At 56.8% G+C, this 61881-nt stretch overlaps 1 protein-coding gene across 10 annotated transcripts; it reads right to left on the bottom strand.

Moving 5' to 3' along the window:
* Nucleotides 1-9249: 9249 nt before the first annotated feature.
* Nucleotides 9250-59141, bottom strand: IGSF9B (immunoglobulin superfamily member 9B). Of its 10 annotated transcripts, XR_005566083.1 has the most exons (22): nucleotides 55605-56164; nucleotides 51054-51251; nucleotides 49876-50022; nucleotides 48304-48455; nucleotides 47043-47160; nucleotides 46120-46261; nucleotides 45868-46013; nucleotides 43377-43519; nucleotides 42422-42562; nucleotides 41045-41161; nucleotides 39334-39426; nucleotides 39071-39221; nucleotides 38387-38510; nucleotides 35421-35596; nucleotides 34579-34805; nucleotides 34295-34379; nucleotides 32795-32956; nucleotides 32007-32052; nucleotides 29082-30713; nucleotides 20662-20783; nucleotides 19985-20266; nucleotides 9250-19291 (listed from the first exon to the last, which is right to left on the bottom strand). XR_005566083.1 is itself a non-coding variant. In XM_027713645.2 (21 exons), exons 1-21 carry the CDS (start codon nucleotides 58949-58951, stop codon nucleotides 20043-20045), a joined length of 4410 nt encoding a protein of 1469 aa, XP_027569446.1. In that variant the 5' UTR covers nucleotides 58952-59141; the 3' UTR covers nucleotides 9250-20042. The 10 variants fall into 10 exon arrangements, 9 of the variants coding, with proteins under 9 accessions (XP_027569446.1, XP_039244072.1, XP_039244070.1 ...); XM_027713645.2 differs by lacking the exon at nucleotides 55605-56164 and adding an exon at nucleotides 58888-59141 and having other exon boundaries at nucleotides 9250-20266; XM_039388138.1 differs by lacking the exon at nucleotides 55605-56164 and adding an exon at nucleotides 57531-57567 and having other exon boundaries at nucleotides 9250-20266.
* Between the last annotated feature and the right edge of the window lie 2740 nt (nucleotides 59142-61881).

Consider the following 61881-nt stretch of genomic DNA (forward strand, 5'->3'; position numbering starts at 1 on the left):
CCTCTGCTTTGCACTTTCGATCACATTCCAGCCCAGCTGACTGATTTCCCTGTTTCTGACCCAATTTGCTGCTGGGCTCTCGTGCCAGAGGGGGATCTCTGTGGGACCAGCCAGCTCTGATCCCTACAGTGAGAGTCCTCCAAACTGTACTTTTCTACCCAAACCAGCCCCTATCTTGGGGCAGATTTCTGGGCTGGGGCTGTTTCCCAGCCTCCAACAACCCTCCTCAAGGCGACAGGCTGACAGAAACGAATCCTAGCAAGACTTTCTTTCTTTTATTTCTCTACAGTTTGCCCTTGTTGTGGAAAAATCTATATTTTAACCCTAATTGTCTCCCGGTGGTAATGATTAAGGCATAGCTGGGTGATTTGCATTCCAAATGCCACAAGGCTCTTGGTCCAGCCTGGATGAATCCCAGGCTCAGTGTCCAAAGCCCATTAAAAAAAATAAACCCATTAATGTACACTTGTTTTTGATATGGTTTGTGAGAGCTTCTCACTCCTCCAGTGGTCACCAGCTCCTGTTCCCCACTTGAGAGCCAAAGAGGGGCAAGGCAGAGATTCCCAGAGTTTTATTTCTCCCTTGGGGCAAAATAAAACATCCTGGAGCTGCTTTCCCACCTCATCCTGTGTGGACATTGAGATGGTTCCTCCATCCACCCTCTCCCCCAAAACCACCCCATGCAGAGCTTAATCAAACCTCCCCAAGAGGGTAAAACCCCAAAATAGATTCATTCTTTGTGGAATTTAGAAGTTATATTTGGAATTAAGCACAATAGAACCAAGATAATTACATAGCCAAAACACCTATATATAAAAATATTTCCTATGAAATCTGCATATTAAAAGAATTCCCACGAGAAATCACACAAAGCAGCAAAAATTGGAGAGTGGAAACAAGTTTGTAAATAATGAATATGTATTAAAAAAATGAAATATATTCAAGTTAGAAAGTCGAGTAGTTGCTAGGCTGGTAAATATCAGCCTATAAAGAGCAAATTGCAGTGGAGCCAGAGTTTATTTAGTCTTATGTGAGGTTTTGTAAAGGCTCAGTCCAACCCACTCCACAGCTCCATAAATGGAGTTTTCCATTATTGTTTTGCAGATTAAAAAACACAGGCTGCTAGTTGAGGAAGGACATTAACCTCCTTTTTTATTACTTTTTATAAAGTGATATAACTGGGTTTATTATATTTTCAGATTTCAATGAAATGAGCGGTTTGACTGGGATTTACACATTCCCTCTGAGGCACTGGAAGCTTTGCAGTGTTGTTACAGGGTATGAGACCCCAGCACCGAAAAAAAAAGAGCCAGAACGAGTGTAGATCGTGTCTTTATCCATATTTGTCAAAAAAACCAGGAACACAGTCCCACAGAAAGGTTGGAAAACCAACATGCACATGCAGGAAAACATGTCTGGAATAAATTAAAGAGCGATGCAAATCCTGCTTGGAATCACCACTTGGAAAGGCAAACTAAAAATTATGTTCCTTGACAGTAGGAGCTGAAAACACATCCCCACCTCAAATTAATTTTGGATTCACTGCCTTCCCAACAGGAATCCTATTCCCCAGAGTCACACTGCATCCCTGACCATGTTGCCAGCTACAGCCCCATCCCACAAGGGAGCAAAACCCACCTTTCACCAGAAACACCCAGTCCCACCCCATTCCCAGGAAGAAATATCTCCATTATACAACTCATCAAGCCATAAGGTTTGCTAAAAACAAGGAGGAGAAAGGAATACATACATATACATTTTTAAATTACACGAGTTTGGAGCTACTTTATCAGGCCAGGCAGGAGCAACAGCCCCACCTGAGCCAAGCTGTGCCCAAAGAAACACTTCCCAAAAGCTCTTACCTTGCCAAAATCCCACAGCTCTGAGCAGAATCACCACAGCAATGAGAAGCAGGACCCCCTCAGGCACAGCCATACCTGAGAGGACCCACCCAAGTGTGCCTAATAAAGACGAGGAGGAACTTCCCTCCCCGTTCCCATCACAGGTGATTAGTGTGAACCACTAACGAACTCTGCCAGCAGCTGCACTGCCACTGGATTGATTCCACTCTGCCTTCTGCTGCAGTGGGAATGGTGATAGTTCAGCCCCCCCCAAATCCTTGTTGGGGAGAGGACAGGAAAAAAGCAGAGCCTCACCCCGAAAGAGGGAGGAGAGCAGTGGGGTGCAGGATCTGGGGAAGATTTTCCCCCTTCCATCAGCTCCCCACAGCTCCCACATTCCAAAGTCTGCCCAAGCCCTAATCCCACTCTGTTTCACCCCAAAACACAGAGCCTTTGGGGCCACAGAGAATTAAGGGACGTGGTCTGGGGTATTGCCACAGTCCAGGGGTCTGATGAGGGGACAGAGAACCAGGAGGTGAAGCACACAGGTGTCACCAGCCATGAGAGATCCCAGTGCAGCCTCTGCTCTCAGATCCAAGGATTTCAGGAGCGTGGTCAGAGCCTGGGTACATCCTGCTGTGTCACCCCAGCTGCAGGCACAGCACCTTACATATCTCCTGGGGGGATGTGGGGCTGAGAGCTGATACCAAAATCTCCCCTCTGACCCCAGGGCTTTGAAACCACCTTGGTTTAATAAAAGCAAAGAGGTCTGAGCATCCAGAGCCCTGAAACAGGGAGGGAATGAGGTGGGAAGAAGGTTTCATGGGGCCAGCACATACTTATTGATTTCATTTGAAATAAAATATTACAGCTAGCATAGGAATGAATCACAGAATCATAGAATGGTTTGTGTTGGAAAGGACCTTAAAGATCATCTCGTTCCACCCCCTGCCATGGGCAGGGACACCTTCCACTAGCTCAGGTTGCTCCAAGCCCCGTCCAACCTGGCCTTGGACACTTCCAGGGATGGGGCAGCCACAGCTTCTCTGGGCAACCTGTGCCAGGGCCTCCCCACCCTCCCAGGGAAGAATTTTTTCCTAACATCTAATCTAATCCTACTCTCTCTCAGTGGGAAGCCATCCTCCCTTGTGCTGTCACTCCAGGCTCTTGTAAATAGTCCCTCTCCAGGAATCTTTCTTGCAGGCTCCCTTCAGGCACTGGGAGGCCACAATCAGGTCACCCTGAAGTCTTCTCCAGGCTGAACAATCCCAGCTCTCCCAGCCTTTCCTCACAGCAGAGCTGCTCCATCCCGCTGAGCATCTTGGTGGCTTCCTGCAGACTCTCTCCAGCAGCTCCACATCCTCCTTGTGCTGGAGACAACAACACTGCAGGGAGGGTCTCACCGGAGTGGAGGGGGCAGAACTTCACGCGTGGAGAGGGGCTGGTTCCTCCCGGGGGCCTCTGGTAGCACCAGACAGAAGAAACAGCAGCTCTGGTGGGAGCAGTGACACCAGCACAGGCACATGTGGAAGTGGAACACCAGGGAGGTGGAAGTGGAACACCAGGGAGCCAAGGCTGGGAGGGCCCAGCCCGTCCTGCCGCCGCTCCTCGTGCTGCTGCCGGCGAACGTGAGGGCAGATCTGATATCCATAAATCAACATATTACTCATTTTCGAGCATTGCAGTCTGACAGCTGTTACATGAGCACATTGTTAGGAGCTGTCAGGCGCTGATACATAGTGCCTTTTACAACATATGTTGACTTTTATCTAATGTTGTTCCATAATTAGCCCCAGGGAGCAGGAATCTGGGCAGCCGGCTGGCTGTGTGATCTCAGTTAACCTTTCCTGCCGGGGGGAAAAGGGCAGAGCCGGGAGGGCTGCGAGCTGGGGATGCTTCAGTGGATCAGGAGGAAGCAGGCAGAGCGTGGATGTGAGCGGTACCCACAGCCCAGCACCTGGGGACAGAGCTGGTCCTGCTCCCCTGCAGGGTCCCTGAGCCTTTGGAGCCATTATAAGAGGTAAGATAAAGCCCTGAGGGATCTGGGAGCTTCCCTTATGGGTGGAGCCCTGAATTTCAGGCTCAAACCAAGGTAGTGGCCCCAGGGGTCTGGATGGAGGAGGGGACTGAGGGGTACTTCTCCCCATGCACGGATGGAGATGGAAGGCAGGGATGATTTACTGACCAGGATGGGAGATAAATGAAGGAGCAGATGGTGGAGTTAATGAGTGGAAAGGGTAGATGGATGGACAAAGAGACAATGGAGACAATGTGATAATGGATGGTTGCGCTCCTACCCAGATGAGGACAAATGTTCTGATGTGTCCTCACAGCCTGGCTCCTGTTTAGGAGCCTGTGATGGTTCCCATGGAAGACCAGCTCTTGTCACCGTCCCTCTCACCACCAGGGTCCAGGTCACCCTTCATGAGCACCTTTGCTGTCACCAAAAATTATTCCCCTCTCTCTTTGAAACATTCCCAGGCTCCTGCTCCACCAAAACAAGCAGCAGAGTACTCAGGACATGTTGGTCTCTATGAAGCAACTCATCTTTGTGGAGAAACCCAGTGGGATGATGTCTGTGGGGAGGGGACACTGTCCCACTGCAGCCCCCCGGGCGCCTGGGCTGTTTTCCCTCCCTCACTGCAGCTGCTTAAGCTTGAAAAAACAGGAGAGGGAAAATAAATCAATAAGACACGAAGATAAATATGCTTTCCAGCGCGCTCACATGTTGCAGCCGACTCCTCTGGACGTGCTGTGGTGGCTGCATAATTCATGAACTCACCACTCATATGCAAATGGGGCAGCTCCTGCCGGGCTGGCCCAGACACACCCGGCGCTCTCCCACCACTCCCAGCACTCCTCGACTACCCCCCAGTGCTCCCAGTTCCCTCCCACCACTCCCAGTATCCCTCTTTGACTCCCCCCAGTGCTCCCACTTCCCTCTAACCGCTTCCAGTATCTCTCCTTGACTCCAAAATGGAATATGGACAAAGATTCCTCCCAGGCAAAAGGTGCCAGGTCAGAAAGGTCTTGCTGCCCACGGAGTGCCCTGGGCAGCCCATCATCTGCACCTGAGACACCCAGGCTAGGGGCTTGCTCTCCTAGGGAAAGGGCTGTAAATCCTTTGCAGGAGCCCAGCACCCAAATTGCAAGTCCACCTCCCAGAATTGACCACGGCCCCAGAAAAAAACCTCCCAGGGCTCCATTAAATAAGTCAGTTTAAAGTTGGAGGTCAGCCTGCTTTGGCAGGGAGCCGTGCTCTGCTAACAGCAAGCCTGGTGTGCCCGCAGAGGGGAATTTGTGGGGCATAAAAAGGGGTCTGTGTCTGCTGCTCGTGGTAGCTCAGAGCTGTGGGATGGCTCTGCTCACCCAGCAGCAAACGCTGTTCTTCGTTATGGCTGGGAATAATGGGTGTTATATAAATCAACACCAGCTTCTCAGATGGAAAAGTACTTTATTAGTCATTTTAGCAGCACAGCATCATCAAGGGCTTGCTTCAGGCAGGGTATAGAAGGCATGGAGCTGGCCCGGGATGCTGTGGGTGGTGGTACCCACCTTGCCCAGCTCCCAGCTGAGACTCTCCCCCTCCCAGGGGCTGCCAGCAACCTTCCCTAGCTCCTGCCTCCTGCTGTGTCCCTTCCTCCTTCATCCCAACAGCAGTGCTCCCCAGGAGTGGCTGCTTCTCCCAGATAAATGGTTTAATTAGCTTTTTATTGACTCAAGTGAGTACATTCCTTGGGCAGCGGCTGGGAGAGGAGAGGCAATGTCCCAGGGAGCACATCCTGCATCCCAGGCTGGAGGGATAAAAAGGTCTTTGCCCCATGGAGTCACAGGTTGGATCAGAAAGAGCAGATCCAGCCACAGGAGGGGTTTCTGGTCCCTGCATGAGCACCCATGTGAGCATCCCTTGAGTGAATTCCACCCTCTATTCCCTATGAGAAAAGAAACACAGAGAGGGTGGGAATGTGGCAGGAGGACAAATCCAAGGTGGGAGAAATAATAATAATAATAATAATAATAATAATAATAATAATAAAGCACCTGCTGAACAGCAATGCTGGAAATCAAAGCACGAACACCAAATACATCTGCAAGACGCAGGGAAGATTTTTAATTTTGGAAACTGGCAAAAAGATTTGAGATAGCTGGAGAACAATCAGCACTTCCCTTTGTGCCTGGAGGGACTGACAAACTTTGCATAAACAATTTTCCTTCCCTCTGATGTGGAAAGGCTGCCACGGAGCAGTGGGAGAGGCCAGAACCAGTCCCTACTGACTTGAAGAAAGCCAAGCCCAAAAAGATTCCCTGAAAAATGACATTAATGGCCTGAGAGCAGTGGGATGGGGGTAAGACTATGGGAGAGGGGGCAGCAGCGTCTCTGATTTCTGGTCCAGGGACCCTGAGCTGCTTCCTAATCGTGAGCCCTCAACCTGGCCACCCTGATCCTGTTGGAAAAGATATTTCTCTGCCAGGTTAAATGCCAAAACAGGGTGGGGAGAGATTAAAAATCATCCCCTTCCCCAGGCAAGCCCTCCCAGACCGTGTCATCCCGAGATGTGCTCTGGCACCAGAATATTAATGTGATGGAGGATGCTGTCCACCTCAGCCAGGCACCAGCTCCAGCACAGGAGAGAGATACCAGGAGTTCAGTTTGTGTTTGCCTGAGCCAAGGAGAAAATCTAATTAAACATGGCATCAGGGCTTGGAGGAGCTGGGGATGGGGCAGGAATATAAAGCGCGGCCGCTTCCCGCAGATCAGAGGGCAATATTAATAAACCCACAGAGGGGGACTGCAGGATCAGCTGGTGATATTGATAAATGTAAAGCAAAGACAAAGCAGCCAGGGAATATTGGATGGTAAAGCTGATAAAAAGACAAGTGGGGACAGCCAGCCCTGCCATCCTGGCGGAGGGAGCCCTGCAGCCACCCGCCTGCTTCCCAGGCAGGGGATGGCACAGAGCACCCCAAAGAGGGGGGGACTTGGGCCCGTGGGCTGTTACCCCTATTAATGTGCCCCCAAACCTGCAGCCCCCAGAGCAGCACGGCTGCCTTGCACATCCCAGAGCCAGGTCTCAGCAGAGAGGAGGCCCAGGCACAGGATCTCCATCCAGCTGGGAGCTTGGGATGCACCCCCTGGGGATGGGGAGCAGGGACAGCAACGGCCAGGGGCTGTGTGGGAGAGCAAAGCAGGGCGAGCTGGGAGCACAGAGCACTGGAGATGCTCCCTGCTTGCTCCATCAGCCACAGGGATGTGTGTGGAGGCAGCAGGGATGGGGCTGAAGGTGGAGCAGGGGGCAGGAGGAGTACGTGGGGGATGGCACAGCCTCTGCAGCTCTTCCCTGTTACCTGCAGTCTTTCATCTCGAGATGGAAGTTTGTTTTCTTCTCTTCCACCCTCGGTGCATTGACCTTGAGTGTCCCTGAAGCCCCTCTCGCAGGGATCACTCTCCCACGGCCGTGCACCCACGGCTCCCTCCCCTCTGCCAGCAGCACGTCGAGCCAGGGCATCGAAAAGAGCCACCGAGCGCGTTTTAAATAAAAGATCGCGTCTTTCCGAGCTATTGGAGTGATGATTTAAACATGAAGTCAAAGCCAGTAATGGTGTTGTCAGAGCCGTGGCGGTAAATCCAATCAATAATTCACTGATAGCAGGAACGGTGGCTCCAGCCAGACCTGCCTGTGGAGGGCACGGAGCTTCCCCCTGGAGCAGGAGGTCCATCCCCTCCTGTCTCCCTGCCAGCATCACCCACGCTGGCAGCAGAGGTTTGGCCCCCACTGGGAATGGGCAAGAGCCAGGAGCCAGATCTGGAGCCCCACAGGAGGGGAATGCTGCCCGCTTCCAAGGGGTGGGAGGTGAAATGAATTTCTTACCTGGAGATGGATGTTCAAAACGCTGGAAACACCTTGGCTAAGTGATGGCAGCTCAAGTTTTCCTCTCAGCTCTTGTGCCCTTTGAAAGAGGCCAAATCAGTCCCAGCTGTCCTTGTGAGGCTTAAAAATACCGACAAGGGACCCTACCCCCGGCCATCAGCACAGCTGGGTTGCCCACCTGCCACAGGGGTACTGGGGGTGCCTCATCCCTGTGGCACCCTGCCCCTCCAGCCCAGAACCCACATGCCCCTGGATGAGTTCCTGCAGCATCATTTACCTGCACAAACACCTCAGTCACAGCCCAACCTCCTTTTTGCCCTCTCATTCCCTCTAACGCAGCAGGGATCAGTTCTGCTGTAACACAGGATCCAGATGGGGGGCCTGGATCCCCACTTCATCCCTCCTCCTTCCCACAGGGCTTCACCAAGACTGGAGCAAAGCTGGGTGGCAGCACTTAAATGACTCCCAAGCATCTGCCTGTGCTGGGTGCAGGGTGTTGTGGCACCCACAGCAGGATGGTCCCTGATACCTGCACAGAGGTGTGCAAGGTCCATGTGGGAATACCCAGGGCAAGCTGGGGCTGCCCTGGGCACAGTTTTGGGGAGCAGCCGGCGAGGGATGTGGAAGTGGCCTTTGTGTGCATCTCTGCTCCCCCCTGGGGAGGAGTTTAATTGGGACTGGTACTCAAAGATGCTGCACAGCCCTGAGCCACATCCCCAACACACTGAGGGGTGTGAGGGCAGCACAGCTCCCCAGAGAGCAGCCAGCCCCTAAAAACATTGCAGGAGCCCCATTGCAGGGGGACTCGGTGGGCACCCCGGCACTGGGGGGCAGCTCAAGGACAAGCAGGAGGCCAGACAGACAGAAGCAGCCCCTCTATCCCGGCCCTGTGGGCGGATACACAGAGGACAGAGGTGCTGGAGGCGGTCGAGGCAGCCTCTTCTCCTTCCATCCTCATCACCAGCGCCGGGAGCTGCCGAGCCGGCACTGCCACCTCGTGGCACGGCCACCGGCGAGGCTGGGGACATCGTGGCACCACACACCGCACAGTCCCGGACATGCTCCATTGCTTGACAGAGCCTTTATTACCAGGGGAGCTGCTGCCGCCTGAATCAGTGCCAAAAAATGGCAAAAAACTCCAAAGGCAGCAGGCGAAGGGGAGGGGAGAGCGGGTCAGCCTGGCTAGAGGAGGGGGATGAGAAGGGGAAGCTGTGGCAGCAGGTGGGGTGGGATCCCTGGGCTCTGAGGGGACAGCATCACCCTGTCAGATGGGATTTGGGCTCTCTCACTTCCTAGTCCTTTCCCAAAAGCAGGATCTGAGCATCAGTGTCCATCTCAGTACCCATCTCAGCTTGGACATGCTGCAAATCCCAGTGAGAAAACACGATTTGGGGAACCCCACTGCACCCCATGGGATGCTCAGGACAAAGAACAGCCCAGCATCCCAAGGGCAAAGCATCCCTACCCCCCAAACACCTCTGGGGCAGCCCACCCCCTCCCCTCAGCCCCTCCACCCAAATCAACGAGAGCGACAAGTCTTTTTATAGATATATTTTTTTTTTTAGCAAATGTTTATTTATATCAAAATACAAAACATTTCTGAAGCAGGGTAATGTTACATGAGGAGCAAGTTAATCGATTCCAAAACCCATCATTCTCCTACAGCATGGCTAGTTGTACGTAACATTGCAACACTGCCAGAATTTCTTATAGTGGGTACATTAAAATAATAATAAAAAAACCAAAACCAACCCAAAAAGTCAATCTATGAACATGCAATGTTACCGGCGATAAATTAAGTACTCAGCAGGCCTTAAAATCCCAACAGGCAGAGACCGAGGGACCAGCTACTCCCAGTAAGGCAGGGCTTCAAACTCTCATTTCTTCCAATTTTTTGTTGGCTTATTTAGCATTTACTCGTCAACTGACAACAGTCCAAGAGCCAAAAGGACCCAACTTTCTTGGCAGAGTGGGATTATTGCTTAGAGCTATCAAAGCAGCCCCAGCTCCCAGCCGGCCCCAGGGGAAGGGCAGGGAGAGGGCTCGCAGGGCAAGAGCCAGGGGTCTGCCTTGGCTAAGCACTGCGGAGGTCGGGCTGATCTGGAAGATGTAAAATCCCCCCGGATGAGGGGGCTCAGTGGGTCGTTATCCCCTTGGAGACCAGCTCGGGAATGCCGGGAGGAGCGGGCAGCGCTCCCGGCGAGGTCTCGGTTCCCTGCCCAGGGCAGGATAGCACCCAGTCGGAAGGAGAGTTTGGGGTGAGGGACCCCCCACTCCGTGCCCCTCATCGCACACCTGGGGAGCGATGCTGAAATTTGGCTTTCCCTCCCCGTGGCCCGGAGCAGCTCCGGGCCGTTCCCGGGGATGCCGATGCCGAGCACGCGGCCACCGGTCCCTCCTGCTGGCATTTACTGGCCCTGGAGAAGGCCCAGAGCAACAATACAGGTACAGAGAGATTATATAGAGCGCGGAATAAGTTTCATATAAGGCTTTGGTACAGCACCATCATGTCAGATTTATTTGTAAATCGTTTACAGAAAAAAAAAAAGCTTACTGAAAAAATAGTGTTTTGTTTCTCTTATTTTTTTTTTATAATTTTTTTATTATTATTATTATTATTTTCTTCTGAGGAACATACCTGAAAGTTCAAAAATTAACCCTCTAGTTGCCGTCTGGGCTCCCATCAAACGCTAGTTTTGCTGTGTGCAGTTCCAAAACGAAGTGACTCGATCCCAAATCCCACTCAGGTGTGACACAGCCCACCCCATCTCACAGCAGTCACTAAGAAATCAACACCACAGAGATTCGGCAGCTGATCGCTACTCACTGTTTAGTAAAAATTAAAAAAGGATTTAAAAAAAAAAAAAAAAAAACAAACAAACCAAAAACCTTAACAAAAATTAAAAAAGAAACTCAGAAAAAAAAAAAATCAAGTCACGACAACGAACGTTATGGAACCAGCGGTACTAAAGTTTCTTTTATTGTTATTGTTATTAAAAAAAGTCAGTTCCACTGGTTACCATTGAAACAGCACCAAAGAGCACCCTAACGTGTGTTATACATTGTAATACTCGACATTCAAGAGATGGAAACGAGGTTGGATGGTCTAGTCTTTATATCCAGAGGCAAGAAATTCTTCTTAAAAAGAGGAAAAAGTTGTCCCACGCAACCAGACCCCTGTTGGGTCCGGAAGAAAATCCTGCCTTAGGGGAAAACACTATGGAGTTAGGAGGGAATTAAATCAAGAGCTACCTGTGGAGGTCTATGAGGGTTCAGAGAGTCTACAAAACCTATTAAAAGGGGATTAAAAAGTCTGGGCTCCCCCGGAGAGCCAGGGATGCTCCCAAGGGAGAGCTGGAGATGCTCCCGGAGGGATTTGGGGATGCCCCCTGGGTGATCCAGGGATGCTCCCCCAGGAGCTGGCAAGGAGGTGTGACCTCCAAATGCCCAAAGGATGGCTCGGGAACCTTACGGCAGTGTAGGCATTTCCAGGAGGATTTCTACAGGGCTTTCCCACATGGGAATGCCAAGGGACTGGAGCCTGCACAGCCGTACGGAAGGTCCTGCACCCCCTGGATCCTCAGGAGCATCCCCTGCCTGCTCTCTGCCAGCCCCGCAGAGGGGAAAAAAGGGAAGTTTGGCCTTAAAGTGCATCTGGGAGGGCAGGGAGCGTGTGCCGGCATCTCCCACCGAGCCAAAACCTCCCCGAGCGGAGACGGGCGCTTCCCAGCGCTCCCGCCGGCCGAGCGGGAAGAGCCTGGGAGGGGGCGGGAAGCGAACACCCCCCCCGGGAAAAGCGAGCTCCTGCCAGATGCGCGCGGCTGCGGCGGATGGAGGCAGCGGGGATGCGGGAACAACCAAACCAAACCAAACCAAACCGCGGGAAGCAGGACGATGCTGTGGGCGCGGCCGAGAGGGAGGGAGGGGCGGAGCAGCTCTTGATGTGTCTGTTTGGCATCCAGAGGGTTAACGCTACTGTGGAAAGTGTGCTTTGTAAACATTTATATCTTTCCTTTTTTTTCCTGTTTTTTTTCTGTAAGTGATTCCAGGGGAGATGGGGAAAGGAGAAAGCTGCCCGCCCCCCCCTGCCCACCCCCGGCAATACCCCAAAGCCCCACCGGGGGGAGGGTGGGGGGGAAGTGCAGCCCCCCCAGCCCGGACACCGACCGGTGAGAAATCTCATCCCTTCTCTTTCTCCTTACACCCTTTTTTTTTTTTTTTTTTAAACATATAAAATACTCACTTATGTATTTACCGCTAATAAATGCAAGTTAGTCCCACCAAACATGCTTTGCTTCGATATCAAGAATTGGTGCTGAACAAATCTTGGCTTGATATTAGAAACATCCCCCCCCAACCCTCCCCAACCCGACGAAGAAGACAGAAATATGGAAAATACAGGTGACACCTACGGAGGACACGGTGCCGCTGTGAGGGGCCAGCTCCCGGGATTACATTCGTGCCTCAGCCTGGCAGGACATGGCATGACCACGGTGAGGGACCTCCGCCTGGCTCTGGAGGGGTGGAAGCACTCGGGATCTGTGCAACCATCCCCTTGGGGACATCTGAGCCCAAAAAACAGCATCTGCATCCTCCCAGAGCCAAGGATTGTGGGACACAGCCCGAGGGGTAACCACTGCCCAAAGCCAATCCCCAAATCCTGCCCCAGCGAAGGCAGAGGGGGTGGTTTGCTGCTCCCTGGCATTGCTCAGTCCCAAAACTGGCTCCTCATCCCCCCCCTGCCACCCACGGGCACACAGGGAAGGGGGTCCGGCGGGTCCTTGCAGGAAAAGCCCCAAGTATCCCCAGCACATTCCTCATCACTGGGACAGGGAGAGCCTCATATCCCACCCATCCGGGCAGGGAGAGCCCCCATCCCACCCCAGTGCATACCAGCAGCCTCCCCAGCACCAGCAAACCCCGATGGCCAGAGTTCCTCTGTTTGGTGGAGAGGTATTGACGTGCCTACAGAGAAGGTTCCCTGCTCCCGCCACGTGTGGGGACCCACTGTGGCCACCTGGGTGGCTCTGAGGGGCTCCACAAACCACAGGAGGGTTTCAGGAACCCTCAGGATTTATGAGGGCGGCGAGGCCGGGCGGCCAACAGCGCCCAGCGAGGCAGTGGTGTGGGGACCCCATCCCACAGCGCGTCCCCCATCCTGTGCCACCCCCCAGGTCGCAGCCGGCCTCGTCCTTCCCGCTGCGAGCAGCGCCCTGGGAGCTGAAATTTGTCTTTTTTCTCTGGAAAGAAAAGCCCTGGGTGGAAACACCACCCCCTCGCCGTGGCCCTGGGCGAGCTGGCAGCAGGCCCAGGCTTCCCCATCCCGGGACTTTTTCCCTTTTCAGTATTTTTCCCTATTGAAACAGCAACGTGACAGCAAACAGCGGCGATGCCGGGACGGCAGCCGGAGCCGGCGGATCCCCCGGAGCCCCACGAGCCCCCCAGCCTCGCCCAGCCCTCCTCTCCCTCGCCACCGTATTGCTCAAACAGCACTAGGCATGGATACAAAAATAAAACAGCTATGTGACTTAGATATATATAATTTTTATATATATATATATATTTGTATATATATTTTTGTCTATTTATAGGTGGATGGAGAAGCAGAGAAGCTGAAGCGCAATATAATGTAAAAATACTCGCTCTGCTCCCGCTGTTGAGACTCTCCCCCCCACCTCTGACAGCCTCTCTCATGCTGCACAGAAGTTTCTGACACCTATTACTAAGGAATTATTTTAAATATTTGTTCTCCCCCCCCTTCTAAAATAGAAAGTAAATATATATTTGTTTAATTTTATATACAATGCGGTTTCGATACACCAATATCGTTTCTTTAGATAGAGATACTGGGGCTCATTTCTCAAGGTTGGTTTTTTTTTAAATTTTATTTTAATATAAGTGCTGGGGGGGGGAATGGGGGGGATATTAGAGGAGCTTTCAGTCCTGGGAAGATGGGCACCCCCTTATGCAGCCCTCTTGGTCCCCTGCAACCTCAGGAGGACAAGAATAAAAGTCCCCCTGGGAGAGAAAGTGTCATTTTGATGGTAAAGCCAAAATCTGGGCAAATTCTCCTCCCTGGGGGATGCCAGTTTCCCACCCCACTGCAACCAGTATAAAAATCCTTAGCTACCACTACAGTACATGCTTTCTGCACCTGAACCCCCCAAGCCTGGACCAGCCTGTCTGCCCCCCCTTTCTCTTGCCCACCCCCTCCCCAGGTACGGTCCTTCCTCCATCCATGCACGTATCAAAAGTCAGCCAGAGCCCTGGGATTGGGGATGTCCTGAGGTCACCCAGCATGGCCAGGAAGATGCCTATGCCACACAATGATGGGGAACACACAGCTCAGGCAGCACAAACCTGCCAGGTCAAAACCACACAAAAGGGGAAAATGGGGAAACACGGCACTGGGCAGCTCCCCCTTCATCCCAGTCACCAGGGGAGGGGAACAGGCTCCCATCTCCAGCCCGTTCCCAGCACCAGCATCCAGTCCTTTCCACATCAGGATGTACCAACTGATGGGAATTAAGTGCAATATTGAGTTTCTTCTTTAGCTGGCACCAGCATTGCCAAATCTGGATGCTGCTTCCCAACCCTCAGTTCCTGGATCGTGCATTCCCTGACAGATCTCCAGCAGGAACAAGTGTGCTTCCCACCTCTCCTCCCCAGCAAACACAGGCAGAGGGGAGTCAAGACACACAGAAACAGGAAAAAAAAAACCAAAACCACAAAATTAAGCTGAAGGGGGGAAATGGGAGTAAACATCCTGTTTCCTTTAGGGGTTACACTGTGCCCAGACAGCACAGGGATGGGCTCCTGGAGCGTGGTGGGAATACAGCCTGAATTTGGCTGCCCCCGAACCCAGTACTGGCTCTGGCATCACTGGTGACCAAATCCCCTCTCTGCCTCAGATCCTCAAAGTCCTGCTAATGAGGTTTAAAATAAAGACGCTGTGAAGAACATCTTGTCCCTCCAAGGAGTCACTGCTGGGGCCGGCTGGCACAGCCGGCGCCGCGTTCCTCAGCTCAAGGGACAAATTTAGCTGTACCCCTGCCTCATCCCTTCTGACTCACGCTTTTCTGGGAAGAACAGATGCAAAGCAAAATGCTTTCACATGAGTAACCGGAGAGCAGCATCTAGAGGGACTTGAGGGAAAGGTTTCTGCGTGGTGCAGCTTTTTCTTTAAACGATGGCACCAGAGATGAGGCAACATTACGTCCCCCTCCCATGTCACGTCCCGAGTCACGCCCCACGCGCGTCGGACACGCAGAGGAGAGGACCTGTCCCTCCTGCTTCTCAATGTCACGGCCCCCGGGTGAGTCACAGACAATGAACAAAGCAAAAATAAAAAATGGGGGGGGGAGATAATGAGGGGAAAAAAGCAATTTGTTGTGTGCAGCAGGTCACGCCTGCAGCAGGTCATGCCTGCAGTGTGCGTCTCCATTCCCAAATTCCCTTCGGGCTCCAGCTGCTCCCAGCCCCTTCCCTGCTTTGCCCATCCCAATAATCCCCCTTTCAGCACAGCTCTTAACTCTCCCCTAGAGACACACATACCCCTGACATGCAAATCTACTGAATTCTGCAAACCTATCTACCTTTGTCCTACGCTTCTCTATCTATTTATATCTCATATATACAGTGCATTTTACTCCACTTCCTTGAAAAGATTTCCTTCCACAAAAAAGCATTGACTCCGCCAGCCCGGGGCTGCAGTGAGCCCATGTGGGACATGTGGAAATCCCTGAAGGTCCAGCCTCATGGAAAAATACCCCCAGACAAGAGCTACAGCTGAAACCAACCCGAAACTCTGAGAACTCCCAAATCTATGTCACTGCCTGAAGCAGGAGGAGAAACCAAAATGCCAGGAGGGTTTTGTCCTGACACAGGCTGCAAGGTGTGAGCAGCAGTAAGTCACGAACACGTGTCGTGCCCGGATGCCATGAGACATGACTAAGCCCTGCCTGGGCTGCTGAGCCCAAACCCAGAGCCCTCAACACCCCCAGAGGTGGGTACAGAAAATTATTATTCCTTTTATATTCCCTTTACCAAACACTGTCACCTCCAGACTTCCTCCAAAGCAGGTGGCACCGAGCCAGCTGACAAGGTGAAAAACACCAGATCAACAGCCTGGAGCCCAGCAGTGCCCCAAATCAGCCTCCAAGTCACAGGTGACCTGCACAGGGCAGCAGGAATGAGCATCCCCCTGGGAAAAGCATCACCTGCTCACAGAGACACCCCTCGCCACCCTGGGGGGAGCGTGGAGACCCCCCTGCTCAGGGGGACAGACCACAAACCATGCTGAGGTTCACACTGGGAAGAGACCTCGGGACCCTCCAGCTCCCCCCATCCTACAAACCCACTGCTCCAAGTTCCTCTGGATGCAGCAAGTGGCAGGCACAGAAATGGGGCCCCACAAACGAGCCCTAAATGCTCCCCTTCCCCCCCACTTACAGTAACTTGCATTTTCCTTCATGTCAACACTGAGAAACCAAAACACTGCTGGGTTTGCACAGCAAAGTCACCTCAAAAACACGTGGGTGAAAGCTCAGCAAGTCCTGCTGGAAAAGCAGGCAAAGCGCTTTCCCTGCCCTTTTTCCCTGACTGCACAGGGACACACAGGTTTTATTGGAGAGGCTGCGAGGGATGGCACCCCACGACCACCCCCTCTTTCCAAGGGATCTCAGCAACACCCTATACCTACCTCTCCATGTCATCTCCCCCAGCTTGGGGTGCCCAAATCCTGCAGCCCCCACAGTGGCATGAAAACAGCACTGGAGCATCCCCACGGTGGCCACCTTGCAGGCAGAGGCACCAGCAAGGACCCCCCAAAACTGGGTTAGCACCCCTGCACTGACGCCTCAGAGGAGCCCAGGGACAAGTCTCCTTGTGATTCAGAGGCATTTTTTCACCGTGGTCCAGGATTTGCCAAGGGACCTAATGAAACATCGCATTCACAATGTGCAAGGAGGAATCGTACAGTTACTGATAAAGAAAGAGCCGTCTACCTCAGACCAGCTTATAAAATAAGAGAGTTTGGCCCAGGAAGATAAAAATCAAGATATATTTTGCAGCATGAAAGAAAAAAAAAAAATAAAAAAAAAAATGAAGCAGCAGCAGCAGCAGCTGTGTTTGCAAACCACCAAAGCGGCACGGAGTTCAAACGGGGATGAAATGGGGGAAGCGTTTGGCATCGTCTGACACGGCTTCGATGTCCCAGGTCCACGGGAGGAGAGAGGAGCGACCCCCTGGAGGGCATGGAAACCAGAGGGCTGGGAGAAGCGAGGAGGTTGCCAAAGCAAGAGGTGAGCCAGTCAGCCAAAGCACGGCCCGAGTCTATCGGAAGGTAACTCGGTCTAGCAGGGAAAGGAGTTAAGGATGGTTTTAGGGAGGAGCTGCTTCCATGAGGCGCCCGGGCGGGATTTCCCACTCCAGCAGCGTGGCAGGTACACGGCTGAAAGAGAGAGGGCTGCAGCTCCAGGCTCTAAAGGTCGAAGACCATGAAAAGCCCAGTGGCTCAAAACACCTGCAAAAGGAAAACAACTCTCAAAAGACTGACGCAGCAAGCCGGCACGCTCCGTCAACCTTCCCTGCACTCCAAGTCCTCTAGAGCTCCTTAAGACAGGATGGGGCACAGTCCCGAGGTAGCAACCTCAAGAGCCTGAAGACAGCGCCTTGCCCATCGGAACGGGCGTCATAAATAGTTTGGAAAGCACTCAAAGGAAAAAGCAACCCTCTGTTGGAGAGGCTGAGGCAACGAGCGCAAAAGGAAGAGCGAGTTGGCCACGGCACGGCCAGCACAAAGCCTCCACACCTCCCCCGGCCCCGATGGTCACCTGTCCGTGGGGAGCAGCCCAGCCCATTGGGAGCAGCCCAGCTGAAGTTACCAGCAAGCTGAAGTGAGCCAGGCAGAGTTTTCCCCGCTGCTGAGCGGGAGAATGGCATTAAATCAATTCAGATCCGAGCGGATTCTAGGGAAAACCCTAAAACCACACTCAAATAAAAGAAATCTGCAGTCATACTGTTAGCAAAGTTGAATTCTCACTCTGAGAGTTGAGGTTCTTACGTCAGGTCACTCGTCACGTCAATAAAAGGCCCTGGTGCAGGCTGGAAAGAGAGGGACATTTCTGCCAGACCCTCCCTCCTTCCCGAGACAAACCTGCTGATGGTTTGAAGACCACCTACACAAAGTTGTTAAAGCTCAGAAATATCTCGTTATTGATTCAGAGGATTCATTGTCCAGTGGTTCAAACCTTACTGAGGGCCTGGAGATTAGAAAAGACGCGGTGCTCTGCTTTTGGTGGTCGAAGGTTCCCGAGCATCCTGCTGGGAGAGGAAGCACAACCTCTGAAATCAGGTGTTTTTTGGCAGAGCAATAGACAGGCTCCGACCTGAGAGCGTGGCGTGGCCGGAGTGCCGGATCACAACCCAGAGCTCACGTCTTTCTCCAAACATCTCAGCCCTTGGAGGTTCAACCAGCAGCAAGAGCAAAAACCAAGGCAAAGCAGAATTAAAGGCGAGATTGCAGAGAATCTCTTGGCAATTCTACCTGGGAATAAACAAAAGTTTCATATGCAAATAGAGAGCCTGGGGCAAAAACATGCCTGCAGGCTCTTCGGTTCTCCTGATGCTTTTTCTACAGCCTGAATCCACTCAAAGCCAGAATATCTACATGAAACACTCGGTGTTTTATTCCCAGGCAGGCTGGAGGGTTTAGCACTTTACCGCAGAGGAAGAACTGTGCAAACCTGGATACAGTGGTTGATTTTACCACTTCAAACTAAAAAAAAACCAAAAAAAACCTCTAAATATTTTAAAGGTAGGGATTGCTTGGTATCAGCACTAAGCATTTATGTAGCACTTGCAGTCTGTAGGCCACCAAGTGCTTGTCCAAAGTGCTCAAATATGACTTATCCCCATTTTACAGATGGGAGAACTGAGGCACAGAGAGGTTAAGTGACTTGCCCAAGGCCACGCAGTCAGAGAGTGGAGGCAGAGCAGGAAAGCGAGCCCGGCTGTTCTCGGAGCGGGTTCCACCTTTCCTGCTAAAAAACAAACCAAAAAAACGGCCTGTGCAATCCAGAAAACCACCAGCCACCAAACCTACCCTAAGTACTTCGAAGAGGAAATACATTCTGGTGAAGAGTTAGAACAGCATTACCGAGGGGAACAGGGGGCAAAGGGAGGGACACAGCCCCGGCGGGTGTCACAGCCGGGCTGGAGCAGGAGAAAGGAAGGGGGGAACCAGCAGGAACGTGTGTTAGGCTGACGCGAAACGCTGGGCTTAGCTTTGCGCGGCCGCTCCGAGGAGCCGTCCGTGTCCATCCGCAGAGCTGGGCACCTCCAGCCGCTCCCGCCCGGGCTCAGCACCTGCCGACGGAGGCTTTTGGGACCAACGCAGCCAAACCCCCTCCGCTCGCACGCCTGCGTCGCCCCGGTTCGCGGTTACGAGTCAAGATTAAGCATCACACACGGTAAGAAATCACATCACTGCACGGCACCGAAGGACATTTGCCTGCGATATACGGAGTGTCGGGAAGAATTAATCGCAACCACCCTCTTCAAAGCTGGCACGCACCGTACCTGGAGGGGGAGACGCCCTCGCGTGAGATCGGCCCCGCGCGCTCGCACGGCGCCCAGAACGCGTCACCGAGGCTCAAAAGTATTTGCACAGACAAAGGGTGATTTCTCACGCCTCAGACTGAGTGGAAGGCTTGGGGGGGTCTTTCTGGCTTTTCCCTTTCAGAGATAGGTAAGGAAAGATGTCACGCGTGGTTTTGCTGTTACCTTCACGTCAAAGGAGGCTGGGAAGGGGGAGGCGGGGAGATTTTCACAATTACAGCTTTCCTGGGATTATTTGGTCATGTTTTTTTATCATAATCAGATTCACAGGATTACCAGTTCCCGTCTGGGTTGTTAGGTTCTTGTCAATTAATTACACCCTGTGTCATTTAATTTCTTCCGGTGATTGAGGGCCAGCTGCTCAATCCCACACTTTCTCCCTAAAGGCGCGCCGCGGACACAGATGTCAAAAGCTCCGTCTGTGCCTTTGAAGCCTAGAGATCTTTCCCAAAACCGAGGTGCAACACCCCCCACCCTTCCCACCCCACCACCGAAGCCGTTTGGGGTGGGGGGAGAAGCAGATCTGAGGAGCACCCAGCCCAAAGCATCCTCCCCGTCTGCCCCAGGGTCCCCCCCCAGCTCGTCCCCGCTGCGAGCTGCCGAACCCCCCGGCAGAGGCAGCAGCATCGGGGTGTCCCCCCTCTCTCCCATCACCTCCATCCCCATCAGCTCCCTCCACCGCTCCTGTTCAACCTCCTGGGGCCGGCGCAGGCTAAAGCAGGGTGGCGTGCCCGCTGGTGTCATCGTGGTCCACGCTGTTGAGAATGGCTGTCTGGTCTTCGGGGAGCTGCCGGTGGCAGAGGTCGTCCTTCAGCGCCGAGAGCCGGGCGAAGGGGTCCTGACGAGGGTGTCTCTTCTTCTTGCGGAGGCAGACAGCTTCGTCAGGCGACAGTACCTGAGAGCTGGGAGGGTGCTGAACCTGGGAGGCAGAGCCGTCTGGGAAGGGGGGAGAGAAGGCAGATGGGACCGGAGCCAGCAGCAGGGCAGAGCACTCTGCTTGCTGTAAAAGGGAGGTTACAGCAAGCCTGGCCCTGAACCCGCCGCTTGGCAAGAAGGGAGCACGTTTTGGGCATCAGGGAAAATGAAATGAACACTCCAAATCCAAAATAAATAGAGAAGGGAGATGCAGGGAACAGGAACTCGGTTTGGAGGAGCAAGGGAGGGACAACCCACAGGCAAGGAGCCATCCCTTTGGGAGGCAGGGAACAAGGGCAGCATCCAGGAATGGGCTCGGGGACCCCCAGCATTGGAGCCGGCAGGGACCTGCCCGAGCTCTGCCCACAGAGGGACAGAAGGGATGCTGTTGGGGACCGCGGGGTCCTCACACTCACTGGGTTGTTTTCTGGATTTCGAGGAGCCCTTGGATGACTTTTTGGGCTTCTTTATCCGCTGGTATTTCAGAGCTTCGAGCCTCTCAGGTGCAGCAGCGTCCCCGGGCGGAGATGGACGTTTTCTAGGAAGGAAAAGCAGACAGGCGCCGTCAGCAGCTCTTGGCCACACTCGGGCCTCTGGACGTCCCCGGTGGGGGATCGGTCAACCCCAGCCAGCTCTGCCGTGGAAAAGGAAGAAGTGAGAGACTCAGGGCTGAGGGAGCAGGGCCAGCCAGGTGTGCCGGAGCGCGGGATGAAAGGAGCGAGGCGTCCCCGCTGCCCCTACGTCTCCCCTCCACGTTTCCGAGCAGCGCCGTGACCCGGCCGGTCCCACCGGCCACGTCCAACACGGGCACCCCAGCTCACCTGCCACCTGCCTGCCATGCCAACACTGCTAAACAAAAAAGGACGGGGCAGATCCTATGTCCGATAAGGTATTTCTGGGAAGTGGTTGGAAACCCCTTGGGATGGAGAAAGAGAGAAAGAGACAGGCAGAAGCGGCACGGCAGCATCGAGACGGGCACCACGAGCCATCCGTGGCGGACAACACCGGCGCCACAAACAGCGGGGAGGCAGGATCCTGCTGGCCCTGCTCCCACAGCCAAAAAAAACCAGGGGCCACACGACAGACAGGGACACGAAGGGCACACACCGACAGAGCCGGGAGAGGTACCTCGTTCCCAGGTCCCTGTGAGAGGCGACAACAGAAACGCAACAGCACGGGAGCATCTGCTCCTGGAACACCAAGAGGCTGGGAGCTGGAGATGGAAACACTGACAAGGTTTTATTGCAAGGACAAGGAGGGGATTTGCAAAGGGGTGCTTCCTGCAGGAGAGCCAGCAGTTGCAAGGGATAGCTTTCCAGCTCTAGCCCCTGAGGAACTCTTCTACAGGAACCAGCTCAAGGTGAAACAGTCTCCCCTTTGCAAAGGGATTTTTTACTTTATTTCCTTCACTGTACCTGTTTTTCCCATCCAAGGCCTGGAAAGCATGACTGCTGTAGAGAGCAGAGCATTAGAGGAAAACCTTTTCCTTAGGAGAGCGGGCAGTCTAGCTCTTATCTGTAACACATCACAGCATCCCCCCTCTTGCTGCTTTCCCATCTCCTTCCTCTGCTTCATTTTACTTCCATGACCCTCCAAGTTGCACCAACTTCTAATGGCACAGAGGGACAAGTCTGAGGCCACAGGTCAACCTGAGTCATCACCGAGCAACCTGTAGACAAGGTGTCCAGAGACAACAGGGGAGGCATCCACAAAGCACCTTTTATCGCAGTAAAGCCAATGCTTGAAGCCAGGATCCAGCGAGGAAAGGAAAACTTAAACCAGTGTGCCTTCGTCTTCAAAGGAGATGACTCTCTTCTGCTCTCACAGCTCGGTCACCAGAGGTCAGTGACCAAACCTTCTCACAACAACCACGCAGAGGACAGTGCTGATGGCAGCTCCTGCATCTTCAGATGTCCGTGACTGGGGTAGGGATCAGCAAACCCTGCAAGTCACAGGCAGAAGGATGGGCAGGCAGAGGAGCTGCCTCAGGTGGCTGCAAGGAGGCAACATCAGCATGTCCAGACTCCTGCTTTGGCACCAAAATGTTGTGGATGACGTCCTCCCAGTCTGTCAGCAAGGTGAGACCCACCCAGCATTGCAAGAACACTGTGGATGCCGGTGGGAGCAGCAGGAAAGGGACAAACACACGGACTGGAGCACAGACCCTGCACTCCTGGGCTGTGGGACAAGAGTACACCCACCCACAGAGAGTTTGGAGCTCCTCATCTCCCCCGGGTTCCAGGTAGAGGCTGTGCACCACCACGGAGCTGTGCATCTCCATGCACAGAGCACAACAGCAACACTCCACATCCAACATCCCAAGCGGTTCCAGAGCGGTGATACTTCAGCTGGAGTGCACAGGCAAAGAGCTCTCAAGGGATTTTTGCCCTTGGGGAGCAGAAGGGTGGGGTTTTTTTGAAGATGTCTGTGATTGCAAAGCTTCTGAGTTCTGCTGGCAGCGTTGGAGAGCACCCAGGGAAGTGCAGCGTGAGGTGACAAAGCAGCTGAGGCACAGCAGACGCAAGAGAAACCCAAACACTGGGAATAGAAAAGCTCCTTTTCATGTTTCCCATTGCAACAGAAAAGTGAATGTGTGGAGAGCTCCCAGAGAGCCTCTGTTCCAGCTCCCAGAGAGCCTCTGTTCCAGCTCCCAGCAGAGCCTCTGTTCCAGCTCCCAGCAGAGCAGCACATCAGCTGAAGATGAAGCAACTCATTAGACATGCTGGTAGTCCTGCTGGCTGGATCCAGGCGAGAGCTTTCCCTCGTTGAGAAGACGACATTTGCAGTTGCAGAGCATAAACACCTTGCTCCCAAGTGCAACCAGCCTCTTATGAGAGAGGCTACACCACCCACTCCAGCCACTGAGCTGCACCAACATGGACAGCCACGCACATGCTGGCTCAGAGTAGGACCACAGCGACCCACAGGTCCGACAGCACGGGATTCCCTGCAGCAATTCCTGCTTGCATGGTCAATAACAGGGTTTCCCCCCTTTATATCCACCATTTCTATGATTTGCACACGAGGTACATTCATGCAGGTGGCCTCAGCTGCTCCAGTCCATCATCCACGGAGCTCAGGTGTGCCAAGTCCTGGACACCGTCAGGCTCGGTGATCCTGCCACCATCCTGCCCATCAGCACCTGCTTTCTACCACCTCTTCCCATGTATTTGCTGATATTATTCAAGCACAGCTCTTAGAAGGCTCTTGCTCTTCCCACTCCTTTTTCTTTCTAAGAAGATGCTACTGTGGCATGTTGACAAAATTAGACAGATTTACGCAGAGGATTATGAGGAAATTGCCTGAAGCTCATTTCCACTAGTTCTCCGTAATTGGACTCGTATTTATACACACAAACATAAACAGTGAGTGTGCTGAACCCATGTGTCACCATAAATACTGTCTGACCTCTGGCAAGGAAGAGATACAGAGGAGGACAGAATGATGCTACTCACCAGCCAAATTTTATCTGCTCTACCCACCCTTTCTTTCTTCAAAGGGCTCTGATTATTTCAAATTAATTTTCATTTTAAGCTCAGCCAAAAGCCTCTTCCTGCCCCCAGAGTTAACATTTTGGGCAGCTGCCCGTGCACGAGGGAGATCTTGAATACCAACAGACGAGAGGCTCAGAGAGGTGGGCAAAGCTCTTCTAGAAACTTCAGTGTAGAGCTGGGCAAAGGAGCTTTGAGAAGCCCATGTGAACTCCTGACACAAGCCTTCTGTGAGGCACCACAAACACCTGGAGCAGCAGTTTTCCTCGAGTCTCCAAAGGAAAACCCTTCTGCATGAGCAAGGGTCTGAACTGCATGGACTGGGAGGTACTGGAGAGGCTGCAAAGGTACTGAGGGACCTCTGAGAGCCCCAGGACAGGAGCAGGTAGCCAGGGGAGAGGAAGTATCCAACCCAACACACATCTCAGCTGCTCTTCTTCAAATGTCCTTCCACATACAAAGCAAAGATGTAAGGGAGAAGATCCCTGAAGGCATCACCGATCTCTTTCCACCCAGAAAGGGAACCCATAGAAAGCGAGAGCGCAGGAGATTCAAGGGCACAGTACATATATTTAACCTTGTGGAGATCTCAACACACATTCCCTTTCTCCTTCTCTCCTCAAGACACTGACATCCAGAAATAGTTTGGGCATGTTAGAGAATCCTCTTGGACGAGGTAGAGCATCCACTCGGACCAGTTAGAGCATCCACTTGGACAGGAGCCCACTGTGTCTCGGCCTCCATGTGCTTCAACCCTTCATCCTCCTCAGATGAAGAGCTCAATTCTCCTACAGGAGGCTCCTGCAAGTCAGAATTCCCACTTTGCTCTGAGGCAGCTCTGGCTGCTGCCCCCATCCCGGAATGCTTGGGATCCTTCAGAGAGGTGCTAGAGAAACACAGCGGTGACGGCCCCTGGCCCCAGAGCTGCTGCTGCCAAGGCACAGCAATGAGGGAGGAAGAGGCTGAGGGAAGGAGCACACCTTCTACAGGTCTGTAGACACCACAACTCATCTACACAACGGACTTCACCACCATGCTGACGGAGAGGAGAGAGGGCGAGGGAAAAGGGGCCGGACTGGAGAGGAAGAGGGGGATACAGTCACGGGGAGAGGGAGGGGGGAGAGAGGAAGATAAATGAAAAACAGGAGTGAGAAAATATATAAGTAAACTAAAGAGACTAAAAAGAAAAATAAAATAATAGTAATAATAATAATAATAATAATACTTAAGAAAGAAAAGAGAAACGCACTCAGACAAGCGGACTCACAACTTCTCCAAGCGGGAGGAGGCATGAAACACATGCAGAGGATCAGCACATGGACAGTCTTTAAAGGGGAACCTGTTTTCTTTCAAGCAGGGAGCGAGGGGTGCTGCTCCTCCCACACTCCTGGCACCGATGTCCCTTCATCACTCAACTCTACGCCACGGCCAAGCCCCCCAACTCCCAGCATTGGCAGTGCTGTCCTGGCAAAGGAGGCCGGCGGGGCCACCCAGGGCAGGCTGTGGTGCTGAGGGGCGGGGGAGCTTGGTGCCTTGTCTGTGGTTTTTGGGTTTCCCTCTGCAGGGAGACGACAGCCCCCTTTTCCCTGTCCGGAGATGCACGCTGCATCCTAAGAGGAGAAGATGGGAAAACTCCTGGTGCCGACTCGGTAACAGCATTATTTATCCCTGCCCATCCATAAAAGCTACCTGAGCTTCACCTAACAAAAGCCACCACGCTGCAGCCACCACCGAGCTGAGCTCACACGCTGCCTCTCCCTCTCCTCCTCTCAGGTTTTATTACTGCAGCACAGAAATCTGGCTGGTCTGGTATAAAATCCCTGTGCTCTGCACACACTGACAATTTTATGACCCCAAACCATCAAGAAATTACTTGACTGGGCTCTTTACGGGATTCCTCACTTATTAACTGAGATTTATTCTTCTGGCTTCCCCTTTTTGGTGATAATGACTCTGGAGTCGCTCCTGCAACTCCACCTCCCAGCAGCATCTTGGAGAAGGACACAGCAAGTGTCCTGCTGGGCACTACGATCCTGCTCCTCAAAATCCATCAGCCCACAGCACCCAGCACAGGAGATGGGAGCCAGCCAGGATCTGTGCAAGAGCCACACCAAACCCAGATGTGAGCCTGGACTCAGCTCTGCTGTGCTAAAGCCACGTTCACTAGTGTCCCTGATGCTCCCAGAGTGGGGAAGTGCCACAGAAAAAAGAATAAACAGTCACGTCCTCACAGAAGGCTTCCCTATTCCTTGAGAAGCCTGGCACAGCCCAGATCTCACCAAGGCTCGGTGCCAGCTTTGCTCCTCATGGGATACCCTGCTCTGCCATCAGCAGGGGAAGACAGAAGAGGGTGGCCAAGTGCTCAAGAGCTTTGGAGGCTGCAAGGCTCAGATGGGAGGGGTTTGAGCTCCTGCACAAAGCACACATCCTAACCCTGCTCCCATCACCATGACCCAACACTCCTTCCTTACCTCTCCTGCTTTCCACACCTCAGGACAACCCTCCAGGTCAGCTAGAGGAATTTCCCTCTCCTGTAAACATCCCCCTGATTTCTCTGGGCATCCCATCTCTGTCGTGAGGCTCTTTTCCAGCCCAACAAGGCTCTGCAGGCTGTTGGAGAGTGCTGGCCAGGACCTTGACTCTTCCCATCCAAGGTAGCAAAGTTTAAGTTTTTGTAAGGCCAGTCCTAAGGAAGTTTGGCCATGGCCTGGCCCTAGAAATGCTCCTATCTGCAATCCCACCTCTCCTTTCATAACCAGCCTGGCTGACAGCCAAATAGGTCAGTGTTCCCAATCCTCAGGGTCACAAATTAGTATGATCCTGTCTGGATTTAGCAGTTTTAGAGACATTCTCTGTTTCTAAGGCCTGAAAACTATCTCCAAATTACTCCATCCCAGTTCCAGGGATGCCCACGGCCATCTAGGAAACCAGTCTCATGAAGGCAGCCCAAGAGGAATTTTCTTGGGAGAGTCTTTCAAGATCCGCTTAGGGCTGTTTAATTACAGCTGGGTCAGAAGAAGTCTTGGAGATTTCTCCAACAAGAATTTCAGGGAGGGAGGGATTTTACTACGACTACACTTGTGTTGGGAAGGATAAAACACCTCTCTGGCAGCCTGAAACCATAGTTATGCTGCTGCCAAGCATACAGTCTATCTTGGGAGAAAGACTTCTCCCATTTTCCATGATTTAGGAGACTTGGGAAAAAGAAAATAGATCCAGGTACTGCTGGAAACTAAATTCTCCATGTGCTGGACTGCAGCTGGAGACTGATTTTTGGAGCCCCACTCTGAGCTGTCTACAGTTGTTTGCTCCAGATGTGGCTGTTTTACCTGGTTCTAGGGGTTGGCCGTGGGCTCCTCCTGCTTTGGATCATCCAGGACAGCCCCACCTCAACATTCACCTTCCTAATACTACACAACCCTCGTGCACCCTGCCAGGGCCAAAGGTGCCACGTGCCACTGTCCTCCAAAAAAGGAAGGGCAGCCATGGGGAGACAACAGCTCGGCTCATCCCAAACCCCAAACCCCAAAGGCAGAGGAGCAGTGGCCTGCTGCTGGGAGGGGAAACCCAAAAGCCACAGAGACTGTGCGTCCAGAGGTGTTTCCTAGTGTTTTCGGATTCCTTATTCCCCTTTAAAGGAAGAGATGGTATTGGAAAAGCCCCTTCCGTGTCCCCTCTCATGCCCCGCTCCCGGCCACCCTCCACAGCACCCACACCATCCTTTCGGACATGGATCACCCTTACCTATTGAGCTGAGGAGAAGCTTGTCTCGACAACACTGCCCAGATAGCTGAGATTAATCAAAAACAAAGCAGTTATCAACACCCGCAAGGAGCCGAGCTCCGCAACACATCAGCACGTCAACAACTCCAAAGGAAAAAGGAGGGAAAGAAACCAAACTGAAACACAAACGAAACGAGGCTGGAGAAGAAAGGGGGAAAGAAACAGAAGAGAAAGGAAAAGAAGAAACGAAAACGATAATCAACGAAGCGAATGGATACACTGCATAAAAGCACGGACAACAGTGCTGCTTTAACACGGCTCTGTCCTGGAGCTGGGTCTCCTTGGGGTGCCCTGCCAGGAGACATGGACCTATGACTACATGCCTAACTGCATCACTCCGTAGCTGCGTTTTCCAGAGGCACACAGAAGTCATTTCAGGCTCGTTCAGCTCCTCTCCCTCCCCATCCTCTCTCCCCTGAGCCCTCCTGCCTTCCGTGCAGCGCCGGAGGGGTTTTCTAAGGCCATAACGCTTCCAGGTACCAGAGGGAGGGAGTGAAATGCGGAGGGCACTGCGGGGTGAAACGCTGCCTCCCCCCTCCCCAAAACACACGCCTCTCCTCCGAACGCCTCCGACCGCGCCGGCTCCGTGGGGCTGGGAGCCCCGGCCCCCGACTCCTCTGTGCCACAAGCCGGAGGAGGGGGCTCGACCCCACCAGACAACAAGCCAAAATGAAGCAAGACGAAAGGATGGGACGAAAGCACGGCTACGGGGTCTAAGGTGCTGTGAAAGACGGAGGGAAAGAGGAGAAATACAGAGAGAAAGAGAGAAAGGAGAGAGAGGAGAGAGAGAGAGAGAGAGAGAGACGCTTTTGCCTGGAGCAACCCTGGTACCTGGAAAACCAGCCGCTACTGTCTAGTGCAGCCACATCCCTCTTTAGGGCAGGATCTGAGCGTGCCGGCAGCCTCCCGATCTCCGCTGGGCTTAGTTTATTTTTATTTTTCCTCCTCTCCTGACATGCTGCTGGTGTGGCTAAGTCCTTGATCTCTCCCTGCCCGCGTCCTGGGGCTGCAGCATCCCTTTTGCAGGTGGGGCGGTGACCGTGATAGCTGTTTCTGTCATGCATTAAAGCTCTCTAGACTCCGCGGGAAGGAAGAGGAGGAAGACAAGAGGCGCGGCGGCGGCGGCCCTAACGTTCGAAGAAAGCCAAGAGCCAGCAACTAGAAGAGGAAACAACCTCCAGTGACACCAGGACACTTACCTAAGCGAGCCGGGAGCCAGGCCTTTGCACGCCTGGTGGACGGCCCGTAGCCCGAGTCACAGCGCTCCCAGATTCCCAAGGGAGCGGCCAGGCTGGAGGCAAATGTGCCACCGGCACTGGGAATGTCGCCTCCCTAAAACCCAGCACTCCTGGGCAGCGGCCATGCAACCCATGCCCACGGCACCAACCTCTGCCTAGCAAAGCCCGCGGGACGCCGTCTCCAAAAGGGATGCTGCAGCGTGCCCAGAGAGACCCTACGAGTTGGGATGGAGATGGCAGGGAGGGAGTCAGAGGGAGCGGGTGAGGCAGGGTGGGGGAAGCCAGGAAGGGGCCAGAGGGGCACCACGGGGCTCACACACTTACCCCGTGGCGGCTACCGTGGTGGTGGATGTCGGCTCCGGTTGGAGAATCTCCTCGCCAGCCCTCCTCGGAGAGGGGATGTCTCCGAAAACATCCATGGTGTCCACGGGCAGGGAGGAGCCCTGGGAGTTGGAGAAGCCAGTGCCCACGGGGGTGAAGGCGGTGGTCGGTCGGAAGCTGGGGCTGTCCCCCCGGCTGCTGGGCGCGGGGGATCCCGTCGACGACGGCGTGGATTTGCGGGAGAAGCTGACGGCCGCGGGCGGCTGCAGCGTGATCTCCGACACCTCCGTCTGCTGGATGAGGCCCGGCCGGGGCCGGGCGCGGGCGGTCAGCTCCGGGGAGCTGTTGCGGGAGCTGAGGGGACTTTGGGTCAGAGGAGAAAGCCTTGAAGGTTGTAGCACCACCTGATGTAAACTGGGCTCAGCCCTCCTGACCTGCCGAGGGCTGGGCCGAGGTCGGGGTTGGGGCTCGTACCACCTGGTGTCCAGGCTGAATGTGCTTGTGCCGCTGGGGCCGACGGGCTCGGACGGTTCGTGGTAAGGCAACACGGGTATGCCCATACCTTGGCTGGTATGTCTTAGCTGCCCTTGACATCCCATGGGTTGCATAGGTTTGTCCTGCCACTTGGTGGTAGCGGGCACGGAGGATTGACCCCTGCCCGGTGACTTGCCGGTCCAGCTCTTTGGTGCCTCCAGGGGCAGGATGCCCGAGTAGGACGCGGGGACCACCTGGAGGGAGGAGGGGGGCGGCCCCCGAGGAAGGCAGCCGGTGGGCTGGGAGCCCTCAGCTGCCTCGCAGGGCTGGAGCTGGTGGGGGAACGGCGCGGGGGCCAGCTCCAGGCTGCCGAAGGGGAACTCGGCCCTGCCCCAGGGCTCGGGGGACCGGCCCCCCGTGGGGGTCTGGGCCAGGGGCAGCGTGCTGTTGGAGGCGTTCTCCCCGTTCTCCTCGGGGATGGTGGGGTGTCCGAAGGGCCCCTCGGGGGGCAGCGGCGGGGAGGACATGACCGAGCTCAGCGGGCTGACTTCTGGCATGTAGAAGGGCGGCGGGTCCACCTCCCCGGGGCTGCTGCTGCTGAGGTAACCGTAAAACTGGTGGTGGAAAGCCCGGGGGGCCGGCGGGCGGGCCTGGCCCGTGGCCTGCAGGGCGCCGGGACCCTCCAGCGCCCGGTGGAACCGGGGGCTGTATGCTGGTGGCTGAAGGTAGGACTCCTGGCTGGAGGAGAGAGGGGTGAGCTGCGCTTTCAGGGCGGTCACGGAGGTGGGGACGACGGGGTCGTCGTTCTCCTCGTCCGACTGCCTGAACTCGGGGTACATGTCCGTCTCCTCCACGAAGGGGAAGCCCTCGATCCGCCGTGTCTTCAGGGAGGGCTCCATCTCCGCAGGGTCCATGACGAAGCGGCCGTCGGGCCCGCGGCTGATGAGCTCGATCGGGGTGGTGGCCTCGGCTTCGGCCTCCGCCTTGGAGACGCTGTACTTCTTGCTGCTGATGGCTCGTTTGGTCTTCTTGTAAAGGGAGAGCTCCTTCTCCTTAGTGGGGCTCAGCATCCGCTTGGCCTGCGGACCCTGGTCGTCAGAGGACTCCGAAGGGGGACGGAGCGTGCGGATGCTCTCGGGACTCACCTTGCCTGAAGACAACCTGGACCACAGGGGAGAAAAACCGAGAGAGGGGACGGTCACCCGGAGGGGAAAGGAGGTCTTCTTGCCCAGAAGAACCACTGTCTGGATCCGGAAAACAAAGTGCTACCAGCCCTCACAAGAGGAACTGGGAGAAAGGGGCAGGGCCTAACCAGGATGGCAGAGTCTTGCCAGAAGCCGCGCACAACATCCCTGCTCCTAGGGAACGGAGCTCGGCACGCTCAGCATCCCCCCTGGGGCAGGTACTTCACACCAACACCTTGCAACAAGCTCCACCAACACCTTGCAACAAAGCTCCACAGCCCCACCGGGACAAAAGACAGATCCAGAGCTCACTTCCAACTCCTTCAAAGGCTTCCTGTGTTCACCTGAGCTATTCATGCCCAGGAAAGGCCCTGAGAGGAGCTACATCAAGTAAATGTCCCCTCTTGCAGAACTCAGCATCTCACTTGGAGATGCTGATGGATCAGCTCAGACCAACTGTTTCTCCCATTCTCAACACTCAGATTTGAGGCTGAGAGCCTCAAAAGGCAGAGAGCATCAGAAGAGTTCCCTCATCCCTATCCAGAAAGCCTTGGACAAACAGGATTGTGAGGCAAAAGGTAGCAGATCCAACAGAGACAGTGCAGGTTATTTCAGTGCAGTGGATGAACCAGAAAAAAAACAAGATTCAGATCCACCAGCACCAGGACATTTTGCAATGGTCCAGGAGCCAAAGCATGAGGTGTCCACATCCCAGGCTCTCGCACTCCTGTTGGGAAGATGCTCCCACTGATTTGCAGCCACGCCTGCTTTTGATGGGCTCCGCAAGGAGCTGTGGCTACTGCAGCACCACGACCCACCACCTCTGGGCACAAGTGGAAAGAGGCTTCAGCAGGGGACTCTTGATGAGAAAAGATGTGTTTCCCAAGAAAAAACAGAGCCAACAGAGAATGACTCAAAAGTACTGAGCTGGCAGGGAGGACTCTATGCAGCAGGCTAGTCCTCCCAAGGAGCCCCTTCATGCTGGTGTGCCACTGAGTTCCACCAGCCAACTCCAGCTTGGTCAATGTTTATAGATCCAACAGGGTCATCTCTTAGCTTAGTTTGCTGCATTCCCTGCTGCTTTCTGCTCCAAAGCCCATTTGTCTCTTGTGAACCGCTGTGCTCCCAAAAGTTCAGGGAACACCCAAAACAACTTGTCAGAAGCAACCAAGTAATGATGAGATATTTCCATCTGAGCTTTGCAATAACTGTAGGAAGGAGGCACCTTGAAGACCCACAGCCTGGTGCCGCAACTAAGACAGATACTTACGGGGACTCCAAACTCTTCCTGCAGTGGGTTATCGAGAGAGGAGGGTCTGGAAGAGAATAAAAAGGGGAAAGAAGAGAGAACGCTGAGGAGGCGCAACACGACAGACACAAGACAGACTCAACATCAAGACAACAAAAGACACTCAACAAGAGGCCAAGGTTTCATTGCTCCAGTGCTTTAATGGTTGCTGACAACAAACAGCTCCCGTCACAGGGTCCTGCCCGTCCTGCTGCCACAGCCCCGCGGGCTGGAGGAGAAGGAGCCAACTCCCTGCCCTCTCCAGCTCCCCAGCCGCCCTTTTCCCTACTGGCCGCTCCTGCATGGAGGCTGCAGTCCCAGCTTTCGGGAAGCAGAGCAGCAGGGTCTCCTTTGTGGGGTCTTCTCTAGCCCAGCGTGGCACTGCCCACTCCGGGCTGGGAGCAGCTGGAGAGCCCAGCTCCAGGGGGGGAAACCTCGAGGAGGAGAGTGATGACCCCCATCTGTGTCTCAGAGGACACCCCAGCCCTAAACCCCGGCTCTAGGAGTTATCACCACGCGGGAGAGCTCCCTCGGAATTCCCAGGCTACTTTCTCTGGCGCCTCTTCACCCACCCTGCCTCTCCCGCTCCCGACCACGGGCGCTTTTCAGGCACAGCCGAGGGATCAAGTCAGGGCTTCACCTGAGGACGCGCACGGACGAAGAAGAGACAGACACAGGGAAGAAGGTTACGACCACAACACAACCAGGGGGGAAGAAACGAGGAGGAGACAGGAGGGGGGAGGGAGGGAGCACACCGGGAAGGGACTCACCTTTCTTGCGCTTGAGCTTGCGTTTGCGTTGCTTGTTGACGAAGCAGGCGGCGAGTGTGCTGAAGAGGATGGCAGCAGCCAGGAAGCAGATGGTGGCAACGATGCCAGCCAGCACAGGGCGGGCTAGACCCTCGTCCGTCAGGTCAGGCTGAGGGAATACGTCTGGAGGACAGACACAACGGGGTGTTAGGCCCCCTTCCCTGCCTTCCACAGGGACCTACCATGGCATGGAGGCAGTGACAGTCTCCAGGAATGATACTGTACATCAGGACGATAATCTCTGTAAAGAGATCCCAAACCAGCCCACCCAGGGAGAGCAGTCAGTGCTGCTTCAGGGCCAAGGGTTTTAGTGACCTCACACCGCATCATAGAATCATAAAATAGTTTGAGATGGAAAGGGCTTTTAAAGGCCATCTAGTCCAACCCCCCTGCAATGAGCAGGGACATCTTCAACTAGACCGGGCTGCACGAAGCAACCTGACAAACCTTCCTGTGTTAGCTGATGGACACCCAGGAAAGAAGCCTCCATGCCAACAAATACATATTTATGTCTAAACACACACAACTGCAGCAAACCTGCAGTTAACTCCTGGCTGAAAAACCTGCTGCAGCAGCAGAAGGTATTTTAACTTGTTTGCCAGTGCTTCATTTCAGCTTTTCAATGAAAACTGGGCTCCAAACCCTCATGATACCCCTTCATTAACCGTGAGCACATGTGAACTCCCAGCAGACCTCGGCTGTGGGCCCCTGCAGATGCAAACCCTGCACACCTCAGCGCTCCTGCTGTGTGCTCACACATGGAATCGGCTGGAGCACCGGCTTTCAGCCTGGGACAGCACCTGCCTGGGGCCAGGGCACCTGCCAAACCCCATCAGAAAAATCGGGCGTGACGAGAAAGGGCAGCGGGCAGGGAGGCTGCAGGCAGGGAGGCTGCAGGCAGGGAGGCTGCACCAAGATCACACCACACCGACACCACTTGGGGGCAGAGAGAGACCGCTGCATCACGGCACAGCAGAGCCGGGCTTTCCACGAGAGCCATAAAACCAGGGTTCGCCGCATCCCCGTCCCCTCCCGCTGCCCTCGCCCTCCCCATCGCCACCACAAGCCCTCAGCTGTGTCTGGGCTCGAGGAGCAACCCCCGAGCTTGGGCGGGCACAGGGTAAACACACACACAGGAGCTGCAGCGTGTTGCAGTCTCCCGTTGCAAAGCTCTTTTCCCTGTGGACCCTGCACTGCAGTGCTACGTTTCCCTCTCTCCACCTTTCATTCCCGTTTCCAGGCTGCGCAGTGCCCGGCTGGAGCTTTGTTCTCCAGGCTCACCGCAGGGCCGGGACGTGCCAGCGGACACCGACAGCACCATGCTCCAGGGGAAGGACTAAATGGGGCAGGTTGTCCTCTCCTGCTCCAGGAGGCAGCCTGGACACCCGTCACAACCATGAGCCCACCCACCAGCCCAGCCCACAGCCCCACAGCCGGGGAGAGAAGCGGGACACCCCTCACCTGTACTGGACACCCCAGCGACGTTGCTGGGTTCGCTGATGAGATCCTGCATGACCGCCAGGACACGGAACTCGTACCAGGTGTCCTGCAACACCAGACACATCTGTCAGGTCCCCCACTGCAGGCTGCCACCTCCCCAGAGACCCCAGCAAAGGGATGGGGCCACCCCTAAAGCTTCCCCAGAGCTGCGGCAGACGGTGCAATTTTATCACAGAATCATGAAGGTTGCAAAAGACCTCCAAGATCATCGAGTTAGGTACGGCGTGGGCACAGCCCCTGCTTACCAGGGACAAGTCCTTGGCAAAAAACTCGCCCTCGGTCCCTGGGATGCCGTCGTCCAAGATCTCCCACCTCTCGGCGACGCGGAATTCCATGATGTAGCGGTCGATGGGGAAGCTGTGGTTGGCGGGAGGGAGCCACGACAGGAGGACGCCTTGCTGTGTCCGGTTGGCTGTTAGGCACCTCGGTGGGGTAACCAACACCAGAGGCTCTGGAGTTGTTACAGGGAATGCTGGGGACAGAGCAGAGGGGACAGGGACACCTTTGAGATGGGGCAGGGGAAGCGCAGAAGATGCTTTCCCACGTGGGCCCAGCAGCAGCAGCAGGACCACTGCAGCACCTCCCACATTCCAGGAGTTTGGGGCATATCTCAGGAATCTGGTCTCTTATCACAGATGTAGAAAAGTGGCTTTTCAAAAAGCAGGGGACTTATGATGTCATGACTTCAGCAAAAGGGGCACAGTGTTAAAAACCCTCCTGCTTCCTCCCACCTCCACCTGGGACAGTCCCAAGGCAGGGCCCAATGCAAGGCCCTCCTACTGTACAAGTGATTTCATGCTCTATTAATACCTCCTGATCCCAGCTGAACTTGAGGAAGATCTGAAAGGTGACTGATAGAGTACAGCTCTCCCACGCTATCTCAGGACAAGCTTTCAGGAGCCTTGTGCATCCAGCAAAGTCTACAGGCTTCATCCAGGACCCTCCACAAACTATCTTCTACATGGCTGGAAACTATTGCTGATGATCATCATCTCCATCCCCAGCAGGCAGGACACATGGGGCACTTCTCCCCACAGACCTCCCAGATCCCATCCCTGCCCTCCTCTTGTGCCCATGGAGGACCTACCTAGAGTGTTCACAGTGACCACCTCACTGAAGGAGCTGGTGCCCAGCTTGTTTTGAGCCAAGACACTGAACTGGTAAGCAGTCTCTGGTTCCAAGGTATCCACCAGTAGCCAACTGGAACCAGCTGGCACAGGGAGAGACAGCCAGTCATGAGGACCAAACTGGGCTCTCTTCATCCTGCCAAGAGAGAAGGCAGCATCCTCAGGGAAGGTGTCTTTGACAGGGGGGACAGAGGCAGCATTAACTTCTCGAGCGAAAATGGAGCTTTCCCGAGCGATGGTTTGGTTTGAGAGCAGTGATGTGTATGGACGTGGGGCAGCCACTGCCACCCACGAGCTGGCACCATCCCACCGTGTCACAGCAGCATCCCCCGGCTCACAGGGACACTGCCACCAGCTCTCCCCTCTGCTGTGCACCACCTGCACCCCCTGAGCAGGGTCAGGGACGGCAGCAGTGCCAACAGCCCCGCTCTGATGTGATCTCCATCAGATTCCCATGGGAAAAAGTGGAAGCTGGAGCATTTCATCTCCATGAGTGCTGCAAAGGGGACGGCTGACGCAGGAGACAGGCCCTGTTCCCATTTATACCTCGACAGCTCCTGAGCCAGAGCCAAGTTCTCCCTCAGCTGTAGCCCTGTACATGTCATCCCACAGGAGACATTTAGCTAAATCCCCCTCTTTGCCACATTTGCACAAGTCAGGGGCTGCCAGCACAGCCTGGGGCATCACTCGGGGTTTGGCAGCGCAGCAGAGGCACTGGCAGGGAGTGCAGGACACAGCCTTTCTGCTGGGATCTAACCACAAATCCAGGGTGAAAAAACCTCCCAGAGCCATCCCAGTGCCACCCCAGCACCCACGAGCGTGCAGCCACCTCCACAAGCCATTATCCTGCCAGGAAGCACCTTGGTGGAAGAGCCCCACGTCCCAAAGCAGCATCACTGCACTGCAATGATACTGCAAGTACTGGTGCTCATGTCAGAGAGATGCTTTAGGGAGTCTGAGCCCTCAGCTGCACGTTTTGGCAGTGTCAGCAGAGGATTTGGGAAGGATTAGTGCAGATGGTCTGTTCTGTGTAGGTAAGGGGGCACATCTGTGGCCACCGGCACACAGCCAGGGGAATCCAGCAGGAAGGAAAAGATGGAGCAAAGAGAAATAATACCACTGATGAGGGAGCAAGAGGTGAGGTAGGAGAAGCCACGGCAAGCTATGGAAAGAAGTGAGTTGGTGGAGAGCCATGCGTGCGCAGTGTGCCTCCACCAAACCGAGTGGAAAACCTCTGGATCACCACAGCTCCAGCTGGGACTACAATTCCCAGGATCCCCTGCCACTGCAGCAGAGGCAGGAGGGCAGCGGAGTAGCCCCTGAGCAGGTTTCCCTGCAGCATTTAACCCACTGCCTTCACATCCCTCCTCCCCAGTGCTGCTGAGGGCAGGTACAGGAGGGCAAGGGGTTGAGGGTGGGGAGGGTGGAGGGGAAAATGCAGCTCTAATCGCTCTGGGGAACGGGAGACAGCCCTTGCTGAGGGACAGCACGTGTGCAGGTGGGATGCTGTGGTGGCCCTGGCCATCCCTGGGAAGTGAGGTTTGCATTTCCAGCCTCAACAACCACAACAGCAGGAGGAGAGCATGAACCCGCAGGAAATGAAGCCATGTTTTGCTTGAGCATCCCAGAGCCACAGCAGGGAGGAAAATGCATGGATGGGCCGCGCTCTGGATGGCACTACATGACCCAGCACTGCCCCAGATCCCTGGTCCCAGGGCACAGCACAGTCCCCAGGGATCACACCCTACAGTCAGGGCAAGATGGATTGCTGCCTCCCTATCCAGAGTCCCCACAGCTCCTTGTAAATTCCTTAAGGCAAGCTCGGTGCAAGCACCTTTCCCTGCTGGCTGCTCTGCCCGGTGTGGGGTCTGGAATTGCCTTGAGGAGGCAGGAACCCGGCAGCAGGTTGCAGAGCAAAAGCAGCAGCAGCTGCAGATGCAGCCACGTTTCCAGAGCAGAGAGGTTTAACCACTCCTTCCCAAGGACATTTTCATCAAAGCAAGGTCTGCACCACTCAGCTCACTCCCTCATTTTCCCTCTCTGCTCAATCCATTCCTTCTCTCCATCACCAGACAGACTGCCCAGCCCCAGGCTGGAACAGAGCAGAAATCATTACAGGCAGCGTCTCCCTCTCTTCTCTCTATCAGCAGTCACCACCGGGGCAAATTAAGGCAAGGAAGGAGAGAGAGAGCAAGAGGAAAGGCTGAAGAACAGCCTGGAAAGAGAAAGGATCACCCCCTCCACATTTCCAAGGATGACTCTTCACAAGAAAACAAGAGCAGAGCCTGAGGAAAACCCCAATTTTGCTGCAGCTACATTTTGCCCTCCCCTGCCCCAGGGAACAGGCACAGGGCTGAGCCTGGCCCTGCTGCAGGAAGGTGGGATGCACCCACTGGCTTTGGGTGCCGGGTGGCACAGGAGCAATGGGAACAAAGCCCCAGGGGCTCAGACCCAGCCAGCATCTCACAGTGGCTGGTCATGATCCCGGCTGGGATTTAACCATCTCCAGGGAGCCACAGAGCAAGGAGAGATCATTTCTGCTTAGTCACAGCTCTTCCAGGACGCGCTCTCTGAAGGTTGCATTTTCCATCCTCTCCCTGGCTGTTAAGCCCCATAAACAGTTTATCTTGAAATTGGATGCCAGAGGCAGAGTTACACGAATGCAAAGCACCTCCCTGCACCACAAGCAGAGTAAAACCTGCTGGGGCAGATGGGAGGCAGTGGCCAGCACAGAAAGGAGAGGAAATACAAGAACTACATGATCCCACCATCACCGCCACCACCCACCTCTCCGAGGAACCCAACGCCCCACGGGCACAGAGCCGGGCGCGCCACCCTCACCACCCTCCTCCCCCCAGGCTGCTCGAAGCTCGGGTCGGCTAGGAAGGAAAAGAAGCAGAGAGCAAAGCATGCCAGGATGACTCACAGAGGGCCGTACCAAACTGAGAAAGTCTGCTCGTATCCACCGTCGTAGCCGGGCTCCCAGGAGACGTTGGCTGAGGTCATGGCGGCCACGACGTGCACGCTGGTTGGGGCGTGAGGGCTTGTGCCTGCAGGGAGAGGGGCACGGGTTAAAGGGGAGCAGGACCACGAAGGCAAGGGGGCTGCTCCCAAGCCGCGATCCGAGGGGGCTCCTCTTGCACCTGGAATTTCTGCTGGAAATAGCAGGACAACTGTGCCCGCAAGTGGCCGAAATAACAGCGCGGAAAAAGGCAGCTCTGCCAGTAAATAACATTTAAAGGAGACATCGCTCTTAGAGTCATAGAATGGTTTAAGCTGGAAGGAACTTTAAAGGTCATCTACTCCAACCCTCCTGCCGTGGGCAGGGACACCTTCCACTAGACCAGGTTGCTCCAAGCTTTGTCCAGCATGGCTTTTAACACTTCCAGGGTTGGGGCAGCCACAGCTTCTCTGGGCAACCCATGCCAGGCCATCACAGTAAGGAATATCTTCCTAATATCTCGTTTAAACCCTCTCTCTGTCAGTTTAAAGCCATTTGCCCTTGTCCCATCACTACAGTTCTCTTCACAGGGAGCATCCCCACCTCCTGCCTTGCCAACAGGCTGCCTGGGGGGCTCTACCCAGGGCCCCTTCCCCTCCCTGCCCGTACCTACGACGGTAAGGTGGGTGCTGGCAGTAATGCTTGCGACGATGTTGGTGGCGACGCACTCCCACTCTCCGTGGTCGTCCTTGCCGAGGGAGCGGATCTGCAGGGTGCCGCCGGGCAGCGTGTTGTGCTTGCTCCTGCTGGGCTTCCCTACCTTGGGCAAGGAGCGGGGTGGGGAGCCGGGCAAAGAGAGAGGAAAAAAAAAAACCACGACTCAGAAGCGGGTTGTGGGGCCGGGCGAGGCGGCGGCGGGGTCACTAAGCTACCTGCGCGGCCCAGGGGACACCGCCGGCCACCGGCAGGGGATCCGGTCTCTCCGGTCGTGGCAAGGCAGACGGTTCCCCCGTTTCCGAGAGGACCTGAGGGGCAACGCGAGAGGCATGCGTCAGGGAGGCTGCTCTCAGCACTCACACACCAGCGGAAACCCCCACGGCACTCGCACGGACAGCGAGCCCTGCGCCAGGGCTCAACCTCCAGCATCCAAAGCTGAAACCGCTGCGGGACGAAGGGGCACCGGCCACCCCAGCAGACACCCTCCCAGGCTGGGGAAGGCACTGTCTGCCCCAGGAGATGCCCAAATTGCCCCTCAGCCTCAGTCAGCAGCAGATGAGAGGCAGGACCGCTCTTGTCAGAGGTCTGGGCAGCAAAGGTCCCATGGGGACGTGGGAAGGTGGCGGGTGTGGAGGTGCCTGGAATCTCTCAAGCCGAGCAGAAAGATGGATCTTGTAACAACTCATCCATGCCCATCTGCCAAAGTTGTGCAAACCCCACGTTGGCCAGAGTCCTCTTCAACTGTTCTTCATGTGGGAGTCTCTGCTGATCAACACCAGGACCCAGGGGCTGATGCCAAGCAGGAGGAGCAGAGGAGCCAACGGGCACATGGGGTAACCATTGCCAAGCCCAGGAGTCCTTCAAGAGACTGGTCAGCGCTGGTGGGCTGATGGGGAGCAAAGGAGTTTGCTTCTGCCACTGGGAAACCAAGCCCAGTTCAAGCCAGCCCTGACTGGAGTTTGTGGCCCTGGGCTTATCCCTCCAATTATGGGGAGGACCATCAGAAGGCACAAGTAGGATTGGAAAGAAACCTGAATGAGACTGATGAGGGAGGGAAACTAAAATAAGGTGGAGAAAAAGACTAAACAGCCAACAGGCTTCAGGCAGGGCACTTGCAAGCTGTGCAAGTCATGGTCCTCCTAGTGCTGGTAAAAGGGGCTCAGAGATTCAGCATCTCATGCCACAGGGATTGGGGATGGTGCCCACTGGGTGACATTGGGACCTTGCTCACTCTCAGGAGCCCAAGAAGGGGACAGGAGACTTGGAATGAGATCCTGACAGGGGGCACAGAGCCCAGGAGGTCTCCTGTACAGCTTTCTTATGGGAGCAGTAAAGGTGGGAAGCAAAGGGAAGGCTGCAGGAGGACTAGAGACTGTGCCACCACACCCTGCTCTATGAAAAGGGACATCTTGAAGTCGTTATATCCAGTCCAGCAGCACTAAAACAGCTTCTTCCCAGGGTCTTTCAAGTCGTGGGGCAGCAAAACAGCTGCTGACTGGTCCAGCCCTTTGCCTGGACATGCTGCTGGACACCCTGACGTGCTCTGGTGTCCCATCCATGGGAGGTCTGTGCCATGAGAGCGGCATCGCCGGGGCTGCCACGTCCTGCCGGTGACCACCTCACACCCAGGCAAGGAGGAAGGTGTCCTGTGGGCAGTGCTGGCGAGGAAGAGGAGGGGGAGGCCGGGGGTGGGAGCAGTGTTTCAGCTTTGTGGATGCTGCCGTGACGGTTTCCCGGGATTACAGCACTCGGTGGCCACAAGCCGGGCTTCCCCCACCCACCTGCGGGACAGGACGGCAGTGGCTCAGCCCAAAGCGAAGCAGCTGTACCTGCAGTTTGTTCTTACCGGGACAGAGTGTGGCTTCTCTGTCTGCAATATTCACCAAAAGCCAAAGGCACTGCAGATTTGTCTGGCAGGCCGGGTACCTTTCTCCAGGCGATGATGGGAAAGGGGTCTCCGGCAGCAGCGCAAGGAATCAACAGCTCCCTCCCTGCCTCCTGTCTGTACTCCCAGCCTGGTAGCACCGTGAAATAGGGGGGGTCCTGCAGCCAAGGGAAAAAAAAAGGAGTGTCAGCCCACCCCAACTCCCATCACCAAAACAGGCCCTTTTCCAAACCAACCAAATCCCTGATTTGGATAAGCTTGAGGCGTTGCAAGAAAGCTGCGTGGAGAACGTGTGCTGAGGAAGTGCCAAACTATACACCTGGAGGGAGGTTCTCTCCAAAAAAACACTGCACTAGGGCAGAGAATCACAGAACCACAGAATGGTTTGGGTTGGAAGGGACCTTAAAGACCATCTAGTCCAACACCCTGCCATGGGCAGGGACATCTTCCATGAAACCAGGTTGCTCCAAGCCCTGTCCAACCTGGCCTTGGACACTTCCAGGCAGCCACAGCTTCTCTAGGCAACCTGTGCCAGGGCCCCACCACCCTCATAGAGAAGAATTTCTTTTGTATATCTAGCCAAAATTTCTCCTCTTTCAGTTTGAACCCATTCTCCTTGTCCTAGCACTACAGTTCCTGATGAAGAGTCCCTCTCCAGCTTCCTTGTTGGCCCCCTTCAGATACTGCAAGGCTGCTGTGAGGTCTCCACACAACCTCCTCTTCTCCAGGATGAACAGCATCTGGGTTTTTACTTCCTTAAAACAGGAAAAAAACCACCCACACCACATCAGACATCAACCTGATTTCCTCGCCTCGGCAGCCGCCCCAGCGGATGTGTGTGTCTGGTACAAAAAGCGTTCTCATGTGAACCTCAGCGAGACACCATGAATCACTGCTGCTCACAGGCACAGGACTTCTTGTTCAGGGAAGGAAGAGGCAGCAGCTCCCACCCCAGCTGCACCAGGAACTGTGCTGGGAGCCCAGCGTGCCCCAGGCTCTGCACGCAGCCGGAGCACGTGGAGCTCAAATCATCCATTTATTAAAATCCTCCAGAACCCAAGCCCAGGCCAGCAGGGCTAAGTGTTCTGTTGGCAAAAAGGCCATCCCAGGGAGAGGTTTCCTCAAACCACCCTCGCCCAGCACTACCAGAGCCTTATATTCTCGCACCAGCCGATAATTTATATTATCTTACACCAGCTGATCCAGCTCGTGCTCAAATCCGTGCTGCTGCTCCGGCAGGATCTTTCCAGCTACACCAGACAGGGTGCCCTCAGGGTTTGCCTGTCCTGGTGGGAAGCACATCTCCAACCACAGCTCAGACACACCTTCACCCTCAAGCCTCTGCTGTTCCCCTCACAGCAGCGTCCCGGGAGGACACTGCTCATGGCAAACAGGCCGGATTTTGGCAGGCAGGTTACCTTCAGTACCAGTCGGGCAGGGGGAGACTGGCCCATCGTACCCAGGGCGTTATAAGGCACACAGGTGTAAGTGCCGAGAGCGTCTTCAGTTGCCTCCTCTATCCGGATCGACCCGTCCTCCAGCAGGTTCCAGCCAGCATACTGCAGCAGGGAGAGCGAGGGACTGACTGATCCTACACCCACCACAGCCTGTTATTTTCCCTTCAGCCAAGCCCCCCGCCCACGCCCAGGGCGGCTGTCACATCCCTGGGAGACACCCAATCCCATTCCCAGCATCTCCTCAACTGCAGAGAGAGGAAACGTGGGCAAGATCAGCCTATCCAAACACAGCCCTCCAGGGAAGGGTTGTCCTGCTCTGTATGCACCCAGCAGGTTTATCTTAAAGCCACTCTCCTCCCTACACACAGCCAGGCTTCTTCATGTAGCCCAAAAGATTTAAGATCAGAATCTAACCCTAAATAAAACTTGTCCTGGAGTGGACAAGGCAACTCCACCCGAGGGGCTGAGGGCACCAAGGACCAGGAAGCCACAGCAGCAACAGATTTAAATGGACTTAAAACTTCAAATCATTAATATTTAAGCAAAAAATTTAAAATATTGAGTGTTTTCTTTAAATATTTAATGTCCAATATCCTTGCTCAGACTGTGATTGGAGGAAGACAGAGACTTGTTAAAAGGGCCTTTTAACCATCCGTTGCCATTGGAAAAATAAACCAGGGCCATCAGGAGGCGACTTTAGGGGGAAGCAGGCACAGTGTGTCCACAGGGCTCTACACAAAAACCTGAATTAACTCTGCCTACAGCTGATAAGGAAAAGCAGAGTCATCCCACCCATGGGGCTTCTTGTCTCCTGACAGCCAGGCCGGACCCACAGGGTGCCTGGTGGTGCTCACCAGGGATTCCCAAGGACACGAGGGTCCGATCCCCCTTTGTCCCTCCCCAGGGGCTTCGTTACCTTCTCGATTCGCAGGGGACGCCCGTCCTTGTTCCACTTGACCAGCGTGACCGGGGGCTCTGCCTCGACCGGGCAGCGGATGTATCCGTGTATCCCGATGGGAACGTAGATGACGGGGGGCATGTTCACCACACGGGCAGGATCTGGGAGAGCAGCAGCACCACGTTAGCACAGGGAAAGAGCCCATCTCTCCCCCCTGCCTGGCTTTAGAGGATCTACACCACTTTTGTAATGAACTCCAAACCCAGCACCACCTTGGCTCCCACAGGCTGTTATCTCCAGCCTTGCTACACACAAATCCACTGTAATACCTGGCGTTTCTGGGAGGCTTTACCAATGCCCAGGGTGTTCCTACCTGGGGCTCATTAAGAATTGCATTTATGAAGAAATATGAGATACGCCTGCTCCCAATTCCACACCAACTTGCATCCTGCTGAAGCCCAAGCTGCTCCATCACAGTGGGACACACGTGCAAGGTGTGACACACACCCAACAGCAGCAACCAAGTTTGACACACCAGGAACCAAAACTATTTCAACTCCCAAGCCTTAAAATACACCAACAGCAGCAACCAAGATGGTCAAAGAGACCCATGTCCAGGCTGCCATGAGCCCTTCACCACCTATATCTGCTTGTCCTCGTGGCTTGTGCCTCATCAAGGCTGGGTCATGTTGAACACCAAACACTTCCACCCTTTCCAAGATGCAAAAACCTTAAAACACATATCTAACCCCCCCCCCCATGCTGCACCACCCACACAGAGAGGTGTCTCGCAATCCTCCAGTCTAGAATGTGTCATTAACAGCACTTCTAAGAGCTTTTTAATTAAGTGCGAGTGGGTTGGAGAGAATCTAGACTTTCTTTAATAAGAAGCTTTTGAAAAAAAAAAAAAAAGTTACTTTTAATAAGAAGAGTATTTCTACAATCTCGTCTAGACACCGGCAGCGCAAGGTTATGGGAAAATCCCGACGGGCCTTATGCTGCATTAAGGGATGAAGGTGGTTTTTTTGGGGTGCAGCACCAACACAAAGTGGGGGCTTAAAGGCAGGGTGCTTAGTAGGAAAGGATGGAGGACGTGGGGGTGCCCTCTCCTTGTTGCTTTCTTGGGGTTAAAAGGACAAAATTTGGGAGATATTCTCCCTCCCTGCCGAAACGTATCACCCCATCCACCCCCCAAACCGTGTGCCCCCGGCAGTGGCACCGTAACCCAGATTGCTGAGTGCTGCATATGGAGCAGGCTTTACCCCCCTCCGCTTAACTCCACCTCTTAGGAAATGTAATCAAGGACTCCAGCAGCGCGGGAGAGGGTAATGGGATCGAGCCTTTCACTACTAGGTCACTGGCCGGGGGCCAGCCCGGCTCACTAATGACCCAGAGATGTGTCCCCATCCGCTTCGGTGGGTGGGAAGCTCCTTCCCGAGGCATCAGCCCCCACATGGACGAGGTTTGCTCAGGAGGAAAAGGGTTTGTGGCACCAAGAGCCAAGCACCCCTCCCTGTGCGCCTGAGCGGCAGATTGTCCAAACGCTGTTTCTCCTGCCACTAGAGCTATTTTTAACAGCTATCAGCCCTGACAAGCGGTCCTGGATTAGCAGCAGGGCAGATTTAATGGCCTGAGGCCACAGGCTTTCCCAAGAGCCGCCCAGTCGGGCACATCCAAGCCCCAAATCAGGCCTCTGCCTGGGCACAGCATAACTCACACCATCCCCCTGCCTGCTCTGCCCCACAGGGAAGCAACAGGACCTCCCAGCCCTTCTCACAGTGGCTCCCCACTAACCGGCACTGGGTCTAGAGGCAGCAGCTCTACGTCAGCCTGGAAAACCCGAGCCATGAGCCCACTTCACTCAGGCCCGTCTTTCATTATGAAATAAAAGCGCCACAGTCTTTTACAGCAGAGCAATATTGCAATTGTGAGCGGCGGCAATTGAGGCCATTACTGCCGAATGCCACGAGGCGCCGGTGGCACACTACCCATTACCGCCCGGGGATCCCGGGAGAACAGGCGTGGGAAGCAGCGCTCCTGCTCCAGCCCTTTCTCCTCCGCTTGTTTAGATCAGTTACCGCCTGAAAAATGTGACACACAAGGCTGCGGAGCTCGCGGAACAGCCACACCACAGGAACAAGCCCCCACAATAAACACCAGCAAGTACAAGACCGAGAGCCCTGATCCGGTGCTTCCCAGCAGGATGAGGGCAGAGTGTCGGCAGCAGCGGTGGGATATGATGCTCACCTAGACAAAACCCACAAAGGTGGACACCTGCCCCAGCTCAGCAGTGTCACCCAGGATGCTCAGACCATTTCAGACCATTTGCTTTCTTCTCTCCCACATCCATGTGGGATGCTCTCAGCTTTCTGCTGAGGGTGATTCCACGCTCATCCAAAGGCTGCTGTCGCATTAACCCGATTCTCTTAGGATCACACCAGGACAACAGAGCCTCTGGGGCTGCCTCAGAGCCAGATGTTACCAATGCCAGCCCCATCCCCACACTCACACTGCACTGTCAGGTAGGCAGAGGCTGATGGCGAGCGGCCCAGGCTGTTGCTGGGGATACAGGTGTATTTTCCAGAATCCTCTGGCTTGACATGGAAAATAATGAGCGTCCCGTCGATCAGGATCCGCACCCTCAACTTCAGGTCGCTGCGAGAGAAGAGGAGAGGAGGATCACCGGGAGGCCCAGGGCAACGCCCAGCACAATCCCAGCTCCTGGCACAACTCCCAGCTGCCAGGCCAGGTGCCAACTCACTTCTTGAAGTAGACGTTCTCCTCCTCCCAGTACCACAGGTAGGTGAGGTTCCCGGGGTACGCCTCGGCCTGGCAGGTGAAGAGTGCATCCTGGGAGATGTTGACCGTGATGTTCTCCGGAGGGGAAACGATAAAGGGAGGTCCTGGAGGGGGGGGAAGAGGAAAGTGTCACCCCCACCCCTAAAGGTGTCCCCACAAAGCTTGCTCAGGCTCAGCTCCATCACAGCAGTGTTGGCTGGGAGCTGCTGGAGGGCTCTGGGGCAGAGCTGGCCCTGATTCCCTGGGATCACAGGGTGCAGGGACTGACTGAGGGCCACAGTGACCCTGTTATTCCCAACCTTTTCCCTAATCTCTACAGCTTTGTGGACGGGGTCCATGCCTGTGGTGCACGGCTCTGCTTCTCTCAGGGCACACAAACACACGCCTCACTTCATCCCGAGCACTTCTCCAGAATAGCATCACCCACGGGAAAAATCCAGGGAGGGGGAGAGCACTGCAAACTGCCAGGAGCCAGCAGTTCACCACTGCCACAAAAGCAGAGCAGAGGACACCCCGCTCTCCCCTCTGCGCCGGTAGCTGTTGACCTAATTAAAGATTTATTTAATAAGAGCGGGAGCGCGGAGCAGGAGGCCTGTCATGCATCACCGCTGTCTGACGAGGCGCTTCATGACAGCCTCAATCTTTTCCCCGCTTCCCCAACAAAACCGAGCTGCCATCGGGGCCTGGCTGCTCGTCAGGACAGCACAGCCACCGCCACAGCCCAATTAAGGACATTCCTCCATCCTCCGAACGGGATGCGGAGCCGGGGAGCAGCCGGCACGGTGCCAAGCGCAGAGGCCTTGGGGTGGCACCGCATCCCTGTGGTCCTACGTGTCCCCATTCCCAGCGCTCCCGGGGGGGTGCTGAGGGGCTGGAAGGGCTCACCTTGAACGAGCAGGCGCGTGGTGTGCACGGCCTCCCCCTGGATGCTGTACGCCCGGCAGGTGTAGGCACCTCTGTCCTCCCGGCTGATGGAGAGCACCGTAAGGCTCCCGTCGCTCACCTGGGAACAACAAGGGAAGATCCTTGGAGCGTGGGCAGGGACCCCCCCCCAGGGAGATGGGGGAAGACCCTCCCTCCCTGCTTCCCACGGCACGGGAGCTGCCGGTGCTTTTAGGGCCGGATGAGAGACGGGTTTCCCCACTCTGCAAGGCTTCGGATATTAATAAACCAACACATGCGTTTCTGCTCGACGCCAAGGGGAAGGGAAGGAAAAAAAATAAAGCATAAAATAAATAAATAACCATCGCAACGCGTTTATCTCCCGGAGAAGCGACTGGCAGGCAGCAGGATCCAAACTGCTCCTGCCAAGCGCCCCGGCACCTCGGGGTGCTTCATAACGAGCAGGATGCCTCGTTAGAGCATTCCCTGCTCCCCAGGGACCAGCCCCACTGCTGAGGTGGGAAGTGAGGGGGAGACCCCAGCCTGGCCACTGTCCTCCCCCCATGGGGACACCTCACAGCTGGAAGAGGAGTGGACAGGTTGCCCCTCAGGGATACAACAGAGGAGGGATGGATATGGGACCATCACCCTCGGGGTAGCAGCACCCCCACGCACAGGGAGCCCTCCCAGCCAGGCTTCCCCCCCACCTTATTCTGCCTCATCCTTCTATTTCAATTAGTAACAAATGATTCCTAATTACTCTCATTAGTGCCTGCGCTGATTCCAATGCCTGATTTACCAATTACAGCTCAGGGGGGAATCTCTGCCTGGGAGCCTCTGGGATGCAAAAAGGGTCCTGAAGGGGAAGGGAGGAGGGGAAATCCTCTCTGCTCAAACCCCTCCTGCATCCATCCCTGTTGGAGGACACACATCCCCAGGCTGCAGCCCCCATCCCATCTCCAGGGTCCCAGCCCCTGGGATGGGTCCACAGGGAGCAGCTCGGGTGTAGGAGTAGGGCTGTCCGAAGCACCTGGGGGGTCTCCAGCCCTCACCCAAGGGCAGCCAGCATTACAAGCTGCTGCTCAGCAGGGATGAGGAGGGGGAAAATGGGCATTTCAGCATGGAAAAGTGCTGAGAAAGCATGTCTGGCTCCAGGCACGGCGGAGCTGCCGCCGCCATAGTCCTGTCAATACTGTCCCGCCAGCGGGGAGCCCAGGAGTCCCCACAGCAGCCCCCACCAGAGACCCTGTCCCCCCCCACCTACCTGGTACTTGCCATTGTCACCCAAAAGGTCTCCCTCTCTCAGCCAGGTGACGATGGGCTTGGGGTTCCCGAACGCCATGCAGGTCAGGGTGACACTGCTGCCCTCCTTCGCCTCTACGTACTGCGGCGGGGTCTCCGTGAAGGTGGGGGGAGCTGCGGGGCACAGGAGACCACCGTGACCCCCCCCAGTTCCACTGTGGCTCCGGGGGGGCACAGGGACAGAGGGGCAGCTGCCTGCACACCAGGGACACCCTAAACATCCTCGCAGCGGGGCTGAGACCACCCCAAAAGCGAACGAGGCTGCAGGGACAGGGATGACAGCGGCTCTCACAGCAGCTGTCCCTGGGGACACCGACCAAGGGCTGCCACACCGCACCCCAGCCCTGTCCCCTCTCCTCCCCACCAGCTCCGGGGCACCGCGCCCCCCCCCCCTCGCTGCACATTAACTCGCTCTTGTCAAAACATGGGAAAACACCGCAGTGCAGATCGAAAGGCTCCTTCCTGATGAAAGAGGCTGGCAGGATTACAGCCCGCCCCTAATTACCCGCGGTTGTTAAAGCCCACTTTAGAGGAAGACAGGTTGGCAATTTAATCTGCTCGGGGAAAAAGGAAAAAATAAAGAATTATATTTTGTTTCTCCCCAAATGATTTTTATTTTCCCCCTAAGAAAATTAAGCGTTGTAATGCGCTGGGGGAAAGCCACAGCCTTCACCCTGAAAGCAATCCCTCGAGCTGGAAGGATTATGGTTATTATATTGTTATTAAGCCCCTGCACGCCCTGTGCTGTATAAAACCCCCAAAATGCCCCATTTTGCCAAGAGGAGGGACAGGGCATCTGGGGCCACTTCCAGTCTCCTGAGCTGGCGGTTTGCAGGATCTGTACACGTGGTGGAGGTGAACCATGCACCATCCTCCTCCTCCTTCTCTTTCCCTCTTTCCCAAGCCCTCGGAGCTCATTAGCAGGCAGGGGGAAAGCAGGAAACGGCAGGCAGGGCAGCAGGCAGGGATGGGGCTGGTGGCCTGCACAGCCCCGCTTGCAAAGCTCCTGCTCACTAATTGGGCTCAATTAGGTGGCTCTGCTCCATGCCATCCCCCCAAAGGTTAAATTGATTGCTCAAGGTCAAGGCAATACCAGCAAGGAGCTGCCGGTGCCCACATCTCCTCTCCAGCCACCCCACTGCAGCAGGAGAGGCACAGCCCTGCTGCCGAGCTAAAAATAAAGATCTCTCTCCCGATGTGCAGAATGACAATTTGCTAATTACTTTAATATACGGCCTTAATAAAATGAAAAAGTAATTTGAGTAAATCTGAATTTCAAGAAAACAAAGATTTGATTTTCTGATCTGTTTGTTGAGAGGAGATTCGTTCCCAGCCCCGGTTCTTGATGTCTCCCCTTTAAACAAGCTCCACGCAATTAAACTGAGGAATCCCTAATAAAACTTTGTCCCTTTTGAAGTCGTGGCCAGCCTGGACGGCTCCAGGCTCCTGTGTCTGCGAGGCACAGGTGCCACTGAGGTCCAGCATCCATCAGAAACCCGGCATCCACCCGAAATCCCATTCTGGCACCGCTCACCCTGCACCGTGAGGTGGACCCAGCTGCCGTTGTGGAAGGTGTCGTACTGCTGGTCCAGCATGAGCACTTTGCACTCGTACCAGCCCTGGTCCTCGGAGCGCACCTGCTCAATGCGCAGGGAGGCTTTGTCGTGCAGGCTGGCCCGGCCTGTGGGAGAGCACAACATCAGCTCCACGGCCCCCCGACACCGGGGCAGCCCCCCGAGGTGCTGCCGCAGGGGACACCCCGTCCCACCCCAGTTTGGGGGCTGGTGGAGCCTCCTGGTCACGGCCAGCTGGTGACACACTCGCCCGTCTGGGGATGGCAGAGCCAAGCTGCCACGGCCAGGCAAGGTGCCTCGAGCGGTGTCTGCCCGCAGTGACACCGGCCTTCTGCTCCCAGCCGGGGGCTGGCGGCAGGACAGCCGGCATGCAGGCGTGCCTCAAAGCCTTCCCTGGCCTGGGAGACTCCCAAAAAGCAGGGCGGTCCCGAGCTGACCCGGTGCACAGCCCCCCAAAAAAAAAAAAAAAACGGGTCAGGAGCAAACCAGTCCAAACCTCCACCACTGGGTTTTGTGGCACTGCTCATTCATGAGCTGAGTTTGGCAGGGCTCAGCCCAGCCCGAGTGGTGCATCTTTGCTGCTGCAGCATTTCTCAGGAAACAATTCGGGCAGAGAGCCCTGCAATACCCAGGGAAGATCCCCAGGACAGCACTCCCCAGGGAACGGGATACCAAAATGGGCCTGCCCCACCACACCAGCCTCCTCAGGGCTGGTCCCCGGGTCACACCCCCCACCAGAGGACACCAGCCACGTGTCACAGGTGGCACACTGGCGAGCGGCCACATGGGCTCTGCAGCTCCAACCTGTCACCTCTGCCCGGCACGTGGCCCTGGCTCCATCCCCCCAGGGTCCCTCCCCAGGCTCACAGCTGCTCCGGGGCGCAGCGGCAGCAGCCACCGCCACCACGCGTCACCCTGGGTTTCTCTGCCTCGCTTGCTCCCGTCCCACGCAGCCCAGCTGGCTTCCTAACACTGCTGCTTAATTAAAACCAACTGGGTGGAAAGCGAGCAACGAGAGGCAGAGCCCGCGTGGTTTCCGACGGAGGAACGGATGGAGCGGAGCTGTGCATCCCAGCCTGCGCCAGCAACCGGGACCTGGCACGTCCCCCCCCCGTCCCCCTGCTCCCCCAGGACTCACCGGCATACTCTGGGTCGACATGGGGAGGGTAAAACCCAAACTTGATGAAGATGGGGATGGGGACGCCGAACTTGAACCACTCCACGACATAGGGAGGGGGCTGTCCCGTGAGCGGGTGGATCACGTCGCATGGCAGGATCACGCTCTCGCCAGCGCGAGCGGTCACGAACTCGGGCTCCTCCCTCGAGCCGAGGGCACCTGCGAGGGGGCGAAGGAACAAACTGTGGCTGATCCCACTGCTGGACCCCAGCATCAGACTGGGACCCCCGGGAGAGCCACAGCAGAGGAGATGCCTGTCCCCAGCTGCCTGTCTCCACCGAGGGCAGCCCCTGGATCTCCAAAACCAAGAGGGAGTCCCCAAGCTCCTCCACTCAGCTCCAGGGCCACCCCGAGCCACCACAAGATACATGAAAGTGGCCATTAGAACTCACTGCTCCAGGACAGCTTCCCAATCTCTGCACCAGGGCAAGGGTGCTGCCCTGAGACCCCACAGGGGTTTTGGGGACCCCCTGCTCTCAGTAGAGGGGGGCACAGAGTATGCCTAGCACTGCTCCCCACCTACCAGCACCAGCAGGGCTACCCCATGTCCCTATGGCAGGGAAAAGGCTGCTTTTAGCAGCCCTGCTTGTGTCCCTACATCTTCCAGCAAGCATGCAGGGACCACTGACCACAGCTCTGCTGTGCCAGCCCAGTGACCCAGCTCTCCTGCAGCTGCCAGGGTGGGCTGAGCCCCTGGAGCAGCGATGCTCCAGCCAAGTCAACGTGTCCTCGGGCATCCCTGAGAGCCCCGAGCCCGAAACCCGGCTGCGACCTGCACGTCAGGTCTGTCACCCTGCTCCTCCCAGTTGGGTAATTACAGGGGACTTTGGTCTCAGCTCCGAGGCTGCTCCACCCCGGCTGTGCCGCCCTGCTCGCTGCAGCCTGGCGTCATCCTGCTCTGCCAGCAGCAGCAAAGCTGCATCCTCAGCACAGCGTTCGGAAAGGGAGAGAAAGGGAAACCCAGGGCTGGGGGGAAGCCAAAGAGGGGGGGCCCCCCAAAACTAGGTTCAGACCCACATTTCCCTTCCCATCAAGGAAGGGCCCCCCATTTTCCTGGCACACGCGGCTGCCGCCTGCTCCGGGGGGATGCTCGGGGAGGGATGCTCGGGGAAGCACGTTCCCACTCCTCCGCGCTGCTCCTCGGGGCCGCCGGTGATTGGCGGCGAGTGACATCACCGCTTCCCCGCCGCGGGAGCCGAGCATCACCGGCTATTTTTGGCTCTGGCACAAGCGCGTACCGGCGAGAGGCCCGTGATGTGCCACCCCACGGGCCCACCAGCCGAGTGTCCCCGTGGGAAGGGCAGCGGGCAGAGCCGGTCACGGCTCTCACAGGGCACACGCACGGCGTGCCACCGCAGAGGGTCACAGCCTGACGGTCACCCAAGTGTCCTTAGCCCCCACACCACCGGCAAACTGGGCACCGGCGGCCGTTCAACTGGGAGGGCTGGCTGGTGGCAGCGGGGCAGGTGAGGCCGGGGTGCAGAGCTGAGAGCTTTGCGAGGAGCCGACGCTGCATTGTACGCCCACTGCAGGCACCCGGCCCTGCTAGGGGGGTCCTGCACAGCCACAGAGCCGCCTGGACCCCGCCGGGGAGGGGGGATCGCTGAGCACACACGTGCACTGTGCATGCACACACGCGCACCCCGCTTTGCACCACGCCGACAACACTCTCACACCTCTCCATCCCTCAGTTATCGCTGCATCGCCAATGAGCTCACATTCGCACCCTGTCAGCAGGGACGGTGTCAGCCCTCCCCTGCCGCCCCGGCACAGAGCTGTGAGAGCCCGTCCTGACCCCGCTGCGCCCATCTCGGGCTTGGGAGGGGGGCTGCGCTGCAAGGCTGGAAGCCCCCTCCCTGCCCATGGTCCTCCTGCGCCGATCGGGGACAGCGGCTGTCACGTGCCGCTCAAGAGCATCCAAGGACGCGCTTCGCCGGCCGCCTTGCCCGAGCGAGCGGGTCCCCAGCACCTCACTGCCTGCAAAGCCACAGCCTTCCTTCCACCGACAGCAGAGGATGGAGAGGGCAGCACTGCAGTCCCTTCCCCAGCCCCCTGCCTGCCCCAGCCCACCAGCTGCCAGCGCACCAAGGCGGGATCTTGGTTTCCAGCCCAACACCAAATGGAGCCTGGGATGCTGACACTTGCCCAGCTGGAGCAGCTCTTTGCCCAAGAGGCCACCCAGACACCCCGGGGATGGGTGCCAGGGCGTCACGCGACGCCAGGATCCCCTGACTGGCTCCCCAGCAAAGCAGTGGGTGACGTTCCCCGGGGAGGGGACGAACCAGCCGCTCCGCCGGACCCACGGCTGGCCACGGCTGCCCGGGCTAGGAAAATAGGTCAGCCCCGGCAGCTCTGAGCGCCGGTGTCTGATCGCAGGGCCGGTGGGGAATTGCACGCACGGCTGAGCATCACCTCCCCACGCGCACGGCCGACTGGCAGCCACGGCGGATAACCGGCCCCCGGCTCTCCCCAGCTGCCACCCGCCCCGCTACCACCCCGTGCCCTCCTGTCCCCGCTTCCAGAGAGGCCTGAAAGCAAGGGGAGATGCTTCACAAACCCTCTTTGGGTCTCCTCAACTTCCCAACCCAGCCCCGCGCTCCCAGCCCCGACCAGGTTTTCCCGCCTAGTCCAGGCCAAGAAGGCACGCGAGCGATGGGAGGCTGCAGCTCTCGATCCAAAGTGTTTCTCACCCCCACATTTGTAGGGAAACGCTTGAAAACAACTCGCAGACGCCAGAAGAAACAGAGCACAAATAGACAGGGTATTTTTAAACCCACTTGGTCTTCCCAGCCAAGTTCAGAGGGGCTTCAAGGCTTAACCTGCAGTTTGGAAATACGGTCGCCATCAGCGAGCAGCAGCGGGGATGGGAGCCCTGAATCCCCCTCGGTGCGGGAGCTCACGTGAAGCTGGGGGATGCCTCGTAAAGAAAAACAAGTAATCAACAGGCTTCATCATCCAAGCAGATCCAGGGAAAATAAAAGCACGCCGTGTGCCAGGAGGCAAGAATACAAGATGCGGAGGTGGAGTTGAACAGCATCCCAAAGGGAGAGGAGGGAAGGCTGCCGCCACGGAGACGGTGCCACCACGGGGCTCCCCAGCATGGTGATGCCAGGGATGGGGAGACCCTCACCTGGATCTGGGCATCCAATTCCTCCCATCCCAAAGGCAGAGACATAAGGTGACACAGGACTTGGTGAAGCTGAAGGCTGCCAGCATCTCAGGTGCACTCGCTAAAGCAGGACCCTTCCTGCAGGTGCTTCGTGACAAGGAGGTGGCCATGGTTTGGAAACCACCAGGTTTCCAAAGGAACCAATGCCTGGGAAGGCTGTCCTGCCCAGGACAGCGGACACCCATGCCCTGAGTCAGAGAGGTGACCTACTATCTCCTTGCAGCCTGCTAACAAGCATGGAGGCACCATTATCTGCTTCCAACACTGCCCCCCTACCCCAGGCACTCCTCCCCATCCCTGTCCCCCCGTGGGGAAGGCTGGGGGAGCAGGCACGGGGCCCCGAGCCTGTGGACCTCTCCTCCCTGCCGAGCACAGACGAGATCTGCTCTGACACATCCCGCTCACATCGGTGGAGGCGGGATATGGCAGGGATCTCTGAGGACAAGGCCACCAGCGTGGCATATGGAGGCCAGCAGGGAAGGAGAGCAGGCAGCCATCACTGTGAAACGAGGAGGGAGGCGACTGCAGCCCATGGTGGGGACAAGGACAACATGCTGCAGGGACCCTGCTGTAAAAGCACTGCATGGGACACCTGCCCCCCACCTCCATAACCCCCCCAAGTATCTCGGGGGGGTTGCACCCCCTCCTGCAAACTCGATCCCCCCCCCCGGCCAGGGGTACTGAGAGCCCCCCAAAAGCCTCTGCCTGTCCCCTGATGGGGGGGATCTCTGGGGCCCCGGAGCGCAGCCCTAGCCCCCTCCCCCAGCTGGAAAGCAGCATCTGGGCTTTCAGCGCGATTCCTGCGTTTTAAACCCGATTTTCCAGATGGATGGAGGGCAGCGCGCAGGTCAAGCGACATGCCTCAAGGTCACACGGGGCCAGCGAGGAGAAGGATTAGCTGCTGTCAGGGGTGGCTCAGTGCCCCATTCACAGTGAGACAGTGACTCTAAACCCCGTCTCTGGCACAAGGGGTGTCCTGTGGGACCACCACCACCACCCCCATGCAGGCTGGCAGCTTCCCTGGCATCCCTAGGGGAGCGTGCATGCACGGAGTGCTGCCCCACAACAGCCCCATGGTGGGTCCCTGCTCCCTGGAATGACTCAGGTGGGAACATGCCTGGCTGGGCAGCAGCTCAGCGAGCACGTGGTAGCACAGGTTGGTGCTCGGAGAGGCACAGAGATGGGGCAAGTGAGAAAATCACTTCCCTGCAGTCACCCTACTCCCACCTGGGGGTCCCCTGCGCCCCCTCCCTCTAAACACCACCTGGAGTAGAGCATCCCCAAGTGCCACATGGCAGCTGCCTCGTGGGAACCATCATCTCCCAGCAACAACCAGCAGCTACCTGTGCATTCCCCGAGAGCTCCCTTCGCATGCCACGGGGCTGAGCGAGCTGCTGCAGTGGGAGGTTGGAGCCCAAACCCATCCCAGAGGAGACCTCCTGCACCTGGAGGCACTGCCAGGGTGCTGTGCCCCCCAGCCCAGCCCCACACAGCACCAGTACCCATGGGCAGGCTGCCCATTGCCCTCTCCACAGAGTAGCATGTACCACTCCAGTGCCTTCACAGCCTTCCTGGAAAACTGGGATGCAGGCAGCGCTCTGAGCTGCCCGCCAGCAGCTCCTGAATCACACTGTTCCTGGCTCAGGCAGCCCTCCCACCAACGCCAGCCTCTCCACTGTGGAGCGGGCGGAAGGGAGTTGTTTTTCCAAAGGCCAGCTGGTCGCTCAGGGCTCCCAGCTCAGGAGATGCCTCCCGCAGGGAAAGGGAGAGGGAAGGATCCTCCATCGGCACGGAACAGGGCTGGACCCACTGCTCGCCCATCTGCAGGGCTTCTCTTCCAGCCTCAAGGCACGACCTCCAAGGTAAAGGACTAGAGGTGAATGGGAGCTGTCCCACCCTGGTGCAGCTCCGGAGAGGAACTTGCAGGGTTCGCTCATCGCCGGCGAAACATCTTCCAAGTCAAAAGGCAACCGAGCTGGGAAAGCACCACTGCCAAACCCCTCCGGCAAAGCCAAGTCATCGACCGAGACGCTCACACCCCTCCCTGCCCCGCGCTCTCCCATCCAACAGGTCCAGAGGAGCACAAATCCTCCAGGGAACGATGGAAACGGGAGCTGGGCCAATGCCCTTGGCCGTTCCCGGTGCCAAACCATTGCCTTGCCAGAAGAGAGTGGGGCCAAAGCCGCACGTGCCAAATCCGGCGGCTGCCAGTCCAGACCCCTCCATGGCCGAAGAGGCACCATCCCTTGTGTGGAAGAGCTCTGCACCGGGATCGAGCAGGGAATGCAGCGCCGGCACCACCGCACCAAACCGCTCCAACTGGCCAAGGTCAGTGCCAGGAGCATCGCCCGCCGTGGTGTCCAGGGAACCTCCTTGACAGGAGTCCTCGCCTGGGGCTGGCAAAGCCAAATTCTCTCTCCGCAAACCCGCCTGCCGGATCCACGAGCCTCCCCACTCACCGTGTGGTGCCACAGCGTCACACCCGTGGGAGAGGGAGGAAAAGCCCCTCGGTGTGACGGCACTGCTGGGAATGCCAGGAGGCCAGATCCCTCCTCTGACACCCACTCCCGGTGCGGTCACGTCCTGGCTCTCCTCCCCCACTCCATAAGAAGGGATAACGAACCCTCCTTCCTCCTCTGAGCCGATTAATGCCTGGAAAGCCCTCGGAGAGCCAGGCAAGAGGGCTGCCCAGGGCCAGCGCTGCTGCTTCTCAGCTTGGCAAGGAGAAGGCAGTGTGGGAGGAAGGCCACGGCAAGGGGAAAAGCCCCGGTGAGGGCATCGGCGCACGGCGAGCCCCAGCTCTGCTCTGAAGCCCTGTCCCCAAGCAATTCAGGGTGACAGCCCCCCAGGAGGAGAGGACAGCGCTGGGGTTAAGGGGTTATACAGCTGGGGTGAGCCCCGTGGGCTCCCCATCTCCCCACAGCCCTGCACGGGGGCCACGGCAGCCCACAGCACCCCCTCAGCCGGCACCCACCCCCGCATTACTCACGGCGCGCTCATTCACCGCGTACACGCTGCTCCACACGCACAGCACCCCCGTGCCCGGGGGTTCCCGGCGCCCACCCACCCCCGCCACCGCTTCCGGAGCCCCATCCCGGCGGCTCCGGGGTATTTCCAAGTTCCCGAATGCTGAACTCGGCTGCTCCGCTCCTCTCCCAGGCAGAGCATCCCTCCACAAACCGCTGCTGCAAACCTCTGCCTCACCACACTGCAGCATGCATTTCAGGAAGGCGGCAGCCGGCCACGGCTCGGGAAGAGGGGATACGTACCCCCAGATGGGGCAGCCCCCATGCTGCCACCCCAAAAGCACAGCCCCATCCTGACACACCCCCCCGACTCCAAGGAGTCGGCTGCCAGGCGAGGGTGCCAAGGGACCGTGGCATGGTACAGATCTGACCCTCTGGGCTCGAGGAGTGCTGTGAATTGGGGGGGCTGCAGCACCCTGGCAGTGCCCCCTCCCAGCCCACCCGTGTCCGCCGAGCCGACGTTCTCCCCCGCCACGGGGAGGGGAGTGGTGGTGGCTGCCAGCCAGGCATCGCCTGCTGCCGGCAGCCACTGCATCCCCATGGGCAGGGCACAGTGACACTCAGGGCACAGCTCCTGCGTCTCATCCCGGGTACGGACCACGGGGTAGCTGGGATGACCCGTGCCCAGTGAGGAACCAGCGGCAGAGATGGGGGACGGTGTTGCACCAGCGGCAGGCAACTCCCCTCTACCTGCAGGGATGGCTCGGGGGGGTGGGAGGGGGCTGCCAGCCGAAGGAAAAGAAGCCGGAGCAGGAAAATCAGGGTTATTCCCCACTGCCGTCTCCCTCCTGACCTTGGACAACCCTGTGCCTCAGTTTACCCCAGCACGGCAGCCAGCCTGCAGTGGAGGGGGAAGGAGGGCAGCCTCTGCCGGGCGGGGGGGGGAGCAAAGTCACCCCCAAACCCGCAGCCGGGGCGCTGCAGGGGAAGGCGACGAATCTCTCCTGCATTTCTCCTTGCCCAGCCGGGCTACCCTTGCAGGGAAGGGCAAACGCTGCCCGCACCTTTCGGCGCTGCCGCAGGCGCTTCTTCCCCAGGACGAGAGAAAAAACACGGATGCGAGAAATGCTTTCCCATCCCTGATCAAGGGGGACACTCAGCCAGCCGTGCCCCGCGCCAAGACCCGCAACCCGCTTGCCTTCTCCCAGAGGGAATTTCCAACCCTTGGGCAGAGGCTCCGCCGCACCGAGAAGAGCGCGGCTTCCCGAACTTCCCCAGCTGCAGCCGCTGCCCTCGGGGAGGTCACGGCCAGCCCCGCCGAGCGCCTGCGGAGGGAGGATGCGCCGGGCGCTCCCGGCTCCCCCCCGGCAGCGGAGGATGAAGGAATCGCCAGCGCCCCGCCGCAGCAGGAAGCGCTCGGTCCCCGCGCCGCCAGCGGGGAGGACGCGAACCTCGCAAAGCCCCTCCACAGCCGCAGTCCTCCCCCCACCGCCCCTTCTGCCCGGGACGCGATGCCCTCCCCGATGCGCGCATCCCTCCCGGTCCATGCGCATCCCCCCCGCCGCACCCGGTACGAGAAGGGGGGGGGCACGCACAGGGCGGCCCCGCAGTCCCCCGGGGCTAACCCCGGCGGACAACACCCCCGCGGCCCCGTACTCACCTTGGACGGGCAGCCCGCGGGCGCCGAGCACACTTGCTACCAAAGCGGCCACATACCAAATCATAGTACTACCGGTCCCCGGTGCGCAGCATCTTCCGCCCGCCGGGCGGCCCGGCCGGGGCGGGGCGGGGCCGGGCCGGGGTGGCCGTGTCCGGGCAGGGCTCGGCGGGGCCGGCGGCGCGCTCGGGGCCCGAGGGGCGGCTCCGGGGCGGCTCAGGGCCGGCCGCCCTGCGCTGCGCCCGCGCCCATGCCCGCGCCGCACCTGCGCTCCGCCGCGCGGTGCAGCCAAGCCTGCGCCCTTTAGCGGCTCGGCACCGCCCCCGCGCGCCGCCCATTGGCCGCGCCCCTGCCGGAGTGGGCGGTGATTGGCCGCCGGCGCGGCCCGGGCCGGTTCAAGGTGGGTTGGCGCGCACGGGGCCCCCGCGCCGCAGTATCATGCGCACTGCCGGGAGCGGCGGGCACCGCCGCGGGCACGGGCACGGGCACGGGCACGGGCACGGACACGGACACGGGCACGGACACGGGCACGGGCACGGACAGGGCAGCGCCGCGGCCCCGCGCACAGCTGTGCCCTGCGCCGCTCGGTGTCGGCTCCTCGCCCGCGGATGTGTCACCGCACCGGCTCGATGTCAGCTCCATGTCCGCGGATGTGCCGCCGCACCGGCTCGGTGTCACCTCCCTGTACACGGATGTGTCACCTCCCTGTGTCCAACTGTGCCCCTGCACCAGCTCAGTGTCACCTCCCCATCATCCAATGCACCCCTGCACCAGTACAGCATCACTTACCTGTCTCCTGATGTGCCCCTGCACTGGCTCGGTGTCACCTGCCTGTCTCCAGATGTGCCGCTGCACCGGCTCGGTGTCACCTCTCCATCCCCAAATGTGCCCCTGAGCCAGTACAGCATCACCTCCCTGTCTCCAGATGTGCCTCTGCATCAGCTCAGTGTCACCTCCTTTTCTCTACATGTGCCCCTGCACTGTCTCAGTGTGACCTCCCTACCTCCAGATGTGCCCCTGCACCAGCTCAGTGTCACCTCCCCATCATCAAATGCACTCCTGCACCAGTACAGCATCACTTACCTGTCTCCTGATGTGCCCCTGCACTGGCTCGGTGTCACCTGCCTGTCTCCAGATGTCTCGGTGTCACCTCCCTATCCCCAAATGTGCCCCTGCACCAGTGCAGCATCACCTCCCTGCCTCCAGATGTGTCCCTTCACTGTCTCGGTGTCACCTCTTTATCTCCAGATGTGTCACCACACCAGATCAGTGTCACCTCCCTGTCTCCAGATGTGCCCCTGCACTGCCTCAGTGTCACCTCCCCATCCACAGATGTCACCGTACTGACACACTGTCACCTCTGTCTCCAGATGTGCCCCCTGCACCATCACAGCATCACCTCCCTGTCCCCAGATGTGCCCCTGCATTAGCTCAGTGTCACCTTCCCTGTCCCCAGCTCTGCCACCTGCCCCTGCTGCCACACACCACCCCTCTGAGACGCCGGTGCCACTTTGTGCCTACACAGGGTCACCTCCCTACCTCAGGCTGAGCCACCCACCCCCCGCACCAGCTCCACATCACCCCGACCAACATCAGCTGTGCCATCCGTCCCTGCCACTCTGCACCACCTTGGGGTCACCTCCCTGCCACCTGCTTGGTGTCACTGCAGCCTTGTACCCCTATATCAGCTCAGGGCAACATACCTGCCACCATCGGTGCCCTGGCAGAGGTCCAGGGTCATCACCACCCCAGCCTGGGATGAACATGTCACCTGCCCCCTGCACCAGCTTGCTGTCACCTCTGCCAGGCCCCTGCACTGCTCAGTCTCCTTCTTGCCACCCCCCACAGCTTGGTGTCACATTCACCTGCCATCTCACACACAGCACTGGCTCAGTGCCACTGTCACACCTTGCACCAGCTGTATCATCCTCCTGCCCACCTGCACCACCTGTGCCACTGGCCCTGCTCCTGCTCTACACCCACCACTTGCTCCCATCCCTGACCCCCTATGACAGCTCTGTGTCACCTTGTCCCTCCCCCCTTGTCCCCTGCTGGTCACAGCCCATTTGAAAGGCGAGAATTGGGGTTGACTCCAATGGAAAATGGGTAGAGAACAGAAAGTCCCCCTGTGCTCAGCCCACCTCTCCTCCCTGCAAAGACCTGGTGATGCCAGATGGGCAAACAGCCGGGCTGGCTCCCTGAGGAGCATGCCAGCCACAGAAACGGGCCACTGAACTTCCCCGGAGATGACAGCCAGCCCAGGGGGATACAGCCTCACACCGGAGAGGGGGACACACCATTTTCCCCCCAGAACTCACCATTTCCCCCTTGCCCACATCATTGGGAGAGTACCTGGGGGAAGGTCTGAGCAGCTGCTGGTCTTCCCACCTCTTCTCATGCTGGAAACAGGCAGAAACACCCCAACCCCTGCAGAGGATGAGGAGCATCCCACACCTTCTGCCCGGAATTACATTTATTGAGGGTCAGACACTGGCATGCTCCGGGCAGGAGGGGGAGCATCCCCCGCCCAGCCCCAGCTCACGCGAGCTCCCGGGCGGTTTGCTTCCCTAGCAAATTCCAAGACCTCATAAAAGCCTGACTCAGCTCTTAGTGCTGAGGTCTGAAGTGAAAGCTTGCAGATATGCACGGGGGGTTGGCACAGCCAAGGCTGACCCTTGTGCTGGGGCAGTTTTGCTCTCCTGGTTCCTGAAAGTCTGGTTTGCAGCAGCCTGGGAAGGCAGAGCCCCTTGGCCAGCACCCTCCCCTTGCCAGTCCTGCCACCTTCAAAGCACCCAAAATTTCCCAGCCATCCCCCACTGACTTCAAAGGAGCAAGCTCAAGGCTGGCAGAGCTCCATTTACTCTCACCCAGCTGGACACAGCTGATACATTCTGGTCCAGCTGGAGTCCATGTCACCACCCAGATCATCTCCATATCTTTAGCTGAGTTTTGCCACAATTTCAAAGAGGAAAAAAAAACAGTTTGGGGCATTGATGG

Source organism: Pipra filicauda, unplaced genomic scaffold (assembly GCF_003945595.2).
Source record: "Pipra filicauda isolate LSUMZ 115617 unplaced genomic scaffold, ASM394559v2 scaffold613_size218469_pilon, whole genome shotgun sequence".
Classification (NCBI taxonomy): domain Eukaryota; kingdom Metazoa; phylum Chordata; class Aves; order Passeriformes; family Pipridae; genus Pipra; species Pipra filicauda.

Bases quoted from the DNA above. Each gene is read 5' to 3' on its own strand.
- IGSF9B (XM_039388136.1), bottom strand. From the start codon at position 55,782: ATGGGCAGCCTGCCCATGGGTACTGGTGCTGTGTGGGGCTGGGCTGGG. The intron at 35,597-38,386 runs GTGAGTCATCCT...CTCTCTTGGCAG, and splicing joins TCAGTTTGGTACGGCCCTCT to GATGAAGAGAGCCCAGTTTG. The intron at 20,784-29,081 runs GTAAGTGTGTGA...TTTCCTTCCTAG, and splicing joins ACCACGGTAGCCGCCACGGG to AAAACGTCCATCTCCGCCCG.